The sequence below is a fragment of the Camellia sinensis genome, chromosome 10 (genome assembly GCF_055761805.1).
Source record: "Camellia sinensis isolate YWXY chromosome 10, ASM5576180v1, whole genome shotgun sequence".
Lineage (NCBI taxonomy): Eukaryota > Viridiplantae > Streptophyta > Magnoliopsida > Ericales > Theaceae > Camellia > Camellia sinensis.
The window spans coordinates 174305646-174377734 of NC_138970.1; the positions used below are offsets into that span (position 1 = coordinate 174305646).

Here is a 72089-nt window from a genome sequence, read left to right on the forward strand (position 1 = left end):
GACCTTCCCCAATTGTACCCAAGTTCCCGAGTGTAGACGCGCCCGTGGGGCTCATGCTATAGTTCGGACTCAATTTTGTGTCACGGTTCTAAATCTGAACCAAAGAGTCCAAATCCGGCAAATCGTTTTGAGAAACAGATTTTTTGAAAAGAAGTGCCAAACATGGACTACTTTGCCAAATACAGAGTCGCCACCTAAATATTTTTTTAAAATGGGGAAATTTAGGAAACCCTGACTCAGTGCCGAAGGCCACATGTCCGTCATCACCGGAGTTGTCTCGGCTCGGGAGCTTGGGTACGATCGGGGAAGGTCAGCTATGAGCACCCCCTTTCGCCCGGTCCGAAGACCGGCCTCTACTAACCGTGATATCCGTTTTTGAAAACTTTATGTGTTCTTAAACCAATTATTAGCCTAGAATTACTATGTTATGCGCGCAGCAAACAAGTATAGACTAGATTGCCTAATTTGGAAGTAAGCATTGCATATCCGTTTGTTTTGGAAAATGTTTTGGATTTGCTACTCGCAAGTAGGCTAAAACACGGATTTCAATGAGTTCTTCCAACTCAAACAATCCAACCTTCACCTACAGGCATCCAAGCAGTTTATAACACATAAGAATCTAGCCACATGTTAAACATGCTGACATGGCAACATTCACACTCATGCGGTATGCTAAAGCGGAAATACTTACATCGTACTCCGTGCCAAAACAAAGAACTCGTTAGCAAACATGCGTGATCCAAGTCCATGTTAAGTGCCTAATGCATCGCATACAAAGTGTTGCTAGAATAGGCTCGGCTATCCTAAACATGGCATGTGAGAAATGCACAACTATCACATATTCAGTTTAGAATTTGAAGTACAAATGCAGTTAGCGTGATGTACCGAGCCTAATACATGCAACACAAATGCATGAATGCACGCATGCATAGCATAAGGCATGCTAATTTAAACGTGCCCTAATCTACCATCATAAGCAGGTAAATAAAAGGGAAGAAAGACGTGAGGTTGGAAGACATACACACACTCACGCACACTTATTACATATTTGCCCTCACTCGAAGGGACCAAATAAATATTACAGATTAATTAACTACGCAAGCTAATTAAATATTACAAATTAATTAATTTAATTAACAAATTAAATTAAGCTAAGAAAATAGATAAACCGCCTCGGGGCGAGGGCCAGATGCAACACATGCTCGGGACTGGCTCGGAATCGCACTGCCATGCATAGTTTGCCTCTGTTTTCCCTGCTCTGCTCCTCTGAAAACTGCCAAAGTCTCAGGGATGCCTCTCAGGACACTGGGGAATATCATCGGCTAAGCAGAATTTCCACCGGCAATAGCATTTAGTCACCGGCACAAAATAGATCCACCGGCCATCGATTGACTGCCGGTCGGCACTAAATACTGCCGGCCGGCAATAAATTCCTGCAGAACCTGCAACTCACAGCAGCAGAGGGCAAGGCAAAGCATGGCAGCACAATTCAAGGCATATATGCACCAACCATGTCCCTTATCATGATAATGACTCAAAGGGGCATGTGTCTCGATTCTCGAACCACCAATCACGTATTTCCATGCATGATGGCCCAAAGAATCAAGTATGCAACTTTGATTTCAAATGCAATGCAAGCCAATCAAACCAAACAAAGCCCAATTCCTATCATCGAGTCAAGGAACAAGGCATGCATGCAAGATGCAATGCAACCTAAGCATGCAAGCTAAGGATGCAACATGGCATGGCAACTAACTTATGCAAGCATACAAGCAAACATAGGGGCATGCAAATGGATGCAAAGATGGACTTATACATGAATTAGGCAGCTCTAATAAGGCCCAAAACAGTAGCCAAAATGCTAAAATGAGGGGCCAAATACACATGCACACATACACATATTGAAAGGCCAACACTTGGGCACAAGTTGAACAACCCTCAAACACATTTGAAAGGGGGAATCATGGACTAATTGGCATGCAACATAAGCATTGAAATCATGCTAAAACGATGCCAAATCATGTTAAACAAGACAAGCAAATGCATGCAAGCATGGTCCGAGTACTTGAGGCAAGTCATGAAGCTTTGAAGCACGTTTATCACAACAAACATGGCATGCATTAAGCGACTAAAAACAGATTTCTAGCATGTTAAAACAAGGCTAAAGTACTACTTAGATGGCATCTAAGTGACTCAAATACAAAGGCATGCATAGACACCAAAACATGGAGCATTGCTACACAAGCTTCCAAAGCATTAAAGAGGCATGCAAGGCAATCAAACAAGCATGGAAATGGGACTGAAATAACATGTGGGGGGACCCCAAATCACCAAATCGATGCAAAGATGTCATGCTACACATGCACATACTCAAGGCCAACAAGCCCAAATACAAAGGAGCTATATCAAGCATGCCAAAATCAACCCAAACACTTATGGACAGACCTAAAACATGGCAAAATATGCACATAATCTTCACAAGACTAAGCCTAAAACATGCTCCAACAAAGGCTAACAACCTAAGACATGTTAAGGCATAACAAGGCATTACAAGGCAACTATGCTAAGCATGCATGGAGTACCAAAACCAATTTAAAATCATGTTATATTATGGATATATAAGCATGAAAAACAGCCCAAACATGCTCAACACACACTCAAGCATAATGCTCTCTCAAGAGGCCAAAATATGCCCTTTTCAAGGACAACAAGGAGAGGGGGTGGCCCTCTCCTTCTTGGGACTTCAAGGCATCATCTTCACCACTGAAATCCCTCAAGATTTCAGTGGTGAAGAGACCCCAAAACCAAAATCCCGGAGCTAGCACAAAATGGCTCAAAATGAGGCCTTTCAAGGCCTAAGGGGGGTCAACCACCCTCAAACAATAAAACACTCTTAATAAACAATAAAGAGGGCTTAAAAACAGAACTTTTTTATGTTATACAATAAGCACAAAAATAGCTCTAAGATAGGTAGAAAATCAATGCAAAAATGGGAAAAAATGAGACTAGGTTCTCACCCTTGAAGACCCCTTCACAAATGGTGCTCCAAAGGCCTCCTTTAGCTTGAATCCAATGCCAAAACTTCAAAATCAGTCCCTTAGAACCTCAGTTCCAAGAGGAAGGTGAAACACTAGGTGTTTGTGTGCAATAGTAAGACACAAAACACCTAGTGCACAAATGAGAGGGAAAGAGAGATAGAAAATGTATCTAACTCAAACCCTAGAACCAGAGCTCAACAATGGCTGTTTTTGCTCTCAAAATATCTTAACTCTCTAACCTCTTAAGCCAAGAGAGCCTCTCCTCTCTATATGTCTTGTAAAGCTTACAAGACAAGCTTTTCAAGAGGGAGATCCCTCCATACACGTGTATGGAGGGATGCAAAAGCAAGACAGCTATCTAAAAATATCTGCAAAAGCAGATGAACAGCAATCGGCCGGCCAAAAATGCCATCTTGGCCAAAAAGAGTGCCGGCCGGCACTAAATAGTGCTGACCGGCAACAAATAGTGCCGGCCGGCAATAATAAACATTGCCGGTGGCAGCAAACACCAGCCGGTGGCCTCTAGCCACTGCCGGTGGTGGGTGGGGATGGTCTACAAGCCCTACCCTGCCTCTCAAAGGCAAGACACAAGTGTTTGGTGCAAAACCAGACACTAAACGGTCGAGTTCAGAGATCCTGAGGCAAGGCGCGCGAGCCGAGACCTCCGGGAACTCCGAACAAACACAAACATGGATAATCACCGAGTGTTCAAACGGTGACGTCCAAGTCTTGAGAACGGTCAAAAATGGGGTGTCTACACTGAGCCGAGGCAACTTTGGTGATGACAGACACGTGGCCTTTGGCACCGAGTCAGGGTTTCCTAAATTCCCCCAAAATAAAATATTTAGGTGGCGACTCTGTATCTGGCAAAGCAGTCCATGTTTGGCACTTCTTTTCTAAAAATCTATTTTCTCAAAATGATTTGCTAGATTTGGACTCTTTGGTTCAGATTAAGAACCGTGACAATTCAAGTCCGAATTGTAGCATGGGGCCCACGGGCACGTCTACACAATCGTTTAATAAATAGACACATATTGCTGCAATGAAGCAAATGATGCAACAAATGCTGAAAAGTTTATCGAAAACAGCACAATTGCCTCACGAGAAGGAAAAGGGTGTCGACCCTAGCGTGGGAGTCAAGTTACATGACGGTGGCGTGGTCTTCCTAAATGATTACGTTAACCTAATAGAGGGTAATCTTCAAGTTTTACAGGGGGTGGATCATGAGGAAAATAATGTAAATGAAATGTTGTCAAATAAGATAATTGATATACATGATGGACATTTGCGTACCGTCCAAGAAGTTAGGGACACGCACAAAAACCGTGGCCTTGCCTTGGAGGAAACATACGCAAGCGAAGAAACCAAATCTGTTTCGGTTCAGTTTCTGGCCATCGAGAACGTGGTGAAAGAGAGTGTATCTTACTGTGATGATTTGCAAACCTTGCCTCCAATACGAGGAGAAGCAAACAAAGTGCATACTTCTTCTAGTAAGATTGCCCAAACATTGGGAGTGGGAGGAATTGTAACAGGCAGAGGAAAGAGAAGAAGAAGAGATAGAGGAGTTGAAGCCACAGACGTAAAGGATATGCATTCATGCAACGATAGCAAAATAAGCACTCAACTTACTGCAGAAAAATTCCCAAGTCGCCACAGCACTTCACCTTTCGTATGTTTCGTTACTAATTGATGCCGACAACATTATTGATCATAATTGAACCATTATTTGTGTTGTATTTGAATAGTTGTCATTTTAGTGCAAGTTTGCACTAAAAAATGTTGTATAATTGTCTTACAGATTTCGAACAAAGTCCTGTCCAAACTACACAAGTTGGACAAGTGGTTTCGTTCAGAGGTTAGACATCGCTTCACTAAATTTAGATGCGTAAGGATATGTTATGTATTTTATAAATTCATTTTGTGAACTGTGTTCAGTTAGTTTATTGTTTATATTAATAGGAGGAGTTGATGGTACTAGCGAGTATAGAGGTTTTATCGGCGGACGAAGACAAACTTGTTGACTATGTACTTGACGACAGAAAAAATGAAAGATACAGTTCAGTTTACTACTTGCAATTAACTTGCTCCGTAGTATTTGTCAAATAAGTTTGATTTTCTATGGATACTTCTTCCTTGTAGGGACATTGTCGTGTCTATGAATCTTCATGAAATGCCATGCGAATGTGCTACCCGACGTGACATACATACACTTAAACCAGGGGCGTGGCTATCTGACACTGTAAGTGTTGGCATCTGACAATGGTCTTTCCACTATATGTGCATGATGGACATTTCCTTGTGGGTACATAATTCTTTCGTATTAGATTTAAACAAATTGCAAACCTTATTTATCAAGTTGTCTCATCTTTTACAATGTTTCAGCCAATAAACTTAGTCGCGGTTCAATTGACTAACAGACAACGGCAAGTAAACAAAGACGGGAGGCATACTACCTAGTTCTTTCCAATATGTCTGTCGGTATGTAAGTGTTTTAGGTCGGTTGTGTATTGTAGATGACATATTTTCAAAAATGTTTGGCTGAATGACCTTTACACACTAAACATGCAGACTTTGATACTAAATAAAAATACTCAACCTCTGAACCATGAAAATATCGTCAAATCGTATTTTGGACATGACAGATATCCCATTAAAGTGAGTAGATTTAATATGAATGTCAATATAAATATGAAAGTGAATAGATGTTCGCATGCCCTCTAAACAATGTATTCACTTGTATTTATGTGTAGATTTACATGTCTTTCAATTATAGAGGAGTACATTGGTTGTGCATACAGATAGATATGGTAGACCGTGTGGCATACCTATTTGACTCATTGGCATCCGCCACATTGGACAGCAACAAGCTTAACGTAGCAAAAATGTTAGTATGTCCTGCTGAATTTGAAAAAACTACTTCCAAACTGTGGCATCCTTTACATAAACCAACAGTCTCCTTCTGCAACAAGTTCAAACAATGCATGCCTTACTGCAACTATAGTTTGGAAATGAATATGGTCAAGACGTGCATAGCTTTGACGTTCGCATGTTAGACAAAAGACCATTACAACAATTAGACGAGTAATCCACAAACCCTGCGTCACATTTATTTGACTCCTAAATGACTTGTTTAATGAACCTACTTATATTTATGAGAAATTTAATGTTACATTTCATTTGTAGCACTTTCAACTTTGGGATGTTTGTGATCAAGTACATGCAGCGGCCTGATATACCCAGTGGTCCACACAAGGTACATTCTACCGCTATATTTCCAATTGTGAAAGAAATCCTTTTATTTCCTACAATTGTAACTGTACCTGATTTATGTTATTCGTTTTCTCTACAAAGTTTCATCCTTCTGTGCGTCGTAAGTTGTTACTTGACTTCCTTATGGATGTGAATAATTCAAAGATCGGCGAGTATCTTTCATGCATGATTGATTGCAATTACAACAAATAGGGTAGTGATAGGGAATGGACTGCCAGTACGATAGTAATTTGGATGGCCAACCACAGTTCACTTTTTTTGAAGTAATTATTTTGCAGAGGTGTATAAATATAAGTCCCCCCAATGTTTAGGAACAATGATGTAAAGATGGATCACTAATTTGTTTGTAGTACAAATACTATGTGAAGATGAGTGAATCAGCTTGTCACGACAATTTTGAGGTTGCAGTTGTGATAATACTAATTTTCCACGCATATTGATTGTACACATAATTCGGATGTTTGGGACTGGAACAAACAAAAGACAGTACTAATGTTTGTTCACTTTTATCACAGCCTATAATTACTTACCAAATTGTGTATAAGTTGGATGTGGCAACTCTATCGATTAGTGGAATTATGGATACGTGTTTGGGTGGGCTGATGTAAACCTATCTCATAAATAAATCGAAGCACTTACACTTGAATTTGTACGAATCCGATGTGACTGAGCGATGCCTTTCTTTGTGACTTTGTTTTTGAATGCCATAATTTTCTCCAAAACAAACAAATAGCAATGACAAGAATGCACCAATAGAGGTCTACCTGTCGACAAGAATTGATGTGGTCAACAAACTGCTGAAATTCTCCTATCAAACCACCTTACTATTATGTTTCCAACTGTCCCTCCACATTCTGGGCTTCACATCGACAAGTCAAACTCTGTATTCTGGTAATGACCTTTTCTGCAATCCACCTAGTTAGTTATGCCATATCCTCGTAACTGTTGCACCATGTGGGCCCTCACATACAGTTAAACTAAACTCCTTTCATATGTGTAACTGATGGACTCTGACATTGATTTTGACACATGTCATGTTGTGGTTGATCCACGTGTCGACAGGAACAAACAAGTACAAATTTTTTACTGCAAATAATAACATAACACCAATTCCTAATCAATCCTAACTTAAAGCATGTAAAGGAGTTTGGTATTACAACTTACAAGGAATAACATTTCATGCTCAAGTCTGACTATAAATCATGCCTATTATTTTGGACACAAAATCCACAACAATTACAAGTAAGTAATTAAACCAAAGTTACCAGGCAACTGATTCAAACTGATTGAAATGCCTGAGAAGTAGGACTTGGATACTGATTCCAATGAAGAACATGCACCTAAAGACAGGACCTGAAAGTCCTGCCACGGATAAACTGCGTGTACAACCCACTGCATGGACAATCCAAGTACGAAACAAAGATACATGTTGTTTTAATAGTACAATACGTGTACATGTACGACTAGGAACTGATTTCAAAACAGAACAAGAAACTCAAATATGTTTCTTTGCATTTGATTGAGTGCAATATTTATATCGTCAGTTGATTACGAGTGCGAAAGTGGGCATGTGCTTAAAGCAGGTTGAACTTAATGTTGCCCATATAATCTTGTGCCACGCCAATGATGATACTCAAAAGACTCTGCTCATGATGATGGTAAGCTCAATGGTCTGATACATAAGAAGAGAACTAAGCACCTTTTGCTTTCTTCAACAAGTTGGGCTTCAAAGAACAGCAACAGGATCTTGGTTGGACATGGTTTGATGCCATGAAACATTGAAGGAATGTACAAGTTGAAAATCTACCATACAAAGCAAAAGAACATCGTGGGTTTGAACGATACAGTTTTTAGAAGAACCTGTTCGTTTAATGATAAAACTACTCCTAAATTATGCAAGAATTATAAACTTCTTAACTTGTGTTGTTGATGATGTTGTTCTATCTTCGGCCAACATCGTGGGTTTTGATATCCGTATACTCTTTTTGTGGCCCATTATTGTATGATCTCACACTTCTATCCCATAACTACCATTGTAACTGTCCCCTGGCCTTGAATCTTCCAACTCTGACAATTATTAAATCTACCCTGTCGACCTTCCTTTCAACCATGCTGGCGCATGTCCCTCATCATTATGAGACAAAAATTGACAAAACATTGTCCACTTAACACAAGCACGATCCTTTCCAAGTGGGCCACTGAGCCACAACACTTAGCCACTCACTGTAACTGCACATTGACTTTGAATCTTCAAACTCTGCCAAATATTCAATCTTCCCGGTTGACCTTCCTTTCCACCATGCTGCCACATGTCCCTCATCATTATGAACTAAAGTTTGACAGAAAATTGTCCACTTACCATAATCACGATCCTTTCCAAGTGTGCTACTGAACCACAACACTTGGCCAGTAAGTGGTTCAGAGTTGGTTGCACCATTTTTTGCACATAACCATGCAGTTCAAGCAATCTGTCCCTTAGATTGCTTTGGTAATATTTCACTTTCAGTCCATTATGTGTCATTCTTTCACTAGTCCACCTGTCGACAGGTTCATGAACACAAGTACGTCCAAACAATTACACACCAAATTCTGTAACTTAAGAATGCCTAACCATGTTCCGCTAAAGGACAGACACTGCTCAACAAAAGATAGATGTTGAAAAAGCTATTTTTTTAACCCCAACATTAAGGTTATATTTAAGGAAAACTTATACCCATAACTGGAGGGGGCAACTCACTGCTGGAGTGATAACAAAAGCCTACAGTTTCAACCTGCTACAAGCATTACAGCTGAGTACTTACCATGTCGTAATTGAAATCTTAGTATTTGGATTTCCTTCAATCCAAATCATAGTAAATTTTTCATTAACCTGAACCATTTTCACAAGCAGTAATTTAATCAACAAATTGAATGTCGGTAAACTTCTTAATATTTGAAATACCATTTTTTAATATTGTAATGACTTAAACACAATTGATTTCTTGCATTTACCACAATACACAACTTATTTATATTGAAAACAAAGTACACATTTCGGGTTTATAATAATAAAAATGAAAATTACTTTTTTATTATTATTTTTTTTTTTAAGTTGACTAATATTTGAAGCTAAATTATGATTCTTTTTTCTTTTTTTTTTTAATTTCTGTTTGCACCTATTTTTGCCAAATCCTGTCAACAGGTGCTCCACTCAATTGAGGACACAAGCCAAGTCTACAGTGGATATTTAGTATCAGATGACAAGGGTCATCAACTACCATTGAATCTTGCATGCCACCTGACTTAGTTGGTAGAGCAGTTAGTAGCACTAATCATGAACTTAGTGACCAGTCTCCAAGAGGAAACACAAACGAAGTGAGAGTTTGCATTTGTCGAGGGAAGGCTAAAAGGACTTGGGGACACGTGGCAACTTCAAGGATATGCAGTTCAACAGGTAGAAGTAAAGGTTTTATGTGGTTTCAAGACTTAGAAATGATAGTGCAGTTACAGAAGTTGCACAGTAGCAGTTGGAGGTTCAGCAGATCCTGGGGTCGTGGGAAAGAAAAGCTATAAAGGCCAGAAGGTTTATAGAGAGAGAGGACATCAACAACAACACATCAACTTACATTCTACATTTAAGAGTAGTTCAAATTGTAACTTACAGGTAGTTTTTTCCCTTGTAATTTGTACTTTGTAACTAGGTGAACTTTGTTGATTTCAACCTCAAATCACCAAAGATTTATCTTTTCTAATTTGTTACCATCAACTCATATCAGAAAGTTCATTTCTCTTGTTTACTTTGTTACCATTAGTTCATCCAAACAAGTCATCATCCTTTTTTAGGCATTCGAACCAATACCACAATTGCTTGATTATTCTTCTTTAAATTGTCATCTTTGAATTACTGTTTGGTTGCTGTCAATATAGGCCCACCATAATTTTATTAACAATTTCCCCATCACTTTCATAGTTAACATGAAATTATTTCACAACTCCTATTCGTAATTTGTAATTCATATACCAATCGTCTTAGACATAAAGTAAACTCGTTCGTTAGGCTAATTTGTCCAACTAATACCTAAAAATTAACTGGCACTTGGATTATATAGAAAATGCATGTGCTAGGATATAATTTTGCAAAACCGCATGGACAAATTTCATATTTTAATCAGAAGACAAAATATAATACTAATTTACTAAAACAAGTCATAACAAATCAATGCGAAGCCAAAACACATCATTAGTTGTCAACCACAACGCAGCAACCCTTCAACTAGATCTAACCAAATTTGGAACAAAAACAAGCAACCCCTAATAGGAATCTTGGAATACAAACATAAGCCAATTTCCAATCCAAAACAATACACAAACAACAGATGCCCATATATATCTCACCTTCATTTAGTTCTGAAAATGACAAGTCACTGCAAACAAAAATGACAAAATCACTCTAAACAATATGCAAACTAACTATTCCTGGCCTTGTACTTAAGCAACATTGTGTCATTTCCTGGCCTTGTACACTAGCAATTATTTACACGTTACGTACAGCAATCCGTGCAAAATCATAACTACAGACATATCTACCCTGTTCTTGCCAATGATGTGTTTTCAGAAGCTAGTATTGCGTACCTAATAAATTAAGGGAATAAGTAAATCATACAATTACTTGGTTCACCTTATCAATTGTGGTCGAATCATTTTTGCACACTTGTGCTTCGACACTACCGTATTGGCCCACAGGTTGTTTTGAATCAGGAGAAACATCAAAAAATAGACATTGTTGCTTAATGTGCGGTGTACTTGGATCCGCCAACCCTGTTTTGTAGTGAATGGGCGATGAGTCCACATTGTACTCATGGTCACTGATGTGGGTTATATCTACAACTGAGTTACTACCCATTGTTCGACTAAACCGAACCTTAGGACACGTTCGCTTTGTGTGGCCAATGTATTTGCAATTCCCACATTTTCTTGGTCTTCGACAATTGGACGAGGCCCTTCCCAGGTTCTCTTTTGTCTTCACAAGATTAGGATCTTCTACTCCAAATTGTCGTGGGATTGAATATTTCCCTTTATCTCCATCCCCATCGTTGTGATTCCTCTCATATAACTCCTTAATACGGCCCGTCATCGAAAGACATCCATCCTTAGCCTTTTTGAAACCTTCGGTTGATTGCGAGGCATAGAAACACATTTCATTGTAAGAAGAACTTAATATCCCATAGCAAGCAGTTTGTGTTGTAGTGTTATCAATTGAGGGTTAACGCCATAGCTGACCATCCTTACTTGCAGCCCTTGTCCATCTATACAGCACAAAAATTGAGGGAATTTGCGTTAAATTTTCAGTTTTCATAACACATATCATGTGACAGCAAGGTAGCCTGAACGACTCAAACTTCATGCAAGAACATATCATTACGGCATCCACTGGATTGTGTGTTACTATCCACGATCTATCCTTCACCTTGTATTTATGAATATAGCAACATTTCTGACCATCTGGCAAAGGGAACACGTCCTTCACATCCAACTTCCCCTCTTCTAAGATTTCATCACGGAACATTTTAAATATATTCTAGGTGAATAGCTCAGCTCTATGTCTCTCTATATCACGCAATGGAGTAATCAATATCAGAAAAGTGTTATTTGTTTCGACACCATCTCCAGTCTCGTTATACCTTATCCTTGTAATAGCCCGATCATAGTGCCTAACAAATTCATATAGCTTCAATTTATGTTGGACGAAGGGGTTGAAATAAGCATTCATACTCTCCGAGCGCTGAGTGTTCTTCATCCCAACAAAGAAATGGCCACGCATATATGCCTCAGCCCACATATGACGCTTCTCATATGTCTCCAACACCCAGCTGTTGTTTTCAAGTCCAAATTTTTCGACCATTCTCATCCAATCATCCTCAAACTTTGCCTCATCCGTTTCCATCTCCATGCACTGCTTGAAAGCATATGCAAAGCCACTTTTGTGAACATTTGACACAGCATTTTTCCCAAGATGCCAATTACATAATCTATGTCTTGCATCTGGAAATACTCTTCTGATTGCCTCTCGCATCTTTTTATCCCTATCTGTCAGTACAGACACAGTTGCTTTATTGTCCATCGCCTCCATAAATGTTTCCAAAACCCATGTGTATGTATCAATTGTCTCATTAGCTAGCAAAACACATGCAAATATCATGGTCGTGAAGTGGTTAGTCACACCAGCCAACATGACAAAAGGTTTCTTATACGCATTGGTACGGTAAGTTGAGTCAAATATCAATACATCACCAAACTTTGCGTAGTCAGCCCGCGATTTCGAATCTGCCTAGAACAAATTTTGTAACTTATTATCCTTACACACATCATACTTGTAAAAAAAAATGTAGGTCAACATCAAGTTTTGCACATAGGTAAACCAAAACACCCTGCGCATCACCATCCTCAACTTCTGCTCTACGTTCGGCTTGAATGTGGTTGTGCAGATCTGTACGGATGAAACCAACATTCTCATAACACCTCGATTGATTTACCATATAGTCCATGATTTGGCTAGTCTTCACACTGACGTTGCGCATAGCCATTGTTGGAGTTTTGTCAGCGTTGTTTAAACCCCGATGTGACCTCAGATACATCACACAGTGTTGTTTCGCCAATTTATGGTTGTGGTCTGTGATGAAGTGAGTCGCAACATACTTCCCTCTTCACCAGTCTCTGGATCATACCGTATACGAAATTGTCCTTTGCAACCTACTCTTGTTAGTGCCTTAGGAGCTCTTCTCTTCTTTACAACACCATCCAAGTATTTTGGTAATCTCTAACCTTCTCTTGAACACAACCATAAACTACTAACAACCTTTCCATGTTTATTTATGTTAAATTTGGATTTTCGTATACTAAATCCCTTGGCTTTAGCATATGCATTGTAGAAAGCTTCTCTATCTTCGACCGAATCAAATTTCTGTTCCAGAACAGCACGTTCAACCTCACCAACCATGTCATCGCCATGAGCATTGTGAACCATTTCTTGTTTCATATCGGCGCCATCTTCAACTTTTATGTTGGTTGTTTTTTCATTGCGCAGACCAGCTTCGCAACCATGACAGCGTTCCGCCCGATTTTCATTGATCAAACGAATGTCATCTGCTTCATTTGGAATGTCATAATCAACACCTTCACTTTTAACTTCGGCTGGGGCCATACTGTACATGACATTAGTACAAACAATTACTTGATGATTGAAAAATGTTAACACAAACACAAACACAAACACAAACATGACATTTTAACATGGTTAGATTGTTTGTGCAAACATAAACACTTGATTGAGAAAGAGAAAGGTTACTTGGTGATTGAGGGGTTTCGGTTTGAGCAAAGCGTAGAAGGGTTGAAGTTAGGATGAGGGTTTAGTTGAGGGAAAATTGCTGAAGTGAAAAGGCCAGAGAGAGAGAGACAGAGAGAGAGAGAGAGAGAGAGAGAGAGAGAGACAACTCCATACCTGATATCTAGTTAGAGAGAACGTCTTCACTTTAACAATGGAACCCCACAAAGCTTTGTAGTTCCGTTGTTACTGGAAATCAAGGGTTATACTATTTCCTACAAAGCTTCGTCAATGGAACCCAACAGGGGCTTGTCGCTGTTAATGGGAATCAAGGGTTACACACTCAACCTTACAGAGATGAAGACAATAAGAGAGAGAGAGAGAGAGAGAGAGAGAGAGAGGAAATAGAGAGAGAGAGAGAGAGGAAAGTGGGATACAATCATGCAAATAGGAGGATTAACCAGTTGCCTCGGTTTCATATTTTTTACGATTAAACAATTCAATGATCTTAATCAATTATTGTAATCTAACAGCTAAAAATTGGGTTGCATATGGTGTGTAACCTTAAGGGGGTTGCACACTTTTTACAGCTCCCAAAAATGAGATTACATTTCTCTATTACTTCCTTTTCCTTATATTTTTCATCATAACTAAATAAAAAATGAGATTTCAACTCTTCTTATCAAATTTTCTAACTAAACGCAACCAACCTTGGTATGAAACTAAAATTACTCTTATAATCATAATCCATCCAAATATATATATATATATATATATCTCACCACCTTAAAAAATTATAATAATTTTTTTTTTCATTTCTCATCTCCCAATCCAAATCCAAATCCAAACATGAGTGTCATTTTTTTCAGGCCCGGCCCTGGCCACAGACCCACAAGGCCATGGCTTAGGACCCTCAAAATAGGCTCAAAATAGGGGTCCCCTCCTATTATAAGTTAGTATAATATATTAGGTATGTTTTAAATCTAAAATAAATTAAAAAAAGGCCTAAATTAACTTAATTTTTTTGACCCATTAAAAGACCAATAGTTAAGGCTCAGCCCAACCATTTGAAAGGCCCATTTCTTCTAATTCCTAACCCTATCTTCTATTAATCCAACATTCCCTACATTTGCTTGATATAGCACACACCAGCGACATACGGACAAAGTAGCAACAAATAGGTAAATTATTTATTTATTTATTTATTTTCTATTCAATTAATTAGTATTTATCTTATCTTTTACACAATTAATTGTTATTATAATATTGATATTTACGTCATTAAGAAGAATTTATTTAAGTTTAATAGTTCATATCACATAATTTAAAAGTTTTGTGTTTTGTCAAGTGGTGGTGCTCTTTGTTTTGAATTTTGATTTAAAAAAATATTTTGATCTCAGCATGGCAAGCACACGTAAATTTTTTTAAAAGTTTATTTAAGTTTATTTACGTCATTACGAAGAATTTATTTAAGTTTAATAGTTCACATCACATAATTTAAAAGTTTTGTGTTTTGTTAAGTAATGGTACTCTTGTTTTGAATTTTGATTTAAAAAAATATTTTGATCTCAGCACAGCAAGCACACGTAATTTTTTTTTTTTTCAATTCAATTAATTAATTTTTTTTAAGTATTTTTTGTGATTTTAATATAAATCTTCTGTCCTTTGCCTTAAAAAAAAATTTCATTCAATAAAAAAGAATGTAAACGGTCTCAAAAATTTAGTAGTTGATTATCAATCTTGGGCTCTGAAAATCTCAGGACCGGACTTGATTTTTTTCAAGCCTAAACGTTCTTGTAACACTATTATATTTATTAATTTATCATCTTTAAATTATTATTAATGGTGCGACATTAAAGGTAAACTTTTACATAATAAAATATTTAACAAATATAAATTTGATATTTATCAGATATTTTTTAAAAATAATTAATTAAGAAATTGTTTGAGATATTTTAAATAAGTATAATTTTTGATTTTTATAAAATATGAATTAGGTTTAAAGAAATAGAGATTGCACTTAAGAAGATGAAATCAAATAAGGCTTTAGGACCTGATGATATTCTTATTGAAGCTTGGAAGTGTTTGGGTAAAAAAGGAGTTGCTTGGTTGACTAAGTTGTTTAGCAAAATTTTGTTGACTAGGAAAATGCCAGATGAGTGGAGGAAGAGTATGTTAGTGCCAATCTATAAGAATAAAGGTGATGTCCAGAATTGTAACAACTATAGAGGAATTAAGCTAATGTGTCATATAATGAAAGTGTGGGAGAGGGTGATGGAACGCCGATTGCGAGACATAACAGAAGTGTTAGAGAATCAATTTGGGTTTATGCCTGGTAGGTCAACAATGGAAGCGATCTATCTTTTGAGGAGAGTTATAGAAAAGTATAAAGAAAAGAAAAGAGACATTCATATGGTGTTTATCGACCTTGAGAAAGCACATGACAGAGTGCCCCGAGATATAATATGGTGGGCGTTAGAGAAGAAAGGGGTGACAAAAGGCTACATTGACGTGATTAGGGACATGTATGAAGGGGTGCTGACCACTATTAGATCGCCAGTTGGAGAAACAAATGAATTTCCTATCACTGTAGGGTTACACCAAGGATCTACCTTATGTCCTTATCTTTTTGCTTTAGTTATGGACGAGTTGAGGATAAATATTCAGGATGACGTGCCATGGTGTATGTTTTTTGCAGACGATATTGTGTTAGTGGATGAGACTAGAGAAGGAGTTAACACAAAGTTAGAGATTTGGAGAAAAGCTCTTGAATCTAAAGGATTTCGGATAAGCAGAACTAAGACAGAGTACATGGATTGTAAATTTAGTAACAGTAACACTGAAAGCAGAGGAGAGGTGAAGATTGAGAACCAAAAACTGCCTAAAAGTGGACATTTTCGTTATTTAGGGTCGATTATCACAACAGCGGGAGAGATTGATGCAGATGTGGCCCATAGGATTAAGGCGGGATGGTGTAAGTGGAGAAATGCGTCTGGGGTATTGTGCGATAAACGAATACCCACTAGACTAAAAGGTAAGTTCTATATGGGACGGAGTGTTGGGCAACCAAGAAACAACATGTAGATAAGATGAATGTGGCTGAGATGAGGATGCTAAGGTGGATGTGTGATAAGACTAGACAAGACAGGATTAGGAATGAGTGTATTCGGGAATGGGTAGGAGTAGCACCGATAGAAGATAAGTTGAGAAAGAATCGTTTGAGATGGTTTGGTCATATTCAACGGAGACCAACAGAGGCAGTAGTGAAGAAATGCGATGCTGTAACGATAGATTGAAGTGTTAGGGGACGGGGTAGGTCTAGATTAACGCTGACTAGCATTATAAATAGAGATATGAATCTACTTAATTTGACTAATGAAATGGCCTTTGATAGGGCCGTGTGGAGAAGAATGATTCATGTAGCCGACCCCATTTGATGGGACTTAAGGCTTGGTTTGGTTTGGTTTGGTTTGGTTAGTAAAGAGATGATATAATTTAGATAAGATAATATGACTTAAATAAGACAGTGACTTTTAACTTTTTAATTATTTTAAAAGATACCCTAAGTATCACAAATATTTTTTTATATTGAGACGACGGATGGGAAAATTCAAATAGGATAATGCCAAGAAACTTGCTTATGGTCAAGTCCAAATTTTGATCCGATGATGAAAGGAGAAGGAAATTTCGAGCCAATTCTTGATTAATAAATGACTCTACATCATAGTTTCTAGAGAGGGAGAGAGAGAGAGAGAGCAATACTTTTAAACTGCTTCCTCTCTTTCTTTGTTTCTTCGCCGAAAATGGCTTCCTTCTTCATTACTACCACTACTAGTACTACTATATCATCCCAATACTCCATTAAATTCCTACTACTACTACGAGTTTTCTCTTCAATTTCACCACTGAAGATCAATTTCCTCAATCAAGGTTCGTTACTCTGCTTTTTTACTTCTCTTTTTTCCCCAATTTTTATTTTCCAGCGGCGACTTTGCTCAATCGTCGATGATGGTGTGATAATGGTTTATTATTGTTTAGTTTAATCTATGTGTCGTTTTCCGTGTTAATCCTTTCTAAACTTTATCAGTTGTTTTTTAATTTTTTTTCAATGGCTTTGATCAACCAATCTAGGTTTAGTCTGATCAGTCATTACCATGAAATTGGGTTTGTTTTTTTTATTCAACAATTGAGATTTGTGAGATGACATTTTAAGGCCAAGTTTGGGAAGACTAAATAAGTGCACTTTTTGTTTTTTTAGACTAAAAAGTTGAGGTTGAAAATATGAATGTTTGGGTTAACTTTTTGACTTTTTATGGAAAAATGTGTAATAAAAAATTGTAAAAATTAGTTTGTAGGAGAAAATTAGAATTGGGAATTGTGCAGTAGTAATTGTTGACTTTGGTGAATAGTAATGACTTTTTAATTTTTTGAGTAACTTTTTAGCTTTTTGACTTTTTTTAAACTACCCAAACTTGGCCTAATGGTAGGGGGGAGAGAGACAGTACTTTACTGGTTGACCAATCCTATCCTGTTTTCGTGAGATAACGTGAATGGTGCATGTTATATATATATATATATATATATATATCCGAATAATTATACGGATTAATTGGTAAATCAATTACTGTGATGTTATATTATAATTGTAAAGATTTTGTGGCTTATAATTTGTATAATGAGTAAAGCCTATAATTTTAAAATGATAATGTTATAACATATATGAAATATTAATTAATAAACCAATTGATGTAGGTCGCACACGCGAAGGGTGTATTAGAATAAAAATAAATATAAAGTAATTAATATTATAATATGTATTTCATAAAATCAAGGTCTATCATTTAAATAGTTTATTTTATAATATTTTTTTTATGTGTATTATTTATGAAAAAAATTAAGCTGATTTATTAAATGTAATATTTTTATATTTTAGTTTTTAGGTAGACTTATTTATAAGTCATTTTTCAGACACTTAGGCCAAGTTTGGGAACACCCCAAAAAGCCAAAAAGTTACTCAAAAAGTTAAAAAGTTATCACTATTCACCAAAAGTCAACAATTACGGCTGCACAACTCCCAATTCTAATTTTCTCCTACAAATCAATTTTTACAATTTTTTATTACACATTTTTCCATAAAAAGTCAAAAAGTTAACCCAAACATTCATATTTTCAACCTCAACTTTTTAGTCTAAAAAGACAAAAAGTGCACTTATTTAGTCTTCCCAAACTTGGCCTTATAGTAGGCTAAGTCCTGTATAATTTCTTATAGAGTCTCAAGTCCTATTTAGATAGGAATGTATTTCATAAGATCCTACATAAACGTAATGTGATACCTATATAAACGTAACGTAACGTGATACCTACATGAACGTAACGTGACGTGACATTTACATAAACGTAACGTAACGCGATACCTATATAAACGTAACGTGGCACCTACATAAACGTAACGTGACGTGACACTTACATAAACGTAACGTAACATGACATCTACATAAATATGATTTATGGCAACATAGGTGTCACGTTACGTTTATGTAGGTGTTATGTTACATTACGTTTATGTAGATATAATTTATGGTAACATTCAATTTCCTATATAAGAAATTGAATGCTGCCATAGATCATAGGTGTCACATTACGTTTAAGTAGGTGTCACATTACGTTACGTTACGTTTCGTTTATGTAGATATGATCTATGGTAACATGCAATTTCCTATAAACGTAACGTGACACCTACATAAACGTAACGTGACACTTATGATCTATGATAACATGCAATTTCCTATATATGATTTTATTATTATTTATAATATTAACAACTAATATTGAGGGTAAATGTGTCAACAAACTTCCCACAGGACTTATGGGAACATAAGTTTTTTAGTAGGACCATATGTAGCATAAGTCTCCCCAATAGGACATATAAATAATTTTTCCTAGTTTTTATTTAAAAAATATATTTATTGTCTATTTTTTTGATAAACAAATATTATAGAATAAAAAAATTATGATTATTGGATGATTTAATTTTTTTTGATAGATGATATATACAAACAATCTTACAAAATAAGTAATTTATATTATCAAAATGGCACCGTGGCCAGGTTAAATAAGTTTGGTTTAAGTTGATTAAACATCTTTGGTTAAATAAGTTATAGTAGTAACTTTATTATTGCGTAAAAAGTATCCAAAATGCCGTCTTTTTACACCAATTGTCTATAATATTTAAATTTTAAGGTTTTCAAATAAGTTAAAAGAGTGAATGGAATAGGGTAATAGAAAGAATAGAATAGGGTAAAAAAAAGATCAAATTGTAGTTTAAAAGAACCTCACTATAAAATAATTAAATTATTTTTAATTTAAAATTACAATCAAACTTCATTAATTAATCAATTTTTTTTTTTAATTTTTATAAAAGTCGATAAGCTAAATAAATTGATTTATAAATGCTATCAAATGGGTTTTTTATGTTCATACCTATCTACTCATATATATGAACCCTATACTTGATAAATTTCTACATTTTCTCTTCATGGCACTTTTTATATGCTAAAATAAAAAATTATTAAACTACTGCACAAGTATAGTTTAAACGCAAAACTTCATATTTCATTAAGAATAAACTTATCATTTAAGTAACTTACATATTATTATAATATTAATTTTTTTATTATTTATTTTTATTCTTGAATTCCACACGGATATCATGTGCCACCGCTTGTTTACATATATGCATGCATATGTATCTATTTTTATATGTAATTCAATTAAAGGTGGAGTGTGAGGGTGATGATCTCTTGCGTGATCTTCTCTTAGAAGCCAATTTGAATTTCGTCCTTTATACCTCTTCCGCATCCTCACAATCAGAAAGTTTATAGAAACTTCACAGAAAATCAATAACAACAGGCAGAAAGTTTATAGAAACTTCACAGAAAATCAATAACAACAGGCAGAAAGTTTATAGAAACTTCACAGAAGATCGATAACAACAGGTATGCTTAATGGAGAGCTAAACAATTTTGAATTAATGTTATGGGTCGGTGTTTGTTTCAGTCAAAGACTTGGCCGCCAAACTTTTGTTAAAAGTCAATGTTTTATATTGATGTCTTTGTACCTAAAGTTTGAACTCTTTAAATCTTTAAAACCCACCTTTTATTCAGGCCTTACTATATATATATATATATATATGCAAATCATTCCATATAATCTGCGACTCTGGGTATATTTTTTCGTACATATTGTTGGGTTCTTGTGGTGTTTGATTGAATTTGCAATTGCTTTTCTTGACTTGGTGATTACTTTTTGAGGAAGATCACAGAGGTTCAAATCATTGGTTTTTTTGGGGGGAAGGGGGAAAGAAAGTGAATTTTGAAGGCTTGTTTTTGTAGATTGCACAGCTGATGGGAAGCAGTAGTTCAAAAGGGACGAGCCGGAGGCAATTTTCATCATCTGGTTCGTCTTCGTTCAATCAGCGTGAGTACCAGCAACCTGCATACCCTCAGCAGAACCCTTATTATACTCCTCAGCATCACCATGCCCCAGCACCTTATAATTATGGAGCTCAAACCCCTCAGCGACAGAGGAAGTTGGATAGAAGATATTCAAGGATAGCTGATAATTACCAGACACTGGAACAGGTTGGACCATATGCAATTTATTTTTGAATTGACTTTAAAGATCTATTCCTTTCTTTATCAAAAATCATATAAAGACCCCTCTTGTGGAGGGGTAAAAGTGAAGCAATTTTTGTAGTTGTGGGGTCTAAATGTATGGTTTTAAAGTTATCGGGGGTAAGGTGATATTTGATGATAGTTGAGGTGGCCAAGTGTAATTAATACAAAAAAAATGGGTAAATTACATTGACCTCGCTTGACAATTATTATATGGGTGAATTATACTGACCTCGCTTCACAATTGTTCAAAAGAAAAAAGTAAATAATTAAAAGTGGAGATTGAGGGGGAGAGCCAATGTGAAAATTGCAAATAATGATTAATTGGTGTTCATAAAAAAAAATATATGCTTCTTTTCGGCAATAAATTGAAAAACCTCAACTTTTTAGGAAATATTCTTGAAATTTTGTTCACAAAAAATTGCAAGGGATGCACTCTAAGTTTGTGTTAAGACTCAAGTATCCACCTAATATTGAATATTATCCTGTGCTCATTAGGAATTTTTTTAATATGCCTTAACATACTCTAGTTTCTATATTGTGCTACATATACATATTACTATTAAATAAAGCATGTAATAATTAAAGACGAGTCGAAAACTATTCAAGTCACATACATGCTTGTTTAAAAAGTTTTCTCGTGTGTAAATGTTTTCTATCACAAAACAGACTAAAAATCACCAAATGCTAACTTCAGTGCTTCTCACTTCAGGCAATGTGACAACCATAGCATGTCACAGTAAAGGCTTTAGTATAATTATATGAACTTTGGTAATGCTGCATTTTTCCTTTCCTAGTTTGATCATTCATTTTATTAATTATATCTCTTTTTCAGCTAAATTTATAAGTGGTATTTGTTCATGTCCACTAATATCTTGGTATTAGTTATGTCAACCATAGCATGTCACAATTTTCATTTTACCTTATGTCAACAAATTTTCATTTCTTCTTATAAATAACGTGGAGTGTTCGTTCTCCACAGGTTACTGATGCACTTGCCCAGGCTGGACTAGAGTCCTCCAATCTCATTGTTGGTATTGATTTCACAAAGAGCAACGAGTGGACAGGTTTGACTTTATCTAGATTCCAGATGCATAAACTTCTTAATGTCTTGTAATGCAACATCTAAACTTTTTCTTAAACTCAGGTTCGCGGTCATTCAACAGGCGAAGCTTACATCACATTGGAAATGACCTAAATCCCTATGAACAAGCAATATCGATTATTGGGAAAACTTTATCTGCTTTTGATGAGGATAACTTGATTCCTTGTTTTGGATTTGGAGATGGTAATCACTTATGAAAAAGTGTCTGTAATAGCTGCTTTTTTAGAATCAGTATTTAGATTTGGAGATGATTTGTATGTTATATGTTTTTGCAGCCTCAACACATGATCAAGATGTTTTCAGTTTTGAGCGAGATGCAAGGTTTTGCGATGGATTTGAGGAAGTGTTGAGGCGATACAGAGAAATAGTTCCACATCTTCGACTTTCAGGTATCCTTTCTATAGCTGTTATTCATGTCAATAGCATTTTCAAAAATTCTCCAGTTTGTTCACTGAGCAGTGTTCCTCTTTGCTTATGGCAGGACCCACATCTTTTGCACCTGTAATAGAAATGGCTATGAGTATTGTTGAGGAAAGCAGAGGCCAGTACCATGTGTTGCTGATAATTGCTGATGGGCAGGTGAGACTCACTTTGACATGGACTTCTTCATTGCAGAATGACTTTTTGATGTCAGCATGTTCCATAAATAATATGTCAACTTGAAAATATCATGCTGAGGATTCTAGAATGGAAGTTAAAGCAATAATCAAATTAATGATCATGTCATGAAATTAATAAGCCATATTTTTACTTAAGAAGAAGAAGAGAAAAAGGAAAAAAAGAAAAAATACTTGGTTGAAACTCTTGACAGATCTCAACTATATTCATTATGAATCTAGAGTTTTGCTCACCATCTTATCACATTTCTAGATTAATATATATCTTTTTCTAATATGTGAGTTCTAATTTTCTTGAGAATGTCTACCATCAAGGTTGCTCTTTCAAGTTATAATCTAAAAATTGGTTGGTCCAAATTGTTAACATATCTTTTTTTTGGCTACATTGGATGCCGTAGCTAGGGGGAAGGGGAGTTAAACCTTTGACCTCCTAATGTGGTGCAGGGGTTTTGGCCAATTAAGCTAAGGATTAATGCGGCAGACCCCCACGTGGCTGTGGGTGATTGGAAAGAAAGGAAAAAAAAAAAAAAAAATTCTGGACCAATGAAAAAAAACTGGGGGTGCTGGGGGTCCCTAGCACCGTTGTTAAGCTAAGCTCCCATTGATTTCTTAACATATCCATTTCCACTACCTTCTTATTAATTCAGTCAATCTCTATATGGATGCCACAGGATCATCTGTATTTGACAAATATTGTGGGATATTATGATTTTACTTAATTTTTGGTTTAAAGATAAAATTAGTTTTGGCCCTTTCAGTTTTTAGAAATATGGGGCTTAAATTCAAGTGATACTTTGAACCTTACATGTTGGCATAATGAATACTCAAAACTTCCAAATTATCTTGAAATAATGTTGGACTGAGAAAGATAATTGGTTTGGATTTTCAAGATTCACTTTTTAGAAAATTGAAATATTTTGTTTTCCGTATTTTTTTGTTTTCATTGAATTTTTTTAATATTCTAAGCCATTTTTTTAATTTTTAGATATACTTAACATAAATACACTTAAAAAGTATAATATTTGTGAAAAAAATCTTTAGAAAATTCACTAAATACCAAAAATACGATAATTCAGTACATTTTTTTGTATTCTTGTGTATTTATTGATTTTTTTAAATATTTTTTTATAAATATTTTACTTTTTAGATACATCTAAATAATGTGCATCTAAATAGGTAAAAAAACTATTTAAAATTTTAAAAATATTTACTAAAAACAAAAAAATACAAAAAAACAAAAAACTCAATTTTCCAAAAATTGAATCTAGAAAATTGAAACCAAATATACTGAATACTTTTGGCTGCCAATTTAAACTAGGATAAGAGTTGGCAAGTATGTTTTTCATCATAAAATATTTGGGAGCCACTACTTGTACCATACTGGCCTTCGGAGAAGGTTCACTGTTTAAATTAGGTTGTGAATACTTACTGTCTGAGAAACAAGACTGGAAAAGCTTGTGAATGAATGACTTTGTTATTGGGTTGGTGACTCCTATTATAGTATATCTGTGCTTTGGTATTTTATGATTTATGCTTCACAAAAAATTGCATCGTCATTAGGTGACTAGAAGTGTTGATACTCCACGTGGTCAACTTAGCACACAAGAGCAAAAGACCATTGATGCTATTGTCAAAGCAAGGTAAACCTTTTATAAGTAAAAAATGCTACGGATCCCTAATTAATTACACACTAAATTACCAACTACTCACAATAAAGTGTGGGCCTCAATTCCCCCATACTGGTATCAATGTGGGGTTAACACCTCCTTGTGAGTAAGTTTGGTACTATAGTTTGTAGTTTATTAGGAGACTCTAGAAGAACTCTTCATAAATTAAGCTTTGGCTTGCCAATCCATTTTCTTATTCACTTGTTTAATTGCAGCGAATACCCCTTGTCAATTATCTTGGTTGGGGTAGGAGATGGTCCATGGGACATGATGAGGGAGTTTGACGATAACATCCCTGCTCGAGCCTTCGACAATTTTCAGGTAGACAGTAGTATTTGTCATTTAAGTATCAAGATACTATATATTTCCATGTTACATTTCTTTGACATTTTCTCGATTGGTTGCAACTGCTTTTATGTCTTTACAGTTTGTGAATTTTACGGAGATTATGTCGAAGAATGTGGATCCATTGAGAAAACAGACAGATTTTGCTCTCTCCGCATTGATGGAAATACCTTCTCAATATAAAGCGACACTTGAATTGAATATATTAGGGTGAACAGTTTTAACACTTTCATGTACAATATTTTCAATTTGTCGTTAACCCTCAGTGATATAAAACATAAATGCACCTTTTTTTTTCCCTTTGTTTTTTAAACAGTCGACAGACAGGGCATGCTCCAAACAGGGTTCCTTGTCCCCCACCTCTACGCAATACAACTTCTCTCAGTAATAGCTCAAAACCGTTCCACTCGAGCAGTTTTCAGCAGAGTACCTCTCTTTATCCAGGATATGATATGGCAACTACCACTGCTCCATCTTCAAGTTCTCTTCATGATAATCAGGTGGACAAATAATCAAATTCATAATATCCATGATATATTTCTGTCCACTTGTTTTTCCATCACATTTTATTAAATTACATTTCCTTCATCGTGAAGTCACCAAAAAACACATTTACATCATTGTTCTAATTTCTTTCAGTGGTATTAATCTTTTACATTTTGATTTTGTCACAGGCTTGCCCTATTTGTTTTACTAACCCGAAGAACATGGCTTTTGGTTGTGGGCATCAGGTAAATTACTCAAGATTTTCAGGATTTTCAAGTTTTAGGTCGCATGCGAAGAACTATGTAGTCCATGACATATTTTTTCACTTAATTTTTTCTTTTATGGGCAGACTTGCTTTGATTGTGGAGAAGGCCTCAAAATATGTCCAATCTGCCGAATTCCAATCAAAACCAGAATAAAGCTCTATTAATAGGCTTCACTGGATATCTCTGAGATGTGTCGCCAAAACTAGTGTTTGGTTCGGGCAGTGGTGCATTGAAAGGCCCTGATCCATAGGAAAGAGAAGGTTAGCTGTTGAAAATTTTCTTGTAGACATTTCTGTTTCCTTACTTTTACCGGTGGACTTCCAACGGCTTTAATTTACTTGTTCTGGGAAATTCAGGATTGGTTTGTCTTTTTTGGCGCCACACAACATAAGATGATAGCAGTCCGATATTTGCTCTGGATGTCTGTCATATAGGCTAGGGCTTCATATAATGAACGTGACGAGAATTCTTGCCAAGTTCATAGAGAGTGGAGATTGAAGGTCTGGTGTTACGTTTGGAGCCTATGCTTTTTTTTATGTGATGCTTTTTACAGAACTGCTTGTTGAAGGAGATCTTTGAGAGATTGGGTTTTGTGATGTCACAGTTATGCTTGTTTGTGAAGTTTTGCTATACACATTTAATTTTTTTTTTAATGTCAATTTATTGTATTGTTTGCACTTGGAAAGAGTAGAAAATAAGGAGCAAGATTGTAGTGTGGTCAGTTTTTTGTTTTATGATGTGTATATATTTGTGAGAATTTCCTTTGTAAGCAGGGATTATGATCCAGATTTTCATCGTATTCTGGGCACTGTATTTCCATTATTTTATTTTGTTTTTCTGGTGAGATATCAATGCAAATATAGTTCAAAAAATTGGTGGAATTAGTAAATTGATCCAATTCAGTCCAAATGTCTGATTTTATTCATTTCAGCTCTGATCTCGATTTTGAAAACGACTGAACCGTACAATTGGGTCCAGTTTGCAATTTGAAGGATTCTGTTACTGTTTTAAACCACCGACCATGATTATTCATTATGTTTCAAACCCAATTGAATATTTTTTATTATTATTAATTTTAATGTTTCTGTATGTAAAAAGTGTAGAAGTAAATAGCAAAATCTAAACATTGGTCTTGATTATAGAATTGGCAAGTTTCAATCAATACAACTATGCTACTAGTTCGTTTATTTTACATTATGAAATATATACCACATCGTGCTGTATAAAATTTCTAGAACAATAAAACCAAAATGATTCCAATTTTCCTAGAATTGTTAGAGTGATTTACTCTCAAATTGGATCAATCCAAGTCGTGAACACCAATACGATCAACAAAAATGGGGCAATGCTTCACAGAAAGGTAACACACTCGGTGAGGTGTTTTCTTATGGATGCGGTGCACATTGTACTGAAACAAACAACACAAATATACAATCTAACCTTGATCCACTTTCAAAACTGGGGATCAGAATCAGGCTCAAAATACAACTCATTTCAAACCAAATGTGTATTCTCATATGTATAGTTTCTTTAATTGGAGGCAACATATATCAACATGACAAATCTACAACACAATCAAGCTGCATACACTAGATATTTCCGGGGCAGCAATGGGCTTCAATATTGGTAGTAAAACCTGTTTGCGGGGCGATGATATGATGGCTCGGAGTATTCTGATTCAGGAACAAAAGTATGTGATAGCAAAGAACCCTGCAGGGACCTTCCTTCCGGTTCCTCAAGGAACCTGTTTGATTCTATGTAAGTCTGGATACTTGTGATGACTTTGTTGAGCTTTGCATCTCCTCCTCGTTGTTTAAGCGCATTTACAAAGTCGCGATAAATGACGTTCAGTAACTTCTTGAAATGCGATTTGTATCTTCTATAGAGACCAAACCCAGCAGCCTGGTAGTGCAACATATTAATTTTTCAACTCTTTGCATTTTAAATCAGTTTATAAGGTATCATTTGATAACGTTACAAGCTTCCTGTCTTCTGTTTACAAAAAACAAGAAACAAGAACTTGTTTGATGTACACAAAATGTTCTAAAAACAATAACAAAACATGACTAGTGATTTTCTAGAGGTGGTGACTGGCAATGGAGGGTGGCCATTGGTCAGCGGTGGGGATGGCTGGAAGTATCGCCAGAGGTTGCGGGCAGCAACCGTCCGGTCATCAGGGCCAGACAGTCATTGGAAAGTGGAAAGTGGACGGAGTTTTCCATAGTTCGCCGTTGGCCAGCCAATGTGGTAGTGGTGGTGGCTGATGGTGGGTGGTGGTCGAGAAAAGAGAGTAAAAATATATTTTGAAATCAAATGAAAATGCCTTTTAGTGTATTCAAAATTTTTGAAAATTTTAGAATCAATTCCACATATTTTTAAATGAAAACAACATACCAAACAAAATTATAGTTTCTATTTTCCAAAATAACAAAAAAATGAAAACAGAAAACCCAAGTGTAACAAACGACACACAAGTATACAGTTTGAAACAACTTACTTCAAGGAATGCCTGCAGTGCAACTGCAGTATATAGGTTTGCAGGGAGAGCATTCAAGAATCTTGCAAGCCATGCCCAACCTTCTCCCATACCATGCCTGTTTTGGACACTCTCAACCTGTGTCTGTCAAAACACAAATTTTAGCTCCATAAGTTTTAAACGAGTAAAACCGATAAAGAGACATTGGTAGAATGGTCACATGCAATACCAGTGTAAGTGTATTTCTAAAAATTTCAAGTTAGGCCTTGTGTAATGGAATTCAGCATGGAAGATATGAGAGGGACGAACCTGAACAAGAGCTCCATATAGTTTCATATATGATTCTATCCGTGATACATAACTCTCTTCGCTCTCAATCTCTCCGTCTTCTTCTTTGTAACCAATGGCTTTGTGATAAGCTTCATTCGTATCAAATGCTGACTGAAGTAGCAAGAAATAATCTTACACAATAATCTGAGGAAGAAGATTTTTTGCAACTTGGTGTAGCAAGATCGTCATTGAGACGTATACACGAGCAAGATAGCAATAACAGAACAAAAGCATCATTGAGGGTTGAAGTTGAGTACCTTGGAGTAATTAATATACTTTGGGACAGTGTAGATGCAAACTCTATTCAACTTGGCAAGGACAAGATCCATAGCAAGTGGGACCTAGTTCATAAAAAATAAAAAAAAATGTGAACAATTCCAACAATCAGTTGTCTGATATGCAGTCAATTCATACTATATGCAAAACAATGCACCTTGGAAGAATAAGTCTCAGCAAACACAATTAGGCCCAGTCAGATTTTGCAGACAATTAGGAGGCATGCAATATTAAGTTCCAGATCGAACTTGTCCAATATAATTTATAGGCACAAAACATATGCCACTGCATTGCATAATGAGCACAAGTGTAGTTCTGTGTATTCAGATGGTGTCTGACCAACCCAGCCGACCTCGTAGCGGTCTCATATATATCACAAAACTGTACTTCACAACAGGTTCACACTGATAGAATTATCAGATGTATAAAGGATGATCCTTAAATTATTTATTTGTTTCAAATTGCAATGCCTAATACTCAACCAACTACAAGCAGAGGGGCCTGAAACATAAAAAAAGTAAAACATGCTGTACCTGTGAAGCAACAAGAACAATGACATGGGCATATGCAAAAAGGGCCTTATTAGGGTTTACACATTGGTCGATGATCTGAAACAATGAAACATAAAACATGTCAGTACATTAAGTTATTGGAGGGTATCTAATCTTATTTTCTTTTCATTTTTTCCAAATTCCAACAATAAAAACAACAGCTATTACCTTTTCGGCGAACATTGCAATACTGATCGACTGAGGGCAAGATGAATCAAAGAAAATCTTAGTCAATTGATCTACTTTGTTTCTGCAAAAGTAAATTCATCCTTAAGACACCGATATATAAATCACATCAACATAAATTCAAAGTTATAGAACAAATGTTAGAGATGCAGTAGACTCAAAATACATGCAAACACTCTTGAGTATTCTTAATGAATCTGCATATTCAATTGTGATTATAATCATAGTTGTCAAATCAGGATTCATGTCGTGAATCGAAATAGCCTCATACCGAATCGCGATCCGAATCAAATCGTGAATCGTAAAGATTCAGCCACATTTTCTAAATTACTTAAAAACATATATCTACACATTTAGATATTAAATATGTCTGATGAATATGAAATATTTAGACTTAAATAAATAAAAATGTTATTTTGAATGATAATCACATAGTTTAATAGGTAAAAATTTAACAAAGGTTTCTATGTAACATCACTATTTTACCTTTTTTCTTTTTTAGATATTTCTTATCAAGCATTTTTAATAAAGATAATAACCAAATAGACAAATTAACAATTTTCAAAGTACCAATAATTAACAACGATATTGATTTTTGGACAATAAGCATACATACTTTTCTAAGTAACAAAGAGCAAATGATAAGAACGAATTATTTAAAATCTTTTATTTCAAAGCCTAAAGCATTTTAAAAGGTATAATTGACCTCACACATGTAATATTTAATTATATTCAATTTAATAAAATAGCAATAGATAATTCATAGTGTAACTTTAATCTTAAACATCTTTAGAAGATATATTATAATTTTTTAAAGGGAAAAAAATGAGAAGAAATGTTAAAAATATGTTAGATCTGACTAAATCTGATTGGATCCTATTAAAAACTCTATGATCACTAAAATAACAACAAATTATGTATATATGTTGGTTATTTTGGTATTAAACGCTATTAGAAGTTGTATAATGTCATTTTCACTAAAAAGATAAGAGAAAAAAAGAGTCAAAAATATGCCGGACACAATAATTTCAAAAATTGCTTGAATCGTAATTGCTTGAATCGTAAAAAGTGAATCGAATCATGAATCGATTGTGAATCGTGTGATTCACTAGAGATTCACTTCCAAAATAGATTTACCCATAGATTCGCATTGATTTTGCAAAATTTGAGAATCGAATCGTGAATCGTAAAATTCTGATAACAGAGATTATAATACAAGAATATATCGGTTTATATAACAATTTAACCCTAGAACTAAAAAGGAAACAAAAATATATACTTAATCCCTAATATATACAGCATATAAGAATTAAGAATTAATCAGTAAAAACAAAAAAGAAAAAAAAAAACCGTAGATTCATCTTCATTAATTGGCTATATTGGTTTAATTACAATTTTAATACAACGATCCATTCTTTTTGGTTTTGTCATTTTAGCATCCTCCTCTTTATGTCATTGGTTGGTCACGCTGACCAATCATATCATCACAGATTCTATAAAAGGTCCCTGGCCTTTCAAGTTCTGACAGATACTGCACCACTGCAACAACTAGCACGAGTGGTACAAAGGTGCCTGACTTAACTAATTGTTCAAAGGTTCAACTCCCCTTCCCTCCTTCACTGATTAAAAGAAGATCTCAGTTCTTAAAGTATGAAAAAAGAAAAAAGAAAAAAAAAGAATTTCATTGCCTCGATGAATTGAGCAAAACTCAATAGATTTGCATGCAAAATGGGAGCTTCGATAACCACAGCAACTGAGATAGCCACCTTAGTTAAATGAATTCACCTCACCTTATATTTTCCTTTGTCCCACTAACTTGTTTGATCAGTCTCTGTATTTTTGATACATGGCTGCCGTAAACCTGCCCAGGAGAGACAACTTCAGAAAAGTAAATCAAGATATATAATTCAGTATACAAATACAGGACCGACCTTAATGAAGCTTTTAAGATATAAATAATAAAAACAGAATTTGAATATGAAAAATGAGCAAGGAATTCTATAGCAAGGATATAATTATCCACATAACGAAAATAACATTCTTACATTTCTGATTAAAGAGAATACATGAACTGACTCTAGTACTAGGAGGAAGTCATATTCTAGTATTCAGTTCAGAGATGTAGTTTAATAAACTGTTGGCTATTTGAGATGATTTTAACAATTAATACAATTTGATACTCCATATTAGCAAAGGTTTCAAAAGATCAACCTAACATAACAGAGATTTAAATTATGAACAACGTAGGAGACATTTTAAACAATCTGGAGCTTCAAAATCTGATGACTTTCATGCTGTCACTTACACTGCTAGCACCCAATCCCAGTGCCTCGTTTTTAACAGCAACTTCCTTGTAAATCTGCAGTCTTTTTTCCTCTAAAGTTAGAGCACTTTCTGCACACTTGATTATATTTCCTGCAAACAAATTGGCCAGTCAGCTGCAATTCCAGACAAGGACGAAACTTCTAATTGACGTGGAAACAAAAGACATAACAAAGTCATTCCTAAATCACTCTGTATAACAGTAACGTGTCCATCAATTTAAGCAATGTGCTAACTTTCTACTGACAGATGACCAACCCGAATGACATGGAGTCGTAATTGTCACTAACATCAAGCCATCATTTCGGTCCCTAAATTTTGTTGCCAACTGAAATGTCAAAAAAAGTGTTCATGTTTCATCTTCAGGCTTTGGAAATTGAGATACCTGCTTGTTGAACTTTTTTTACTCCATCAGATCCAGATTTGTTGGATTGATCATTCAAAATTCCTGAGCCGCTTGTAGCTTCCTTTGGAGCAACTACAGCAGCGGCAGCCCTTGCTAAATCTTCTGCAGCAACCTTTTCTGCAGCTTCCAAAGCTGCTGCTTTTGCTTCTTCAGCTCTCTTCTTCTCAGCCTCAAGTCTAGCCTACATCCCCCCCGCCCCCCCCCCAAAAAAAAAAAAACCCTCAGTTTTAACAGCATACTATCACTTTTTTTATAAAATATGCAACCAATTTCCAGCAGATACAAATACTTGAGAACTAAAGCAAACCAATTATGGGATGATCAATGGAATAAATCTACCAAGAATCTCAATCACAAACCAATGCAGAGTCATGAGTGCACACAAGAAAAATGATTTCTTTGGCAGAAGTGAGAAACAATAACGATCTTGTGAATATGATATTGGAGAAATCATCTTCCGCACAAGGCCTACCATGATATTGTGATCTTGTCCCTCGTCAGATTCCTTGCAAATCTGATCTTCAGTTTCATTAAATTAGCAGAATTCTAATTTGAAATAGTTCTAGCAGATGAGTCAGAAAGCGTTCTTGTTAAGACCCTAAGTTATGACTTTCTCTGACATCATAGTCCACTTTTTGATGCTATGCAAGACTTTGATATTATTTAATTGGCTTTATGTGAACTAGTTACTAAATGCGCTTTAGATTATTCATTCCAAAATGCAATTTTATAAGCTTCTAAAATAATAGATATTGACTAAACATAATTTGTTCTTCATCTTTTGGTAATAAAGTTGAGAGTTAACCAAAGACCATATTCCTCCATTAAAGATGCCTTAACATTATGATGGCCACAACTTTAGTTAATTGAAGTAGCAGCTTGAGCATTAGGCAACAAGATAACAGTCTATTCTTACGTTGCACCCAGCACACAAGCCTCCTGCTTATAGTGGGGGTCAGAAAGAAGTAGCAGGCGTACAACCATGCCCCCACTTTTTTTAGGCTCCCACTTATTAGGGTTGAGAAGAGGTAGTAAGTAGACAGCCATACCCTCACTTATTTTATGGAGAGGCAGATTCCTGTGATTTGAACCTGAGCCACAAGACCAGGGGCAGATAACACTTGTCATGACGCCAAGTCACCACCTCTATAATTAGTCTATTCTTACCATGAGCAAAGATGGCAATCAAAAAGTGTAAAATATATACCAAAAATACTTGTTAGATATTGAAATTCCAATGGCCATCCAGAAAACTTTTTGTCAATATGTATTTCACAAAAACAAGGTCACTAAATACATATTGAGCACCAACTAGGCAACTACAGCTTCCATAGAAACAAAACCTTGTCAAGCACCATAGGGGCATAAATTGAGGTGAACCCCACCCCCATTTCTTTTCCATCCTTTTGGGTTTTAATGTTTCTTTTTTTATTTATTTATTTATTATTATTATTATGCAAAATAATTCGTCTTCCTCATTTCAGCAGTTAAAATTAGAAATAAAGATAATGAACTAGAATCAGTTGCAAATAAGATGAGAGAATACCAATTGACATGGCATTTCCATGAGCAAGTAGACAAATCACCAGATTTGGTGTAATTCTAGGTGAAATGGAATCAATGTGTAGAGACAATGAGGAAATACATGCCAACATGTATTTTAGATGAAATTATGACCTAGAATTTTAAGGTGAGAAATTTTTTAAAAAAATTATTCACGTTGCCAACTTAAAATAGTTTTATGATATAGGATTTTTTCGGTTGAGTGGGGAATGCCACTAAGCATATTGTGCTCCACACGAAAGAGATACCAAAGGAACTGGATGCCCAAGTTAACAAACCTCTGTTTCTGCTCTAACTTTTTCTTGCCACAGTTTTTCTTCTTGAAGAGCCTTTTCTCTTCTTTTGGCCTCTTCTATAGCTGCATCATCTCTTATTTTCCTTTCTTCTATTTGGGATTTGTGTTCATGGTCCCTCTGAATAGCTGTCAAGTGATTATCAAGTGCTTCTGCACTACAGTAATTCATAAAAAAATATCTATTAAATTGTTTTCATAATTCTAGCAAGAAACACTCGAAAATGTAAAACCAAATATCTTCATGATTTAAATTTAGCACTTTTGTCAATTACATAATAAAATCAACAACTCTGTAAAAATAGATTGAATTTATCCAACAAAACATTTTAAAAAAAATTTACATAAATAACTTAACAGATCGGTTGTTCTATTTTGAAAATTTCTTAACAGATTTACATGTCTCTCAGAAAACTATAGCAATCATTGCTTACCATTATTGCATAGAATCTACCTCTTTACACTACTTAAAACTCATTTTAATGTACAGGGGCTTTAGTTCATTTGAAACAATAAACACATGTTTACTCTCATCCTATATTGAACATGATATCAAAGAAAGCAGGCCATGTATTGTTGGCTGCAAAATGTTTTCTTCTTTTTTTGATCAGCAACGGAAAAGTTAAAATTTTATTAAGGCTCATGGCCAAAAAGAAGAGAGGATAAGGCATCCTCAACAAGGAAAAAGAAAAAAATACATCCAAAAAGACAATCAAACCTTAAGACAACCAACTACACACTATACAAAACAAACCGACACCCAATCTGAAGCAATCAAACAAAGAGGGATCCCTTAGAACACAGGACTCGCCGAGGCCCAAAAAAGACGCCAAGTATCTCACTCTATCCCATAAATAATCTATATCCCTAGTTCCTCCTTCGAAAATACGCCCATTCCTTTCCAACCAAATGACCCAGGAGATTGCAAAGACTACATAACTCCAAAGAACTTTAGCCCTCTTCGACCTTCCAAAAACTTGAAAATCAAATAATAGCATTTGAGCAACTCCTTTAGGAGCCACCCACTATACATTGCCCAAACCAAACACCCTATTCCACAAAAGCCCCGCCACCGAACAATGCAAAAAAAGATGATCCAAAGATTCTCCACTTTTGCAACACATTATGCACCATTGAGGATTAAAATACCATGAACGTCTCCTCTTTTGCAATGAATCATTTGTCAAAGTGCCCCCATGAACCAAGATCCACGTGAACACTTTCACCTTAAGAGGAGCACATGCCTTCCAAATCTTTTCGTGAAATAAAAATTGAGGTACATGCGGAATATCAATAATTTTGTCCAGAAATGATTTACAAGTAAAAGAGCCTAACGAATGAATATTCCAAAACCACTGATCCTCCAAATTTGGAGACAAAGACATATTTTCAAGCCTTGACAACAAAGATATCAATTCGGGAACTTCCCTATCATGAAGATTTCAGAAAAAATTAAAATTTCACGAACAAGGAGCCAACGGAGAAACAGCCACGGGCGCAACAAAACAATTATGAGATTGAGAAACTCTATACAGAAGTGGATAGGACTCAGCAAAGGACAAAGAACCTACCCAAACATCCTTCCAAAATCTTACCGTGTCCTCCTTACCCACCCTTACAGAAATGAATTGGGACCAAATTGGATAAATATGAGAAATAGACTTTCACGGAGCACGCCCATTACCCCTAGAAACCACCTGAGAGTCCCTACCATTAACATGCAACCCATATTTACTTTTGATAACTGCATGTCATAATAAACCACGCTCAATTGGGAATCTCCATAACCACTTGCCCAACAAAGCCATGTTTCTAGCCACTATATTACCAACTGCCAAGCCCCCCTTCTCCTTTGGTAATGACACCGTTTCCCATTACACCAAATGATCCTTCCTTCCTTCATCCTTCCCTTCCCACAGAAAATCCCTCATTAGCTTTTCTATGGATTTTGCTACCCTGACCAGAATCATGAACAAAGACATGAAACAAATAGGAATCCCACTTAACCCTATCTTAACCAAAGTGTACCTACCACCACGGGACAATAAGGCCCTACTCCACCCTTTTAACCTCTTACCTATCCTTTCCATCACTGGATTCCAAAACATTTCACCTCTTGGGTTACCTCCCAGTGGGAGGCCTAAACACTTCATAGGAAATGTCTTAATCCCGCATCCAAGTAAATCGGCCACACTCTGAATCAGTCTTGAATCAGCATTAATACCTGCTACCCTACTTTTTTCTAAATTAACCTTAAGTCCTGAAATTGCCCCAAAAAGCCTTACCACTAAAAAAAGGTTTGCCATTTGGCACTCGTCCCCCGTAGAGAAGAAAATAGTGTCATCCGCAAATTGCAGATGTGACACACTAATCCTATCTCTACAAACCTGCAAGCCTTCAAATAGGCCTACCTCTTTAGCTCTGTCAACCATCATACCTAACACATCCACTACCAAAATGAATAGAAAGGGAGATAAAGGGTCTCCTTATCTCAACCCTCGCGAGGCCTTAAAACACTTCCCTGGTTTACCATTAGCTATCACCGACATATTACAAGACACCAAACAACCCCTAATCCAAGATCTCCATCTCGCACCGTACCTTTTCTTGTTCATCGCGAAATTCAAAAAACGCCAATCTACATGATCATATGCTTTCTCAAAATCTGCCTTAAACACAATGCCTACCTTCCCCAACTTTCGACACTCCTCTACCACCTCGTTTGCCACTAGAACCACATCTAGAATCTGTCTACCTTGCACAAAAGTCCCCTGTGTCTAAGAGATTGTATCCCCTAAAGAACATCTCAACTTTTTTGACAATACCTTACCCAAAATCTTGTAGAGTGATGTAATCAAACTAATGGGTCTAAATTCTTCCATTCTGATGGCTCCATCCCTCTTAGGAATCAAACAGATATATGTGGCATTTGTACATACATTAACCACCCCTGTCTCATAAAATTCCATGAAAACTCTTACCAAATCCCCCTTCACCACCTCCCAGCAATCTTGAAAAACAGCCATCGAAAACCCATCTGGATCCGGAGCCTTGTCCCTTTCACACTCAAAAATTGCTTCCCTAATCTCGTTTTCCTCAAAAGGTTGCTCTAATCACGTCGCACTTTTCTGATCAATAGGCTACCACGCAAGCCCATCTATCCCAGGCCTGACAATATCATCCGTCGAAAACAAATTAGAATAAAAATAAAAAATCCCCTGAACTATTTGCTGCTCTATCCACCACTACACTCGGCCTTACTTCCAATCGCTTAATAAACTTCTTCTTCCTTTTCCCATCCGCAATTCTATGAAAAAATTTTGAACTAACATCCCTTTCGTTTAGCCATTTCACCTTTGCTTTTTGTGCCCAAAAAATCTGCTCCCTAAGAGTCAACTCTTCCAATTTCAAACCCAACTCCCTCCCCTCTCCCCTCTCCCCTCTCCCCTCAATGCCTCAATCTCACTCCCTTGCATCTCCAAAGTATCTATCTCCTCAATCATTCGCAAAACCTGACATTTAGTTGATTCCAAGTTCCCAAAAACCTCCCTATTCCACTGTTTCACATTCTCTTTAATCACCTTCAACTTTCTCATGAATCTATAACCCTCCCACCCCTGACATGTAGCAGTATTCCACCACTCCTCAAAGGCCTCTTTAAATGAATGATGCTCCAACCACATATTCTCAAATCTAAATGGAGCCAGACCCCACCTAAAAGGACAACTCTCAAACATCACTGGACAATAATCAGATACTAGTCTTGGTAATGCCTCCTGCCTGACATTGGGGAAAACCCCCTCCCACCCCAAAGAAATTAAAAATCTATCCAGTCGACAACATACCCGCCTTTCCCTTAAATTAGACCATGTGAATTTGGCATTAAATAGAGGAGGGTCAACCAACTAGCACCCTCTAATAAAACCATCAAAATCTCTCATACTCCTATTGATTCTATTCCCATTAAGCTTTTCTGAAACCTTCCTAACCACATTGAAATCCCCTCCTAAACACCAATTAGGAGAACATAACCCAAATAAACCATATAACTCATCCCATCAATCCTCTCTCCTAGAAGGGCAATTTGGACCATATACTCCCGACAACCACCACTCATTGAGATCTAGATTCCTAAACCTAATTGACAGTGAAAACTCACCAACTACTGATTCACACTCTAACACAACCCTCTCATCCCAAAATACTTAAAATACCTCCTGACCTTCCCATTTGATGATACAAAAGCCCACCTTTTATGCCTAGCTCCCCAAATACTTTTAATAAAGGTCCTATCACAAACCTCTACTTTAGTTTCTTGAAAAATGACAATGTCAGGTTGATGTTTCCTCAAAAAGCCCCTAATGATCCCCCTCTTCTTTCGGGATCCCAAACCCCTCACATTCCAACTAACAATCTTCATTGATAATCATTGTCACCCCTAACCTCCACATGCCTTCTATCGTAATGAATTGTACTCACCAAATTCCTTAACTCCCTGGCCCCCTTTCTAACCGAAACCCCTCCTCGTCTAGTACTCTCCCCCCTAGTGACACTATTATCCAATCCACTAACATCACCCCTCCCATTTAAACTTACTAGGGACAGCCCCATAACTTGAAGTAAATGCTTGAAATGGGGTACTTCATTTTCCTCAATTGGACATGACGCATACTTGCTTAACTCCATCAACCAACACTCTGTCTCTGCCTCACTATCTCTCAAACTACTAAAAACACAGCCTCTGTTGTGCAAATGCATTACAAAAGCTCCCTCTTGAGCATCATTTACTTGGCCTACATTTATATTTGCATTATAGGACACAAGGTTAATGGTAGAAACATCCGTCATAGCTCCCGAGATATCCGGAGTGACTCCTTTATTAGCCATTCCCCTGATAGATCACTTAAGACCAAGACACTGAGAAACCCCTATCCCATCCCCAAGAGAAAAAGAATCTAGAATAACAATGTGACCCCTCTGTGATGACTAGGGGTGTGCATAATATCGCCGAAACCGCCAAAACTGCCAAAACCGCACCGAACCGCACCGGCAAGGCAAATTCGTTATTATTTGTCAATAGAACCGCCGGTTTTTGGTAAGAAAAATAGCAAATTCTAGTGACACTTTTATCAATTTTTCTTCCAAACCGCACCGACCCGCACCGCTATTAAATCATGTTTTATAAGATTCTAAAAATTCTTTTTTACTTAAGTTTGCTTGTTGTTCTATACCTTAGAATATAGTATTACATTACTGCTCGAGGGGAATTTTATGTATTGTATTTGATCATTGTAACTTCCACAGATGCTTGTAATGAACTGATGGCATAGTCATTGATATTATCATTTTGTTGCTACACTTGCTGTATCAGAAGAAAGCTTCGCAAGATGCTTAACATCACGGTATCTCTCGTCTTTTTTTTACTCTTTGATTTAAGTTTTGTAATTTGAATTATATTTTTTATAAACCGCCAATCCGCCCGAACCGCCAATGCAAATCCGCCATTATTTGCCAACCGAACTGCCGGTTTTTGATAAGAAAAATGACAAATTCTAGTGACACTTTTATCAATCCGCCACCCGCCATACGGTTTCTATTTTTCTCTCAAACCGTACCGACCCGCACACCCCTAGTGATGACAGTTCTGTAGAGCCATGATTAACAGAGTCACTGACATGATCCACAGAGTCACTGACATGATCCATTGTTTCGGAGACCCCCTCAGTTTCGTCCTCCTTGACAGTGCCCTTCTCAATTTCCTCCTCCTTAACTGTGCCCTTCTCAGTAAAAAGATTAATAAGCTCAAGGTCAGATTCTTCTTGATCATCTCCTTCACGGCCTGAACCAGAGTCGTGCTTTGAACTCTCATCAAACCCAGACCCATAAATATTCAGGGCTTGCAACACTTCAATAGGTTTGAAACACCCTTCATCCACCTTATGACTCAACAATTCAACATCATTCTCTTCTTCGATCCTTTCATCAACCCATTCATCCACCCATTCATCCACTTCCGTCGCTAATCTCTGCTCTCCTTCAACAGAGTCGTCCACCCTATCAACTAAACCAAGCTGAATCTCATCCTGCGTTAGTTGATTCTAACTATCCCTCTGTAAATACACATCACCTTCACCATCGACACCTCCTTGCGTCCCAGACGACAGCTGTCACTGGACCTCTCTCTCTCTAAGTGGTCGCTCTTCGTCGTCGAACAAATCGGGTCAAAATTCAGCTCCCAGTGGTCGAAATTTAGCCCGAATTCCCTCCTCCAAGATATGAGCCCCATTCATATAACCCACTGGGTCCAATTCATTGGGATTGAATTCATCACTTCTTTGAGGCCCAGCATTATACTCCTAATATTGTTTAGAAAATGGCCCATCCCTTGGAAAAACAGAATTGGACTTCTGATAATTAATCTCCTAGCCCACATTTAGTAAATCAATTGAGCCCAAAATATTACTCGGCCCATCATGCCCCATCTGCGGCCCATTCAATAACGCTCTAATCCCCCTATCTCTTGGTCTTCCCCCCACCTCCACAACAGCACCGAAGTTGTCCCCAGACCCTTCAACTCCTTCGTCCCTTCGACTTCCCCTTTCCAAGCTTCCATGTGTCCTCCCTGATCTTTCCGCCCCATCGGCTTCCCTGTCAGCAGCGATAGGATCGCCTAAAGATGCTGGTCGGAAAACCTTTGGCCACGCTTCCACTTGGCGGCGCACTGTCTTGGACAAAGATTTCAAACGCACCATTGAAGATCGTCCTTCCACCTTCACCTCCATGAACACCGGCAAAAAACCAGAGTCGAAGCCTCTGACTTTCAACCTAGCCTCAAAAAGATTATCCAGAGCTATGGTTCTTCGATCAACTTCCAACAAACCACCACATCTCTTTCTTATGTCCTGGAAAACCTGATCATTCCAAAGGGTAAAAAGCAAATCACACACTGCAATCCACCCTCCATAAGAGACGATGACCTTTGGTTTAACATGCATCTCCTCGGACCACTTCTCCAATCCAACTGCCACACCTTTATCAAAGAATCTCAAACCCTTTGCTCCTAGAAGGCTCGCCTCCTCACTATTACTAGCCCAGAACAAAGCACAATTGAGTTGGAATGGTCGTAGAGCAATAGTCATCTTTAAATACTTAAATTCTTTTCAATTTGATCCCAGCTACTTGAAAAGTCACATCTTGTGCATACAACAGCCCTTTCCAAATCACTCTTTAAACTACTCAGTCGATTCACAGTGAACAAATCAACAAACTTCCTATCTCTGTTCGCCCCTGTTTTCCTATCCATAAACATCTCCTTTGTGTCCTTGCTCTGTATTTCTTCTGTGAAGTTAGCCCTGACTTCCATGCCTTAGAAATTTGCCTGGCATCATTGCAAATGACTTTACGAAGCATTGTAGCAATGTCTAGCCACCCACGACCATTATATACCGCTGGAAGAATAATGTTGCCTTTTTTAACACCTCCCTCCCACTTCGACATCTCAACAAAGACACTCCTATTATTCGTATACTTATGTAAACAGGAAACAGCAGAACTGCTATGATACTAAAAAACGATCCTCCTCTGTAGCACGACCCCAACTGCTGAAGCACTTGGACAGCCCAGCTCACTCCTCCCAAATCGACCTTCAACGAGAAACTTTGCACTCTATTCCTCTCTATAATCTCCACTAGCTCCCTCTAGATTTTTCATCAAGCTGTATAATAATAATCTTCTGTTCAATCCTCAATTCTGAGGATAGCTCCCGATACACCATCAGTGCAAAAGATCCCAGGCTATGCGTGTTGCAAAATGTTTTCTTGTTACTTGGAGAGATCTGTTCTTCACCTTCACCGTTGAATCTTTCCATATAGGACACTGAAGCATTGGTTTCCTTGACTTTGTTTCACACATTAACTGCAGGTAAATCACTGGACAAATACCTGAATATATCACACCAAATCAGTCTGCCTAACATTTTTGTAGAGGAACCAGATCTGATGTTCAATTATCCATCAATTGCCACATTTCACCAAATATAGTAATTCCTTATTATAGAAGTGAGTGATGCCAATGTTGACTGGCCTTTCTTGACATCCTGGAACTGCCTCCAAATTTCTAAGGCAGGACTTTAGCCAGCAATTCAAACACGAGTTGGGTTACAGACCACAATCGATTTTCCAACATTGAAACTGAGAACCAAAAGTTCCTGTAGCGGCTAGAAATAGACACAACTTCATTGGTAGAATCAAGATTGTTGTTTCCGACCAAAAAGATTGTTGTTTCATTATGCTTTGCACTGAAAGGTCATATTAAACCATAGAAGATCCCAAAAGATAAAATCTTTGACGTAGGCCATTAACTGATCCATGGTATAGAGACATCAATTCCCTATTAAGGCCTCGTTTGGAAAGTTGGCTATTCTAGTAGGCCATTTTAGTAGGTTAAAATATTTGTGTATGGGAAAATGATTGGATATTTTTGTAGATGGACGTGATATTTGTGAAAGAAAAGTGAAATGATTACGGGTTTGATGTGACATTTTGTCTTATTGGCTATTTTAGCATATTTTGTCTTTTTGTAAATTTTAGTCCAAAAGGCAAAAAAAAGTCTTTGCCAAACAAGGCCTAAATTTATTCAAAAGTTTGCACTACAAAACAACTCAATTAACTCATTGGGATGCCTAATTCCACACACACCTAGAAGCCATTCCACTACAAGAAACATCATATCTTTTGTGCATTCAATCAAACATTTCACTAGCCTCAACAACAAACGCATCACTACAGGTCAAACATCTCGATTTGAACTTTCTTCAAACACTTGACAAGCCACATTCACAGTACAAAAATAAAATAAAATAAAAATGCCACTTTCATGCTCCAAATTTTGAGTGCAAGTATATAATTGAACTAATCATATAAGCATCATAACATTGTCCAAAAATCAAGACTCTTCACAGTTCATGTTGCAAATTCCAGACAGTGCACAATGACCAAGATTTTGTTTGTGGTGAAGCTGAAACGAGCAGGGCCAGAGGTGATCAAATGTGCATGAATTTGTTTCAATTCATCCATGGTTAAGAATCTTTGTAAGAGACGAAGGTAGGGGAGATTCGAGATGGAATTCAAGGGTGTTCCAAAATCATTTGCTCCCTTTTACACAGGAAAAACAAGAGGTGATCAACAGCTATGCATTGCTCGGCACAAGTGACATTGACTGTGGATTCCTCTAGCAGCAGAGGGGTGGCCAACCCTTTCCGTGGTCCACCATAGATCATACTTAACAAGCAAACAGAACACCAGGGCAATGAAAAAACAACTAATAAAAGTATAGTTGTGCAAAGAATCAGAATAGGGGATCTTACATCCTGCGTTGATACTGCATATCAAGTTTTCTGTGCATTTCCCTCCGTGCTTCAGTATATTTCTTAACTTGAGCAAGTGAAGAAGTAAACTTCTTGTTTTCATTCAGCAGATCTGTCTCCAATGCTAATATTTGGTTCCTAATTTCCTCCTGTTAATCAACACAGTTAAGTCAGGGAATTTATGCACAAACAAAAAAGGCTAATTGCAACAGAGGAAGATGCATTTGTGCGCTATGGATAGTGATAGAAAGAGAGTTTCCTATTATAAAAGCATACCAATGCCCATCATTCTGGTTGGACACTGAAGAAGACTTCACATAGTAAAGAGGACACAACTTTAACATTCAATGTCATGATTTGTGAGAGGGACTGAATCATCTAAGGTATAAAGCACCCTGGCAGTGGAACACACCATGGTTGGGGGCAGGAGTTGCACGAATTGGATGGTCTTAGTGATACAGGCGTTTATGGAGTCGTAACTATGCCGACAAGTGCAGGATATTGACACCTTTGTAACACTTCCTAAACCCTGTAGTTGTGACCTTCATGTGTCAGCGTCCGATTTTTCAGAAAATACCATGTCAACATCTGCATATGGTGTCATGTCCATGCCATGTCTCATGCCCACATCCATGCAACAAATATATGACGGTTGAGTGGAGGTGTAAAAAGTTTAAAGTATTTAAATAAGTAATAAAGAAGGAATGCAAGAAAAAGAAAAGGAAAAAAGAACAACATTTGGTTGGGAATTTGATAATTATCCCATGGCATTGAAAGTACCTTCCCATCAATTGATTGCCTTTGCTGATCACCTTAAAGATGTAAAATGCATAAGAAACTCTCTCTCTCTATCTCCCTCTCTACACGCATATGCACAAACACACACATATATACATGTCTATGAGATGCAGACTATGCTCAACTAAAACTAGATGGAAATCTTATGACTTATGAGTTAGTTCACTCATCCACAGGTCACCCACTATAGTCAATTTCTAATGCAACTTGAGTAACATTTTTTTTTTTTTTTTTTTTGGATAAATGCAACTCGGGTAGCATTTAAGTCTTAAATCTTCAACAAGTGCCAAAACGCATGGACATGAAACAGCTAGAACATCCATGACACTTTAATGAAGCAACCTTGTCTCACTCCCACAGACTTCCAATAAGAACTGAGGTGGAAACAAAAACATGAACATACATTCACACACACACATAACAGCTCAAGTTTATATGTGACTAATTTGAGATTTGGGCACACATATTACTCGCTAACTCATACACTTTCAAGGATCTAAAGTGAACTAAATAACAAAACGAATGAACAATGTTACATACTGTGATGCTGAGCCGATGTTCATGAGTTAGCTCAGACAATGCGCCTTCTACCAATCCCACTTTCTCCATCAAAAGATATTGGGTTTCGTGTGGCGACTCATCCTCAGAATCATCACTGTCATGGAAGAAGAAATAAGCAGGTAATGGTACCCATTATATAAATAATTCAACATCAAATTTGTTCACTTGAGCATCACTTTAAGGCTAGAGAGATAGAAAGAGACTCATATGAGAAGAAAATACAAAAAAAAAAACAAAATGATCTGTTCAACAATTCACATTATATTTCAAAATACAATACCTATATCTAATTAAATTAAGACAATTGTCAGGGTTTCTTCGAGCTCTACTTCCCTTATCCAACTTCTTAATTTTTCTTTCCTTATATATATATATATATATATTATGATGAAGGTTTAGAACGGGAAGCTATTCTTGATGCAACAAGCAACGCAGAATCATAAAAGGATTTCATTCCTTGATATCAAGTGACTTGTTCGAGACATAAAAATGGAAGTCCCTCAGATCTCTAAACCTTCTATCACAATTTGGAGTTTCAAGAAGAGTTCCTACCTCTCTTGGGCAATTCGGGTTTAACTTGGATCGGGCTTGAGCAAACAACCTCGGGTTACAATTCAGGTCTGGGTAGGTCCTTAGTTGTAGGAATCGTGCAACTAGGTGACGATTCTCAGTAAGAATCGCGATTCCGCGATTCCTAGAAAGAAACGTGTAAGAATCACGTTTCTGTGGAGAGAGAAACGCGATTCAGTCCAAGATGGGATCGTAAAGGGGAGAGAGAGAGAGAAACCCTAACCTTCAATGTCGACATGAGAGGAGAAAGGGCTTCGATCATCTTCGTCACTCTCGCGATCGTCTTCGTCTTCGTCTTCGTCACTCTCTCTGTGCTTCTCCCTCTCTCTCTCTCTCTTCGTCTCCGCTTCTCTCCCTCTTCATCTCTATTCATTGTTCGCTTCACTCTCTCTCTTCGTCTAGATCATATATAATATACAATATATATAATTTATCATATATTATATATGTAATAAAAAAATATTTAATTATTATTTCTTAAGCTATCATATATAATAATAATTTTTATAAATTATTATTTCTTAACTTTTTAACATATAATAAATAAAATAAATCATCCAATTATTTAAAAGAAATCTAATTAAACCATATATAATAAAAAAAATTATAAAATAAAATATCTAATTTTTCTTTTTATTTATTTTAACATAATTTATTATTCCTTATTTATTATAATTTTTTATTTATAATATATATCAATTAAAAATAAAAAAATAAATTAACAATAATACATTATTTAAAAAATATAATAAATAAATAAAATAATTAATGTATATTAAAATAAAAATATTTATAAAAAAACTTCTAATGTGCATTAAAATATATATATATATATATATTGCCGCTCCCCAAGACGCTCCCAACCTTAGAAACTTCTATCGGCTCACGATTCTCCGCTCCCGCTCCCGCTTCATGCAACTAAGGGTAGGTCTCAACAGAACTTGAACTAGGCTTGGACAACCTCCCTTCCCGACCGAACACACCTGAGTTGCACCCCTACCCTAAACCAATACCCCTCTTATCAATGCAGACCCAACGGTTCACCCTGGCATGAAACTCAATGTTTCCAGTTTCCACAATACTACATTCCCTGTGAATTATCCATGCTTACTGCCATTTCAAATCTTTTAAAACTCGTGATAATTTATGATTGTATTGACATACAAAGTGTATCAACAACAGGCAAGTAATAAAATTCAGCACCTGACATAAAATTCATCACAGGTAAATCTTCTACCCGCAACCAGACGTCGATCATGATCCTCCTCCTGAATATCTTCTTCAACATTCTCTGTCTCATCAACACGCATTACAAAGCCCCCCTTTACAACAGACTTTGCAGAAGAAACTTCTCTGAAAACAAAACAAGCAAAGCATTAACCGACAAATAGACAATTTCAGATTCACTAGGCAGAAAAGAATTTAGGCAATTCAAATGAATAAAAATGAAAAACAAGTAAATATGGAAAATACCGAAACTTTGTTTTGGTAAAAGGCAAAGGGAATGGTGAAGATGAATTGAGCCTCTTTTCTATAGAACTGAGCTCTGATAAGAGAGAATCGAAACTCCAATCAGGGTGTGGATCAATCACAACTCCACCAACACTTTGCGGACACCGAAGTTCCAATTTAACAGCTCCCCTGAAGCAATGTTAATTCATCAATCAGTCAGAACACCAAGAACAGATAGTCATTCAAAAACCCAAATTTAGTCACACCAAAAAAAAAAAAAAAGGTGCAATTTTGTGCCTTTCAAAAGCAGAGTATTGAAGAAAAGTTTTGAACTTACATTGTTTCTGGAATTGAAAATACGGGTTCAATGAAGATGAGGTAGGGCGGCTGTGGATGTTCGGTTCGAAGCAGAGAAGAGGAGGTCGCGGAAGCGAAGAGGAGATCGCGGCTGCGAAGGTGCTAGTCGTGGCGATGGGGCGACTCCAGGAGTGGTGGTCGTGGTGGTCGGAGGTTGTAGGGCGGTGGTCGGAGATGGAGATGGAGATGGAGAGAGATGGAGATGGAGGAGTTAGGGTTTGAAGGTTGAGTGTAATGAATGATAGAGGGTGTGAAAAGAAAACAGGTATAATGAGGTAGATTTGCACTATAGGTAAAGATTCCTGTCATTCATTAAATAAATTTGATTTCTTTTTTTTTTTTAATTATCGAAAATGATGTTGCAATCATTTCATTAAGTTAGGATTGGTTTGGCATAAATTAAATAATACAAAAAGTCAAAAAGTCACTATTCTATTTAAGTCACGTCATTTTATTTAAATCACATTACTTCTCTAAAACATCACATCAAACCCAACCTAAACCCAACCCATATAAGTCAATAAGTCAAAAAGTGCACTTTTTTAGAACATTTCAAACCAATCCTTAATATCAAATAAGAAGAGGTATATTTTTTTATCAAATTAAGGAAATTTTTTATCAAATTTTACGGATAGTAGTTGGTGAACAATTGAAAAGAGAGTATACAAACTTACTAAAATGCTGGAGAAGAAAGCAAAAGATTTTAATCAAGTTACGTGCATCAAGAGTGAGAATTCTAAGATATTGGTGAAGGATGAAAAGATTAAGGAGAGATGAAAGAACTATTTTGAGAAACTATTAAATGAGGAACATGTAGGTACGTTAATAGAGAAAGACATAATCAGTAATACGATAAACCAAGACTATATGTTCCATCGCAGGATTAGGAACTTCGAAGTAAAGATTGCACTTAAGAAGATAAAATCAAATAAGACTTTAGGATCCGATGATATCCCTATTGAAGCTTGAAAGCGTTTGGATAAAAAAAAAAAAGATTGCTTGGTTGATCAAGTTATTTAGCAAAATTTTGTTGACTATGAACATGTCAGATGAGTGGAGAAGGAGTATTTTAGTGTCAATCTATAAAAATAAAAGAGATGTCGAGAATTACAACAACTATAAAGGAATCAAACTAATGTATCATATAATGAAAGTGTAGGAGAGGGTGATGAAACGCCGATTGCGAAATATAATAGAGATGTCAGAGAATTAATTTGGATTTATGTCTGACAGATCAACAACGGAAGCGATCTATCTGTTGAGCAGAGTAAAAGAAAAGTATAGAGAAAAGAAAAGAGACATTCATATGGTGTTTATCGATATTGAGAAAGCATATGATAGAGTGCCTTGGGATATAATATGGTGAGTATTAGAGAAGAAATGGATGACAAAATGTTACATTGATATGATTAGAGATATATATGAAGGGGTAGTGACCACTATTAGATCGTCTACTGGAGAAACAAATGAATTTCTCATCAGTGTAGGATTACATCAGAGATCTACCTTAAGTCCTTATCTTTTTGCGTTAGTTATGGATGAGTTGACGAGAAATATTCAAGATGGCATGCCATGGTGTATTCTTTTTGCAGATGATATCGTGTTAGTGGATGAGACTAAATAATGAATTAACACAAAGTTGGAGATTTGGAGAAAAACACTTTAATCTAAAGAATTCCGGATAAACAAAACTAAGACAGAGTATATGTAGTGTAAATTTAGTAACAGTAACATTGAAAGTGGAGGAGAAATGAAGATTGAGAACCAAAAACTGCCTAAAAGTGAACATTTTCGTTATTGGAGGTCGATTATCACAACGGCATGGGAGATTGATGCGAATGTGACCCGTAAGATTAAGGTGGGATGGCTTAAGTGGAGAAGTGCATCTGGGGTACTGTGCGATAAACGAATACCCACTAAACTAAAAGGTAAGTTCTATAGAACGACTATTAGACCAATGATGTTGTATATGACGGAGTGTTGGGCAACCAAGAAATAACATGTAGATAAAATGAATATTGTTGAGATGAGGATGCTAAGGTGTATGTATGGCAAAACTAGAAAAGACAAAATTATAAATGAGTGTATTCGGGAATAGGTAGGAGTAGCACCGATAGATGATAAGTTGAGAGATAATCGATTGAGATGGTTTGGTTATATTCAACGGAGACCAATAGAGGTAGTAGTGAAGAAATGTGATGCAGTGACAGTAGATGGAAGTGTTAAGAGATCGGGTAGGCCTAGACTAACGTTGGCTAACGTTGTAAATAGAGATATGGATCTACTTAATTTGACTAACGAAATAGAGATATGGATCTACTTAATTTGGCTAACGTTGTAAATAGAGATAGGACTCAATGGTTGATTTGGTTTGGTTTTACTCAAATTTAATGAATGATTGGAGATGCTCTAACATAGATCAAAAGGCATTTTTTTTTGGACAATTACAAAAAAAAAAAAAAAAAAGAAAAGAAAGCCCATAATTTGAGCCTTTTAACAAAATCCATTACGCCTATTTTTGTTGAGTAAAATTAACCCAAAAAAATAGTACTTTAGTTATTAAAGTTAGCATAGATATACAAAAAAATATTTAAAATACTATTTTTTTTTATTGACTTTGGTTGTTAAGATACCTATTTTTCTATCAATTTTGATGAAAATAGACAAATGATTTACATTAAAAATAAATCAAAAATTTAAAATTTAAATTGATAAAATTAAAAACTTATCGTTTATTTTAGGATAAATTACACATTTTTTTTTGGGCAATTACACAAAAAAAAAAAAAAAACCCATAATTTGAGCCTTTTAACAAAATCCATTATGCCTATTTTTGTTGAGTAAAATTAACCAAAAAAAAAAATAGTACTTCAATTATTAAAGTTTGTGTGGATATACAAAAAAAAATATCTAAAATAGTATTTTTTTTTACTGACTTTGGTTGTTAAGATACCAATTTTTCTATCAATTTTGATGAAAATAGACAAATAATTTACATTAAAAATAAATCAAAATTTTAAAATTTAAATTGATAAAATTAAAAACTTATCATTTCTTTTAGGATAAATTACACATTGCCCCCCTAAAGTTTCACCCATTTCCCACTTTGGCCCTTTAAGTTTTATTTTTCTCACTTTGTCCCTTCATGTTTGAAATTCTTCTCACTTTACTCCTAGACTAACTTTCATCCAAAAAACTAACGGATCTGCCGTGTTAGCAACACATTAGCTTCATGTCAATTTCAAAATTTAAGTTCCTTCTCCCATTTCGAACCCTTAAGTTTAAAAAGTTTCCCATATTAACCCTTTAACTATATGATATTTATTAAATTACACCAACTTTTGGAGGGAATTTTTCTCTTCAAAACTAAGGGCCATCTTATTTATATAAGGTAAAATTATGTATTCTTAAAAAAAAATTTATAATAATTTTAAAATATTTAGATGCACAAAATTTAAATATTTGTGAATAAAATTCTAAAAAATTCACTAAAGATGCAAAAAATAAAAAAATAGAAAACAAAAAAATTTGGAATTTAATAACTGGAATGGAAGGCCAAAACCAATCATATCCATATCTCTAACTTGTCATGCAAATCATAAACACAATAAAGTATGCTACTGTTTGTCCAAAACGAAAAGCTATCCAATTCCAAACAAAGTACCAAGCCTTAAAATATATCCAAGTCTAAAAAAGCTAAGTAAAGAAAACAAACAAATCATGGCTGATTGGATCTAGGGCCCCACTGGCATTGCCCGTTGACAATATTGTAGACGTGTCTGAACGCCACGACTCCGCGCCCGAGATTGGCACGAAAATCCGTTTTGTTCATTAGACTTACTACAGTTTGGACTCAATGTCACGGTTCTGAATCTAATCCTACAAAGTGCAATGCAAGACCGACAAATCACCAAAGAGTCCAAATCCGGCAAATCGTTTTGGAAAATTGATTTTTGTAAAGAAGTACCAAACATGGACTGCTTTGCCAGATACAGAGTCGCCACCTAAATATTTTATTTTGGGGAAATTTAGGAAACCCTGACTCGTGCCTAAGGCCATGTGTCTATCATCACCAAAGTTGCCTCGGCTCGGGAACTTGGATACGAGAGGGGAAGGTCATGCAATGAGCACTCCCACTCGTCCGATCAAAGATCGGCCTTTACTAACATGATATCTTGTTTTTGAAAACACATGCGTTCTTATTCCGGTTATTAGCCTAGAATTACTATGTGATGCGCACAACACACAATTATAGACTAGATTGCCTAAGTTGGAACAAAACATCTCATGTTTGTTTGAAAATGATTTGAAAGTGCTACTCGCAAGTAGGCTAAGACGTGGATTTGCCACTGTAACGACCCCGATCCATAATTAATTACTAACCCATAATTTAGAATGTTAACAAATGTTTAAAAGGGAATTATGTGCTAATTGTGTACTTTATGTGCTATTTGGCTTTCTATCTGTTATTCATAGAATTATCTGTTATGATTTCTACTCTGAACCCGAGATTGATAGCTTAAATACTTTCAGAAACTGAATATGAGTACATGGAGTGACTAATTGGAATATTTGAAAACATATAAGAAATTTTGATAAAAAAAATTGGTTCAGTTCAGTAAAATCACATGTGATTGAATTAAGCCTTAATTAGAACGACTTGGGGTTAATTGAATCAGGTGCTAACCATGATTAGTTAAGGTTACTTGTGTTTAATAAGATGATGCATGATTTATGCCTAATCTACTTCTATTCATGATTCAAGATGTGATTAAGTGTACAATGTGTCAAGGCTTGTGATGGTGTTGAGTGTAGAGGATTAATTCTTATGGATGTGTTGGAGTAGTGCATGTGTGTGCACGTGTTATTCATTCGAATGTGGAAGTGTGTGAGTGTTGTGTATATCTGCTAAAACGTGAAGGAATGTAGGCAACATTCTTCTTGTTCTTTCTACTTCTTTGAGCAGAGAGTTCACCTTAGACAGAGAAAGAGGGTTAGCTCACTCTAGAGATAGAAAACTCTACATTTGTGTGGTTTGAAGGGGAAGAAGAGAGCTAAGGGAAGTCCATCTCTTATTGTTTGAAATCAAAGCTCTAGGTAAGAGTCTTGAGCATATTTTTGCAGCTAACTCCCATGCATCATGATTTCAACTCATCTTGGAACCAATTTCATGAAATTAGCAAGAGAAGTGGGTCTTTGGGCATGTAAATGATTTGCATATGTATTCATGGTAGAACACCTCTAATTTTACTATCTTAAGTTTGGGTTTTGAAATCCTTGCATGCATGTAAGTTTTGGGCATGTTCATAGTTTCAGAATTCATGAGGTTATTGATCATCTTTTGCATGTTTTGAGAAAATCAAGAACATAGTTTGAAGATCTTCCATGCAAGAGTTTTTGAGTTCAAATTGGTAAATTCATGAGCTTTGAGCAAAAGAATTTGTAAACAACCAAGTGTTCATGTTTTAGAAAGGTTTTTGACCATTAAAAACAAGCCATGCATGAGTATAGCCATGAAAATCATATTTTTAAGCTCAAGCTCTGTTTTGAAAAACCCAGAATTTTACAGTCCGCTCGAGCGAGGAAACCTGCGCTCGAGCGGAGAATGCGAGCTCTCAGTATTTTTTTTCAGACATGAGCTCTTCGCTCAAGCGACCACTTGGACGCTCGAGCGAACCCTTTGCATGTTGTCGATCCGCTCGAGCGTTGATTACGACCAACCAGTACTTTTTTCCAAGATTGCAGGTCGTTCGAGCGAAGGAAGTCATGCTCGAGCGACCCCTCTCATTTTGCATGTCCGCTCGAGCGGGGACGTTATTTTCAGAAATTTTGCCTCAGTGTCCCGATGCATGTTTTGGCATCCTTATTGCATCTTAGGCATCTCTAAGCCTTACTTAAGCCATAATAATGAGGTTATGGATTAGAAACACACAAAGGAATGAATGTACTAAGTTAAGGGAATGCAAGTAGGTGTGTTTTAAGCAATGAGCTAAGAATTAACAAGAACCAACTGTAGACGTCCCCGAACGGCCCGGGAGGAACGAGATCCCGTTCTGTTCATTTTGGGGTCACTACAGCTCAGGACTCTCAAATTTGTCACGGTTCTAAGTCTGAACCAAAGAGTCCAAATCCGGCAAATCGTTATGAGAAAACTGATTTTTGAAAGAAGTGCCAAACATGGACTGCTTTGCCAGATACAGAGTCGCCACCTAAATGTTTTTTAATGGGAAATTTAGGAAACCCTGACTCGGTGCCAAAGGCCACGTGTCCGTCATCACCAAAGTTGCCTCGGCTCGGGAACTTGGGTACGATTGGGGAAGGTCACTTCGTGAGCACCCCCGCTCGCCCGATCAAAGATTGGCCTCTACTAACCATGATATCTATTTTTGAAAACTTTGTGTGTCCTTATCCGGTTATTAGCCTAGGTTACTATGTGATGCATACAGCATATAAGTATAGACTGGGTCGCCCGAATTGGAATAAAACATTTCATGCTTGTTTATTTGAAAGATGGTTTGCTACTCGCAAGTAGGCTTAAAATGCAGATTTTGCCACCCGCAGGTGGGCTTAGGCAAAGATGGTTTCGCCACTATCTAGTGGGCTTAAAACAAACAATTGATGATTTATTCCAATCCAAGTAACCCAATCTTCACCCACAGGCATTCAAGCAGTTATATCACATAAGCATATTGCCTCATGGTAAGCATGCTATTCATGGCAGTCACTCACACGCATGCAAGGATGCTAAAGCATAGAACTTACCGAGTACTCCAAGCCAAAATAAGAAGTTACATTAGAAATCATGCATGATCCTAAGTATACAAAAATGCCTAATGCAACACATGCAAAAATGCAACTATAGCAGGCTCAGCTATTCTAAACATGGCATATGAAATGCTACAACTAACACGTATTCAATTTGGAATTGAAAGTACAATGCAGTTAGTATGGTGCGCCGAGCTTGGTGCATGCAAAAACAGATGAATGATGCAAACATGCTATCATACTGTATGCTAATTGAAATATGCCCTAATCTAACCATCATAAGCGGATAAATAAAAGGGAGAAAGACGTGGGGTTGGAAGACATACAACACACACACGCACACTTATTACAGTTGTGCCCTCGCGCAGAGGGTCCGAATAAATATACAGTCCCAAATAAAAGAATATTACAGTCCAAATATTACAGTCCAAATAATGTACAAATTCCTAATTAATTTACAAATTAACTTAGAAAGCTGTAAAACTGGCGTGCAAGCCAGGGACTGCCTTGCTTCTGATGAATGATGCATGTCTGGGCTGCCTTGCGTGGAAATCCACTGGGATGCCCCGATTAGCCTCTGTTTTGCAGTTTATTCTTGGAAAGTGCGCCGAGCCCCGGAAGACTGCTGATTCCTGATTTTGCTGCAACAGAGAGCAGGAAAGGGGCATAGCAATGTATTTTCACAGATATATGCATGCCTCGATCCTCGTGTCACCAATCACGCATATCGATGCATGATGGCAGAGGAGTCGAAATGTGCAACTTAATATAGAATGAATGCACGTGTAAACACAACAAGAACCTAACTCCATCATGGGTAATCCGGAGTGTCGGTGACTGGGAATTGAGACACGTTCCGTCACTCGGAGTACGAAACGCACCTCGTTTCCCGTGCCCGGGCTAACTCTTATCCCGAACACGATGCAATATGCATGATATGCATGAATGCAACTAAGATACAACCTAGTATGCACAATGCTATGAAAATGAGATGTCTCGAAATGTGTGCACACGGGCACGCAAACCGAGAAAAATGACATAATGCGATCTAAGGTACAACCTAGTATGCACTATGCTGTAAAAAAGAGATGCCTCAAAATGCGTGCACACGAGCACGCAAACCGAGGTAATGGCATACGCGATGCAATATGGCTAAAATGGCATATAGAATGCAACATGGACTTACACTAACATGAGAGAGCCTCAGCCACACTCACATAAGAGGCCGATGGATGAAAATGAAGTGCCTCGAAATGCGTGCACACGGGCACGCAAACCGAGGCAATGGCATATGCAATGCAATGGCATGGAAATGGCATATAGAATGCAACATGGACTTATACTAACATGAGAGAGCCTCAGCCACACTCACATAAGAGGCCGATGGATGAAAATGAAGTGCCTCGAAATACGTGCACACAGGCACGCAAACCGAGGCAATGGCATACGCAATGCAATAGACATGAAGACATGATATGGGCTTATACCAACATGAGAGAGCCTCAGCCACATTCACATAGGATGCCGGTAGATGAAAATGAAGTGCCTCGAAATGCGTGCACACGGGCACGCAAACCGAGGCAATGGCATACGCAATGCAATATACATGAAGACATGATATGGGCTTATACCAACATGAGAGAGCCTCAGCCACACTCACATAGGATGTCGGTAGATGAAAATGAAGTGCCTCGAAATGCGTGCACACGGGCACGCAAACCGAGGCAATGGCATACGCAATGCAAATGACATGAAAAATGATATGGGCTTATACCAACATGAGAGAGCCTCAGTCACACTCACATAGGATGCCGGTAGATGAAAATGAAGTGCCTCGAAATGCGTGCACACGGGCACGCAAACCGAGGCAATGGCATACACAATGCAATATACATGAAGACATGATATGGGCTTATACCAACATGAGAGAGCCTCAGCCACACTCACATAGGATGCCGGTAGATGAAAATGAAGTGCCTCGAAATGCGTGCACACGGGCACGCAAACCGAGGCAATGGCATACGCAATGCAAATGACATGAAAAATGATATGCAAACATGTTAATGGATTTCAGCACTGAAATATGGGGGAAAACAGCCCCGAAATGAGGCGAAAACACACCCGATGCATGGGATCTCTCCCGAAATGCAAAATTAGGCACATAGAATGAACTACAGCTATACAAAGCATGCATAATTGGTACATGGAATGAAAAGACAGAAGCAAGGCAGCCTCAAAATAAGCATTTTTACAGTACAAATCATGGCCAAAAAGCAAGTAAAGATATGGCAACAATGGCATGCAAAAATGGCCCTAAACATGAGATTATGAAGCAACTCATAGCTGCTAACTCAAATAGGTTAGGGCCCTTCAACAACATTGAAGAGGGGCCAAAAATAAGCATATTTACAGAACTGTAAAAACCCTAAAAACAAACATAGATATGGCTAAGCTTTTGTGCAAGAAAAAGGGCCAAAAGGTGGCCAAAGAGGCAAGTGGTATATGCAAAGCCCAAACTGAAAAATTCCCTTCTACAACATTGAAGAGGGACAAAAAATAAGCATATTTACAGAACTGTAAAAACTCCAAAACAGTATACAAACATGCTAGAAATGCAATGCAAAATGAGACTCAAAAGAGGCTATAACACAAAGTATGCAAAATATTCATCAAAAAGCCAAAGGCCCTTAATGAAACATGTTAAGAAGGTCAAAATAAGACTATCTCTAGGCCTGTAAAAAGGCCAAAAACAGAAGCATGATAGGCTGCCAAAGCATGCAAGAAAATGGCATTCAAGGGGGATATTGAAGCAAGTGCAATATGGAGGGCTCAAACCGGGTTGAGCCCTTAATGAAACAAGAAAATGAGCTCAAAAAAAATGACCTTTTCAGTTTTGGTCGGAGCTCAAATCAACAAGCACATATGGCTAAGAAAAGATACCAAAATAAGCTCAAAAAAGGAAGAACACTACTTACCCTTGAAGGCTTGACTTTGGTTGCCTCTTGGCTTGAGTTTGTGGTTCCCTTAGGCCTTGGAGAAAACCTCCTTGCTGCTGGAAATGGAGTGGTGGTGGGGGAGCTTGGTGTTGTAGAAGAAATGGTGGTGTAGGGCTTGGAGTTTCTTGCTTGAAAGAGAGGGATAGAGAGAGATTTTTGTATGCAAGTTCGAAGATGAATTTTTCTAACCTCTATCCCCAATGCCACCTATTGGTTATATGAACAAAAAAGAGGGAGCAAAGGGAGGCAAAAAGTGGAGGAAAAGTAGGCAAGCTTTCCCCCACAAAATATCCCCCGGATTGGGATATTTTCTGGGGGAAACAGCTATACAGCTGTAAAGTGTGCAGAGAGAGGAACATGGCCGGCCCATTATTGGAGTTGGATGTGGCCGGCCGGCCACCCCCCCTAGCCGGCCGGCCAAGGGTCAAAAAGGCCAAGTGGCTTTAGTGGCCGGCCACCACATATTGGTGGCCTGGCAGGTCTCCTCTTCACAACCCTGTGGTTCGAATTTGGAAACTCTAAAACAGGAGAGAGAACAAGCCGTTTTGAGGAGGGGTTCAAAAGGTTCAAATGGAATTAATGGCCGGCCATAAAATTTTAGGGTCCTCCCATGTGTGTACATCACAAATATGTGGTTTGGGTTTGAAAAAAATGGCTCCAAGGTGTTCAACATTGGCTCGGAAGGAGGGGTTCAAAAGGGTCAAGCAACATTAGTGGCCGGCCATAAACTTTTAGGGTCCTCCCATGTGTGTACATCACAAATATGTGGTTTGTGGTTGAAGAAAGTGGCCGCAAGGTGTTCAATATTGGCTCGGAAGTGCGAAAAACGGGCGTCGGAGGGCGAAAATGGAATATAACTGGTTGCCAAGATAATTGCTGGCCTCCCACCCTCCAGTGACCTTCCTGGTGATGAAACAGAGGCACCTGCCAAAAATGAACGAAAAGCAATGCAAAACGAATGCTCGGGGGCCAAAACACGCAGTTCGGGGTCCCGAAAATGGGCTGCCAAGCGCCGAAAGTGGCGTTCGGCCACGAAGTGGGTTTCTCAGGCCCCAGTGTCCCTTGAAAGGGAGAAAATAAGATGTATGCCAAAATTTAGAGCAAACGGAGATGGTTAAGCGGTCCCGAACCGAGGCACATGGCCCGACGGCTCCGAAAATCGAGAACCGGGCTCCGAAATGGGCAAAATGGCCTACAGCCACAAAATGTAGCCCACGGCCATTGAGAGATGGTCTACGGGACCTCTCCCTCCCCTCAGGAAAAGAAACAGAGAAAACCGAGTCTGGTTCGCAAACCAAGGCAAGGCACAGAAGAGGGTTCGGAAGTCCGGAGGCAGGGCTCGCAGCCAAGACTCTGAAACTTCTGAACGAGCACATTATGCAATATCACCAAGTGCTCAACTGGTGACGTCTGAGTCTCAAGGTCGGTCAAAAATGGGGTGTCTACACCAACGTAATGTAAGCTAAGCCGTGTTGGCCAAGTACTTGTGTAATGATAAGACCTGTTGGGGTTATGTGCCTTTGTGTTTGTAGGTCAACGTCCGAGGATTGATTGACTGCTTACTGGAACCACTGTGAGTAACGTTATTGTAAAGATACGTTCATATGAATTACGTTCCAAATGAAATATGATAAGTTCTAATTTCTGAAATGATATTTGTTTTCGTGAATGAATATTCCATGTTTGAAATCTATTATGGCATCCATAGATAGTCTCAAGTCATGGGAGACGGTATGAAAATACAGGTCCATGACATACATGTGATTACGAGATCTCGTTAGCCACTTCATTGTGGTGATATGTGTTTAATCGGTATCCGAAACCGATTACTCTAGTCGGAAGACATTCTGTGATGTGTTCTATGAGATGTACCATTATTATGTTCTGATATGAGAATGTTTATGCTCTGGTCTGTTTTCTGCTTATGATATATTCGAATTTCGTTCACTAACCCCTTTACCCTAATGTTATTCATTAGGCTTTAGCTCATTATGTGTATATATATGTATAGGTGAGCATTCTAGAGCCCGAGCCTAAAGGCTTTTGTCTGGATCTGTGTTCTGTTGTCAACCAACAATTGTGCCTCACGTGGAGGTTCCTAAAGCGTCCTGTATTTAAGTTTTGTGGTTTCTGTTTATTTAAGACTTGATTTGATGTCGTTGGCTGTACTAAAAATACTGTAATGTGTGTGGGTATAATGTATGGTTGACTTTTGATTATGCATATAAAGTTTTTAAATATTCCGTTTCATATAAGTCAGCACAACTCATTGGACAACTATATTTATGTATTAGCTTCCGCTAGCCCCTTAATTTTGTTAATCTGTTCAGAGGTCTTCGGTAATCCAAGGATTACTGGCCGGTTACGATGCTAAACCTATAGGGGCGGGTTTGGGTCGTGACAGCCACTCTCGAGTGGGCTTAGAAAACATGATTTTGCCACTCTCAAGTGGGCTTAAACTCACATTTCGATGAATTGTTCCAATTCAAGTAATCCAACCTTCACCCACAGGCATTCAGGCAGTTTAACACATAAGCAGTTAGGCTCATGGCAAGCATGCTATCATGGCAACACTCACACTCATGCAAGATGCTAAAGCATAAAAACTTACCTAGTACTCCGAGCCAAAACAATAGCTAGTTAGTAATCAATGCATGATCCTAACTATGTTAAGATGGCTAACGCAACACATGCAAAATGCAACTAGAAATAGACTCGGCTATTCTAAAATGGCATGTGAATGCTACACTTGATACATGTATTCAAATTGGAATTAAAAAGTATGATGCGCCGAGCCCGGTGCATGCAATACGAATGAATGAATGCAAACAAGCATAACATAAGGATGCTAATCAAAACATGACCTAAAACTAACCACCGTAAGCGGTTAAGTAAAAGGGAGGAAGACGTGGGGTTGGAAGACATTCACACACTCACGCATACTTATTACAAAATTTGCCCTCTCAACGGAGGGTCCGAATGAATAATACAAGCTGGCTACGCTAAGCTATTCTAACTAATCTAATAATTTAATTTGACTAATTATTACATAATCAAATTGAATATTAGCTAAGCTAAGCAAATTAAGAATTTACAACAATGAATTAAATTAGCCAACACATTAACTAATTAATTACAAATTAACTAACTATACAAAGCAGTTAAAATGGCCTCGAGAAGAGGGGCATATGCATGCTAGGTCGGCTTCGCTCGAAAATCCGTTGCCATGCCTCATGTTACCTCTATTTGCACTATTCTGTACCTCTGAAAACTGCACAAATCTCCAACGCACTTCTAATTCACCCCATGGGCATGCTGAAAGGTCATCGACCAAGTGATATGGCCATCGGCCAGAGAACAATGGCCATCGACCAATCTTTATGCTATTGGCCAAATATTGTTAGCCGATTGGCACTAAAGATAGCCGATTGGCACTGAAGATAACCGATCGGCCATCTCTTCCTGTAGAATAGTCCTTTTGCTGCAGCAGAGGACAAACAAGGGCATGACAATACATTTGCAAGAAAATGTTGTGCAACTACACCCCTTATCATGTTTGGAACTCAAAGGAGTGTAGTGTTCGACCTTCGGGCCATCAATCAAGCATTTCGATACATGATGGCCAAAGAGGCCGAATTGCACAAATCAATATGGAATGAATGCACAAAAACTCATGAATGCCTTACACTCTATCATGTTGAATCAAGAGTGTCGGCGACCGAGGGTTGAGGCACATTTCGTCACTTCAAGTACGAAACGTCCCTCGTTCCTCGTGTTTGGTTTGACACCCCAAACCAAACACAATGCAATGCAAGCATATTAGACGCAATGATAATGGCATGCAAACCGTGTAATGCAACCTAAGCATATAAACAAGCTAATGTAACAATCATGCACAATGCAATGCAACCTAAACATCCAAACATGTAATGTGCCGAGCATGCAAAATGCAATGCAACCTAAACATGCAAACATACAATATAATAGGCATGTAACAACAAGAATGCAAGAACACACAAACCGCATGATCTATGGACTTATACTGAAAATGGATAAACCTCAGCCATACCAAAAACAGTGGCCAAAATGCCAAAGAATAATGGAATAAAATGCGACACAAGCATGCATGCCAATTGGCCTATCACTTAGGCATAAGGACACAACTCTCAAACATTAGCAAAGAGTGACAAACATGATAATGTGGCAATGCAATGAGCTTTGAAAATCATGTGAGGAATGATGCCAAATCATGCACACAAGTCAAGCATAACATGCAAGAAAGCTCAAAACTCGAAACTAGCAAAAGGGTTCACACCAAGGCCATGCTAGGCAAGCCCCAAAGGGCCAAGGGCAACCAAAACAGTCCCAAGAAAGGTCGACACAAGACCAAAATCATGCTCGAACCTAGCCAACACAAGCTAGAACAAAAGTCCAAAAGGCATGAGGCATGCGAGGCTACAAAAGGGTGTTACACTACACCTATTAAGACCAAACAAGGCATGACTTAACCAATGAAAATCAGAGTTATGGCATGTCAAAATAAGCCCAAAAACCCACTTAGATGGCATCCTAAAGACCTAAACATGGAGGCATGCATAATGATCCATTCATGAAGCATAAAACACCAACTCTTCAAAGCACTAAAGGAGTGACAAGTATAAGTGTATAACCACTCTATATGGCCTGAAATCACATATGAAATGATGCCAAATCATGAAAATAGTCTAAGCAACGCATGCTAGTGACTTGGACACTCAAAGCCAACAAGCTAGATTGAACCAAGGCTACACAAAGCAATGCATGCATGACTAAAACAACACCAAACAGAGCTTAAACATGGTAAAACATGACTAAAAGTTCCTTTGAGTTGAGCCAAAATATGCAAGCATGATGTTCCAAATGCATGATGCATGTTAAGGAAAATGAGAGGATTGCAAGACAAGTGCATGACGCATGTAAGAAGCTATCAAATCAACTTAAAATAGAGATATAGCATGGAAAAATAACACCAAATACTTGCTGAAATGAAGCCAAAACATGCTAAGCAAACATGCTACCAATATGAGCCATAAATACAAGCAAATGAGACACAAGGAGAGATGGGTGTCCCTCTCCTATAAAAGACTCCAAAACCACCTTTCCACCACTAAAAATCCACTAGATTTCAGTGGTAGAAAGGTCAAAGCAAGAGCAAGAACAAAGGCCAAAATGGATGGCTCAAAACAAGGCCAAACAAGGCCTAAGAGGGGGTAGACAACTCCAACCAAAAAGTGACCTCAAACAAACATCTCAAGCACACAAAAATAGAACTTTTTGCAGTTTATAGTTAAGCTTAAAACAATATGCAAATAGGTCTAAAAGCTTAAGCCAAAATGGGAGATTAAAAGGTAGTCTACTCACCCTTGAAGAGCACCTTCAAGAACACAACTCCAGCACCTTTCTCTGACCAAAACCACTCCAAGAACTCTAAAACCAACTCCTAAGGACCTCAGCAACCAAAGGATGGTGTTCTACTAGGTGCTCTAGTGCAAAAGTATGAACAAAATGCACTTTCAGGCACAAACTCACACAAATATATAGAGAAAGAGAGATATCGAGAGACATATAACTTCTATATCAATTTTGCTGACCCCTGAGAAGGGAGGAAGAGCTCCCTTCTTATAGGAATTTAATTCCAAAGCTTCTTGGAAAAGCTAGAACAAGGTGCAAATCCCTCCATGCATGTGTATGGAGGATGGGAAGTGTGCCCACCAGCTGTCACAGCTGGCAGAAAATATCTGCAAAAAGCAGATGGAAAGGTCTCGGCTAAAAAATATGGCTGATCGACCAAAAAAAGTGCTGATCGGCCACCACTTTTGGCCGATGACAAGAAAACAAGGCCGATGGCATCATGCCTTGGCCGATGGGTTGAGGGGATGGCCACCAAGCCACCCTCTTCCCTCAGAAGCAAAACCACAAGTCCTTGGTCCGTAACCAAGCACAAAACAGACAAGTTGAGAGATCTTAAGGCAAGGCGCGTAGCCGAGACCTTCGGGAACTCAAAACAAACACGAGCATGGATGATCATTGAGTGTTCAAACGATGACGTCCAAGTCTTGAGGACGGTCAAAAATGGGGTGTCTACAAATATACAATTTTCCAACAATAGAAGGTCTCAGGGGTGGCGTGGGTTGTGTAGTCCTCATTGGTAACCCTGCTGCAGGTGCTCTAAATTGTGTAGAAAATGGACCTCTAAATGATATAAGAGCAAGATCTCTAACTGAAGTTGAAGCAGTGCCTCTAATTAAAGGAGGCCCACTCAATGAAGTTGGGCCTCTAACTGTTGCAGATCCTTTTACTGATGCAGAACCTCTGACAGTTGCATGCCTTCTAACTTCAGGTGATGATGCTTGCATAAAACCTAGTGGAGCTCTGTTGATGTTAGAGTTGATTGAGCTCTGTTGTGAATTGTTTGTTTGCTGCTCGCATTGTTGCTTCACATAAACCAATTGTTAAAAAATATTAAACAATGTTAGAAAATATTGAACAATGTTAGAAAATATTATATCTTGTCTCTCCCATTCCTTTTTCTACTTTCCCTTGTGCACTTGTTTTAGATTTGCATGTTCTCTTGTTGTGACCCGAGTTCCCACACTTTGTGCATTTCAATGATGTTTGGTATTTCCTTAACTTGGTAGGCTACTTAGGTTGCTTATTTGGTTCTCTTATCCTAACCTTTTTTGGCCTTCTAGGCTTTCTAGAATACTTAGGTGGCTTAATTTTTGGAAGACTTGTCTTGACCCACATGTCTTACCTATTTATTAGATATAATGTGGTTATATGCTCTAAAGTATGTATAATTTCTATAACAATGATCTGTAAAAGCTTCTGGTTCCTCATAACAATTCTATATTACTGCCACTACATGTGCACATGGGATCCCAGTCAGATCCCATCTCCTACATAAACAAGTTTTAGCATCCAAATCAACCACAAATTGGTCCCCAAAAATCCCTCTTACTTCAAACATTCTCTGACCAACCAATGAAGGAATGTAGGAGTTGGATTCAAGTTTGTTCTTCTCTAAAATTTTATGAATTTTAGGCCTAATATCATCATCCCACTTCATAGCCAATTCTCTCTTTATTCTCATCCTTTCCATCAAATAAACTCTAATTCTCTCCAACATTGTTAAAATAGGCATTCCTGTAGCATGAACTATTTTAGCATTAAAGGACTCACACAGGTTATTGCATAACACGTCACACTTAGTCAATGTCCTAAACTGTGACCTGCACCAATACATTGGTGGCTTCTTAGCCAACCACTTAAAAGCCTCCTTATCATAATCTTGAAGCTCTTCTATAAGAGCTTGAAACCTACCCATGTGACTTGCCTTTGCTATATCCCACATCCTATCTTTAAGTGCCTTACCAGTGTGACCAGCACCTTTGAAGTTGTTGTGCAAATGCCTAAAATAATGCCTATGTTCCACACCTGGTAGTAACTCTACAATTGCAACCTCTAACCCCTGTATAAAACACGAAACAAATCTCAAAATCTATTATGTCCAAGTGTGTTATGTAAACAAAAAAAGTACAAAACTTACCTTCTACTTGTCTATAATTAAGGTCCACTTTTGTTGTTCTATTATACCAACATCTTGGATCAAACTTTGAATAAACCACTTCCAGCTACTGGTGCACTCTACCTCAACCATAGCATATGTAATAGGAAAATTTTGATTATTGGCATCAATGCCAGTAGCTGTGAGCAATTGGCCTCTATGTGGCCCCTTCGAGTGACACCTATCAAGTCTAATTACAGGCCTATATTCCTTCATGAATCCCCTTTTGCATGCTTCAAAACAAATATAAATTTTGTCGAACATATCATCTTCTCCCCCTTTAATTGAAGGCTTTAAGTCTACAAAGATTGTGGTGCCTGGATTACTTCTTTTCACTTATTCACCATAGTCCCATATTTTACCAAATTGATCTACCACATCCCTATTGATCCTTTTAAGTGCCTTGGCCCTTGCTTTATAAACCTGACTAGAAGACATCTTATAATTATAGTCAAACTTGATTTTCTCCATGAAAGATTGCACTGACCAGTTTGGATTAATTTTTAACTCCTCTTTAAAAATCCATGCCAACTACCTAGCATTCACACTTCTATTAGTAAATATCCTTCCACATGTGTGGTTAGACATATATGACTTCACTTGCATTGTATTCTCTTCATTTAAAGATGCAAAAATCATCCTCTTACACCCTTTGCTTTGACACTTGGCCCTTACCCTATCTCCTTCATTCTTTATTATTTTAATATTCCTCTCTTGAATAATTGCATGTTGTCTGATAGCGTCTCTGAATTGTGTTGCAAACTTAAAAAGCATGCTTAGCTTGAAATCAGGATCATTCATTCTTGACTTCAATTTGAAAATAGGAAACTTAGACTTTTTAATTGTCTATCCACCTTCATCAGATGACTCATCTAGGCTTTCAAAGCCATTTGCTGAGTTATAATCATCAAATGAGGAACCCATAACCAAGTCTGGTACATTTCCTGACACAATTACTTTATCTTGCTCAGTGGCATTGTTTAGCCCACTCCATTCCACATCTGCAACAACCCTAATATGTAATTAATTACTAATCTGTAATTAAGGATGTTAATTAAGTGGTTAAAATAAATTATGTGTTTATTATGTATTTTGTATGTTATTTAGCTTTCTATTTGTTACTTGTAGTAATATTTGTCATGATTTCTGCTTGGATATGAAATTTGATAGCCTAAATGGCCTCAGAAACCAAAATTGAGCGCATGGATTCTAATTAAAATTTTTGGAACCATCTAAGAAGGTTGGTTAAAAATTGATTCAGTTTAGTAAAATCACATGTGATTAAATTAAGTCTTGATTAGAACTGATTTGAGTTAATTGAGTTGTGTGTCAACCTTGATAAATTAAGGCTACTTGTGTTTAATTAAGATGATACATGATTAGAATCTAATTTGGTCCTATTTATGATTCAACATCTGGTTAAATGTAGTATGAATTGGGCATTTTGTAGTGTAGGGGATTAAAACCCTTGTATGTGTGTGTTGGAGTTTTGCATGTGTGTGCACGTGTATTGTGCTCAAGAAGTGAGGTGAGCGTGTGTGTATATTTAGCTGAGTTAGAGAGAATGTTGGTGTTATTCCTTTTGATCATTTGGTTCCTTGTGCTGAGAGTTCTAGAGAGAGAGAGAGGGAGAGAGAGAGAGAGAGAGAAAAAGGAGGGGGAGGAGAGCTCTCTAGAGGGAGAAAGCTCTACACTCATGTGGTTTGAAGGAGAATAAGAGAGCGAAGGGAAGACCATCTCTCATTGTTTGAAATCAAAGCTCTAGGTAAGAGTCTTGAGCCTATTTCTGCAGCTAACCTTCCATGCATCATGATTTCAACATATCTTTGAACTAATTTCATGAAATTTGTAAGAGAAATGGGTCTTTGAACTTGTAGATGACTTGCATGTGCATTCTTGGAGATTAACCTTTGGTTCCACCATTTTGAGTTTGAGTTTTAAAGCCATTGCAAGCATGTGAGTTCATATCTTGCGTAATGTTTTAGAAATTCATGGGTTCATAACAACCATTTGCATGTTTTGAAGAAACCATGAAAAGAGTTTGAAAATCTTATATGTAAGAGATTTTGAGTTCAATTTTGGTAAATTCATGAGATTTCAAAGCAAATGATTTTTAAGGGGTCATGTATATATATTTTCTAAAGTAATTTTGTGTTTTTGAATGAGCTACGCATGACCCAATGCTTTGAATTTGTGTTTGGAGCTCAAACTTTATGTTTTAAAAACCCATAATTTCACAGCTGGCCCGAGCGACCAAGTAATGGCTCGAGCCAACATTGCGAGCTTCCAGAATTTTGCACTCTACAAAAGCTAGCTCGAGCGAGCTCAGTTTTTGCCTTCAGCTGGCTCTAGCGACGAAAAGCTGGCTTTAGCCAATAGCTTATTTTCATCATGTTTTCAAAAGATGATTTAAGTACATATCTTCGCTCTCATCTCTTTCCAGGCATTCTTAGGCATGATTTATGAACCATTAAGGATTAATAAGCTAAGAAACAACATATTTAAGTGAATTAAAAACTATGTGTCAAATCCAAGTATGTGGTTAAATATGAACAAGTTATGTGATATGGAATGAATAAGAAGTTAAAGGAAGAAAGCTAAGCCATGTATGGCCATATGAATGAGTAATAATGAGACATGTTTTGTGCTATGTACATTTGTGTTTGTAGGTCAAGACTTGAAGACTGACCAACCATTTTCTAGAAGCCTATTGTGAGTAATGTTATTGTAAAGATATGCTCATATGAATTATGTTCCAAATGTGATTTGATAAGTTATGATTTATGAAATGATATTTGTTTACGTGAATGAATGTCCTATGTTTGAAATCTATTATGACATCTATAGATAGTCCCAAGTCATGGGGGACAACATATTAATGTGGCTCTATGACATATATATAATTACGAGATTTCGTTAGCCACTTGTCAATGTGGTGATGTGTTTAATCGGTATCCGGAACTGATTATTCTAGTCGGATAACGATATGATATGTTCTATTAGATGTACCATTATTATGTTCAGAAATGAGAAATGATTCTGTTATGATATGTTTTATGACTATGATACGTTCAGAATTAGTTCACTAACCTCTTTATATTAATGTTATTCATTAGGCTTTAGCTCACTGTGTGTGTATATATATATATATGCATAAGTGAGCGTTATGGATATCAGGTCTAAAGACTTTTGTCTGGACTTTTGTTTTGTAAAGCCAACCATTGCGCCTCCTGTGAAGGTTCCGAATATGTCATGCGTTTAAGGCCTTGTGATTGACTTAACTTTTGTTTTCTTTGTTAAGGTTTGAGACAAGTTTTTGTATATGGGGTTTATTCCCTTCTTGTTTTGATTATAATGTGTGTGGGTATAATGTAAGAATGATTTTTGGACATTGTATATAAATTTAAAAATCTTTGTTTCATATAAGTCAGCACAGCTTATTGGACGATTATATATATATATATATATTTGCTTCTGTTAGCTCCTTATTTTGTGATTCTGTTTCAAAGGCCGTAGATAATCTTATGATTACTAGCTGGTTACGACGCTAATTCTATAGGGGCGGATTTGGGTCATGACAACATCCTTGTCCACATTCAAGTCAAATAAGACATCATCATCACTCCAGATATATTCAAATTTAGAAAATTTATCATACACATTGTCTTCATTATCCTCTGCATAATTAAGATCACTAGTGTTACGCCTCCTTTCATTATTATCCACATGTTTAGTCTATACACCAGATGAGGCGGTTTGACTGATAAAATCAGATCCGTAATTACGTATAAACAAAGTAAAAAATATTAAGAGGACTACAAGACAAACATAATGGGGACTACCTTTGAAAAAAGTACTACAGAACTATACACACAAGCAAAACAATAAAATAATCCAACAATATTTGTTAGATTATAAGGACCCATTACATAAAAAATTACCATAAATAGTTGTCAAACAAACATCCCGTTAAAAAAATTAGAAACATGAAAACCCTACACAAAAACCCATAACAAATTCTCCATTAAGAAATTAGGAACCTAAAGAAGTCACAAAAATACATAACAAAATCTCCATTAAAAATTACAGACATGAAAAATGGACAAAAACCCATAAATTCCTAATCAGAAATTTAAAAATGAAAAACAAACAGAAATTCATCTAATATCCTGTAAAAATACACAAACCAAACCTTAATCATGATAATAGACCAATATTATATAACCCTAATATACAAACATAACAAAAAGCAAAAAGTACTTACTGTAATGGGATATTTCGACTCTTTCTTCAACAATCCCTACCATTGCTGCCCTCAAAATAAAGAACGCAAACTGTTGATGATTCTTATCTCAATTTTGACCCTTCATCTTCTCTTTCTCTCGTTCTCTTTTCTTTACTTGGATTTGAGGCAAATAAACCCTAAAACAATTGGGGTTCCCTAACAATTTTTTTAAAAAAAAAAATAATTTTTCATTCTTATTTTACAGGTAAGTTGCTAACATGGCAGATTTCTAGTTTTTTGGATGAAACTTTGCCTAGGAATAAAGTGGGAAGGATTTCAAGCATGAAGGATCAAAGTGAGATAATAAAACTTAAAGGGCCAAAGTGAGAAACGAGTGAAACTTTAAGAGGACAAAGTGTTATTTACCCTTTATTTTATTACAATGGTTAAGTACTGAGATTTTTTTTTTGTGTGTGTTCTTTTTACCTTGAATGAAAATTTTTTAAAAATATATATTAGCCAATTTTTGAAATTTAGATATGCAGTTTTTTTTTATATTTTTTATAAATATTTTTTTATTCTTAGGTGCACTATTTTTTCTTCAAATTGCTTCACATATTTTATTTTGTACGTGTGTCTTATCTAAAAACTTAAATAAAATATGAAAAAAACACTACTAAACAAAAAAAAAAAACAAAAAATAAAAAAAGTCAAAAATAATTTTTAAAAACTAAACCTAATAAGGGATCACGATCCACGATCATTAAAAAAAATGTTTTTCCAATTGCTATTTTGGTAATAACATTATTTTCTATTTTGATGGATTTTAGTTGAGATTTATTTTTTATTAAGACTTCAAAATATATTACGCGTTCAAGTGATCAACATGGTCTTTTAAGGTAAAATTTGCCCCACTCCATTGACTTTACTATATGGGTTTACAAATCATCTTCACAACCGTTCTCCTCAATTAAATTTTGCAGAGCAATTCTGAAATTTTTCACTAAAATTTCTAAACAAAATTTGTAAAAACTACTATATATAATAACATTGCATTACCCTATAGTCACATTACAATGCACCAAAATCAGGAACTTCATTTGTGTGTTAAATCACTCAATAAAAGTTCTCATGTGACCCTTATGCAAGACATTTTTTGAGATAAAATGTAATTTTCCTTCAGTTTTTACTAATTTTATAGTTTTTTGTAGCATTTTCTCATTCTACTGTATTTCCTAAACTTTTAACCACAGACCACTCCTTTCCTGAGTTTAGAAAATACATTACAAAGAGAAAATACTGTGGAAAAATAGTAAACATGAAAGACAACTATATTTTTTCTCCTAAAAAAATGCATTATTTAAGAGTCACAACTTTAATGAAAAATGCAAGTGAATGACTGTTACAATTGAAACATAAGATACCACATAAAGTGTAATTTACTCTAAAAATTATCAAGTATAAAAGGCATACATGGCCTGCAAGTGTTATAATGCAAGCAGTGGATGATCCTTTAGCTTTGGTGTTCAAGTAAGCTTCCATTTAAAACTTTATTGAGATTGACTGCTTCCCGGGGTTCATTCTGGACCGCAAGGAGAGAGTTAGCCATGAGTTCCCGGGCATACACTCCAGCATCGATACCCTTTTTGGCCCATCTACCAATGCCATCGGCCACACCAATTGTTTGCTTCTCATCACAAATAAAATATGCATCTTCCCCAAGAGGATTCAACTTATTGGATTTGGGTATGTAATATGCCCCTGAAACCATCTTCAAGCCTAAAATGGAGGAAGACAAAAAATAAAAACAATGAAAAATGAAAACAAAACCAAATAGAGAAACTAAAGAAGGCAATGCAAAATAAGACTTAAAATGCTATGTTTAATTCAAAATTTTTAATCTTTGAAAACAATGAATTGTGAAACAAGAAAAAAAAAATGAAAAAAAAGAGAGAGATGGGTCCTCACATCTTAGGCTTGTACTCAGTGGCGGAGGGACATAGGAGCAAGGGGGGTCACGTGCCCCCATGACTTCTCAATTTTTTTTTTTTTGGTGTGGTCTTGCTTAGATAGAGTGCCCCTCCTATACATAATACATAGTCCTTCCAATTTATCCAAAACACACTGACACACCACACGCACCCACTTTTTTATTTTTTATTTTTTTGAATCACAATCCCAACCAAACACTGACACACAACTTTTTTTTTTTTTTTGGTGAGCGCACACAACTCTAATTACAGTAAGGCTAAAACCCTAAAAGTGTATGAATTTTTTATTTTTATTTTTTTATTCACAGTACTTGTTAAGTGTCTTCGTATTTTCTTTGTCTCCTTTTGTTGCTTTGCAATTTACCGACTCGCGATTCACCAGATTAGGATCACACAACACAGATTTGGGACCATATTACAACATTGATATCTTCTCTTCATTGTTTATAGGTAACTTTATTTATTATTTTTTACTTTTAAATAAAAATTATGAGTATTAATTTATAGTTATTTATTAAGTTTTGATTTGTAAATTTTTTTTATTTGTTATTATTTATGTTAAAATAAGAGATTTTGATATGCTAAAATTATGAATCTTAATTAGTTGTGATTTATATTAAAATTAGGGATTTTGGTTTGTTGTTGTTTGTTTTAAAATTAGGGATTTGATTTGTGCTAAAATTAAAAATATTAATTTGCAGTGATTAATAATTAAATTAGGGATTTTGATTTGTTATAATTTGTACTAAAATTAGAAATTTTGATTTGTTGTGATTTGTGCTAAATTTAAATTTTTTTGATTTGTATTAAAATTGGAGATTTTCATTTGTGGGGGCTTGTGATTTTGATTATGAATTTTATTTTGATTTTTAGTTTTTTTAAACAGTTATGGAGAAATATTTCAAAAGAAAATCAAAGTTGGAATCATATCTTCCTCAAGAAGAAGATGATAATTATTCTTCTACAAAACAAAGTCACATAGAAATCAACTTAGTAGACTTTCCTGCAGATCTAGGATTACGGCCTCGGATTATGAACTATAATGCTAATGATCAAGACCAAATTCGTAGGGCATATCTACAAAAAGGTCCTTTGTCAACCTCGTGATCATAATTTTTCACAAAAATTATTTGGACAAAAACTTCGGTGATTTAATCAGGCTTGGTTTAGTGAATTTTCTAATTGGTTGGAGTATAGCGTAGCAAAAGATGCAACATTTTGTTTATGTTGTTATC

The 72089-nt window shown here is 36.7% G+C and overlaps 4 protein-coding genes across 9 annotated transcripts; 1 reads left to right on the plus strand and 3 right to left on the minus strand.

Annotated features, from left to right (window-relative positions):
- Nucleotides 1-11865: 11865 nt before the first annotated feature.
- Nucleotides 11866-12417, minus strand: LOC114295758 (protein FAR1-RELATED SEQUENCE 5-like). The gene has a single exon (XM_028240069.2). It carries the CDS (start codon nucleotides 12415-12417, stop codon nucleotides 11866-11868), a length of 552 nt encoding a protein of 183 aa, XP_028095870.2.
- A 4775-nt stretch (nucleotides 12418-17192) lies between these two features.
- Nucleotides 17193-26566, plus strand: LOC114295749 (E3 ubiquitin-protein ligase RGLG5). Of its 5 annotated transcripts, XR_014342950.1 has the most exons (14): nucleotides 19797-20517; nucleotides 20561-20603; nucleotides 21000-21248; nucleotides 22264-22348; nucleotides 22429-22569; nucleotides 22662-22775; nucleotides 22868-22965; nucleotides 24564-24643; nucleotides 24886-24991; nucleotides 25098-25225; nucleotides 25332-25515; nucleotides 25690-25746; nucleotides 25851-26027; nucleotides 26124-26566. XR_014342950.1 is itself a non-coding variant. In XM_028240061.2 (12 exons), the coding sequence occupies exons 2-12, from the start codon at nucleotides 21012-21014 to the stop codon at nucleotides 25929-25931; spliced, it is 1311 nt and encodes a 436-aa protein (XP_028095862.2). In that variant the 5' UTR covers nucleotides 17221-17538; nucleotides 21000-21011; the 3' UTR covers nucleotides 25932-26566. The 5 variants fall into 5 exon arrangements, 2 of the variants coding, with proteins under 2 accessions (XP_028095862.2, XP_082748979.1); XR_003640992.2 differs by lacking the exons at nucleotides 19797-20517; nucleotides 20561-20603 and adding an exon at nucleotides 17193-17538; XR_003640993.2 differs by lacking the exon at nucleotides 19797-20517 and having other exon boundaries at nucleotides 20524-20603.
- Nucleotides 26567-27116: 550 nt separating this feature from the next.
- Nucleotides 27117-47573, minus strand: GLE1 (nucleoporin GLE1-like protein). Of its 2 annotated transcripts, XM_082892852.1 has the most exons (16): nucleotides 47252-47559; nucleotides 46936-47103; nucleotides 46666-46815; nucleotides 44872-44986; nucleotides 43946-44062; nucleotides 43534-43682; nucleotides 34156-34327; nucleotides 32294-32495; nucleotides 31892-32001; nucleotides 31377-31447; nucleotides 29569-29650; nucleotides 29383-29457; nucleotides 28831-28914; nucleotides 28553-28684; nucleotides 28265-28387; nucleotides 27117-27669 (listed from the first exon to the last, which is right to left on the minus strand). In XM_082892852.1, coding segments are annotated over exons 1-16 (2037 nt in total). In that variant the 5' UTR covers nucleotides 47254-47559; the 3' UTR covers nucleotides 27117-27384. The 2 variants fall into 2 exon arrangements, with proteins under 2 accessions (XP_082748978.1, XP_028095859.2); XM_028240058.2 differs by lacking the exon at nucleotides 43946-44062 and having other exon boundaries at nucleotides 47252-47573.
- Nucleotides 47574-63918: 16345 nt separating this feature from the next.
- LOC145800883 (uncharacterized) lies at nucleotides 63919-65109 on the minus strand. Its single transcript, XM_082890636.1, has 3 exons — nucleotides 64983-65109; nucleotides 64723-64871; nucleotides 63919-64542 (listed from the first exon to the last, which is right to left on the minus strand). The coding sequence occupies exons 1-3, from the start codon at nucleotides 65107-65109 to the stop codon at nucleotides 63919-63921; spliced, it is 900 nt and encodes a 299-aa protein (XP_082746762.1).
- Between the last annotated feature and the right edge of the window lie 6980 nt (nucleotides 65110-72089).

What these genes read in the sequence shown, in the direction of transcription:
- LOC114295749 (XM_028240061.2), top strand. Translation starts at nt 21,012, where the DNA reads ATGGGAAGCAGTAGTTCAAAAGGGACGAGCCGGAGGCAATTTTCATCA. An exon ending in TTGTTTTGGATTTGGAGATG is followed by an intron (nt 22,570 to 22,661) that starts GTAATCACTTAT and finishes ATGTTTTTGCAG; the next exon opens with CCTCAACACATGATCAAGAT. An exon ending in GATGCTATTGTCAAAGCAAG is followed by an intron (nt 24,644 to 24,885) that starts GTAAACCTTTTA and finishes GTTTAATTGCAG; the next exon opens with CGAATACCCCTTGTCAATTA.
- LOC145800883 (XM_082890636.1), bottom strand. Translation starts at nt 65,109, where the DNA reads ATGGAGAAAATCAAGTTTGACTATAATTATAAGATGTCTTCTAGTCAG. An exon ending in TGGTAAAATATGGGACTATG is followed by an intron (nt 64,872 to 64,982) that starts GTGAATAAGTGA and finishes TTTGTTTTGAAG; the next exon opens with CATGCAAAAGGGGATTCATG. An exon ending in TTACATATGCTATGGTTGAG is followed by an intron (nt 64,543 to 64,722) that starts GTAGAGTGCACC and finishes TGTTTTATACAG; the next exon opens with GGGTTAGAGGTTGCAATTGT.
- LOC114295758 (XM_028240069.2), bottom strand. Translation starts at nt 12,417, where the DNA reads ATGGAGGCGATGGACAATAAAGCAACTGTGTCTGTACTGACAGATAGG.
- GLE1 (XM_082892852.1), bottom strand. An exon ending in GGGACAAAGGAAAATATAAG is followed by an intron (nt 29,651 to 31,376) that starts GTGAGGTGAATT and finishes TTACTTTTGCAG; the next exon opens with AAACAAAGTAGATCAATTGA. An exon ending in TTGTTCTTGTTGCTTCACAG is followed by an intron (nt 28,915 to 29,382) that starts GTACAGCATGTT and finishes TTTATGAACTAG; the next exon opens with GTCCCACTTGCTATGGATCT.